Source organism: Onthophagus taurus, chromosome 3 (genome assembly GCF_036711975.1).
Source record: "Onthophagus taurus isolate NC chromosome 3, IU_Otau_3.0, whole genome shotgun sequence".
NCBI classification, from domain to species: Eukaryota; Metazoa; Arthropoda; class Insecta; order Coleoptera; family Scarabaeidae; genus Onthophagus; species Onthophagus taurus.
The window spans coordinates 15,719,524-15,791,612 of NC_091968.1; the positions used below are offsets into that span (position 1 = coordinate 15,719,524).

The 72,089-nt window shown below is 34.2% G+C and overlaps 8 protein-coding genes across 9 annotated transcripts; 4 read left to right on the plus strand and 4 right to left on the minus strand.

Annotated features, from left to right (window-relative positions):
- Positions 1–3,905: 3,905 nt before the first annotated feature.
- LOC139429470 (uncharacterized) lies at positions 3,906–5,732 on the minus strand. Its single transcript, XM_071195236.1, has one exon. It carries the CDS (start codon positions 5,730–5,732, stop codon positions 3,906–3,908), a length of 1,827 nt encoding a protein of 608 aa, XP_071051337.1.
- A 59-nt stretch (positions 5,733–5,791) lies between these two features.
- LOC139429405 (uncharacterized) lies at positions 5,792–8,474 on the minus strand. Its single transcript, XM_071195146.1, has 2 exons — positions 7,144–8,474; positions 5,792–7,079 (listed from the first exon to the last, which is right to left on the minus strand). The coding sequence occupies exons 1-2, from the start codon at positions 7,697–7,699 to the stop codon at positions 5,794–5,796; spliced, it is 1,842 nt and encodes a 613-aa protein (XP_071051247.1). The 5' UTR covers positions 7,700–8,474; the 3' UTR covers positions 5,792–5,793.
- A 15,954-nt stretch (positions 8,475–24,428) lies between these two features.
- LOC139429471 (uncharacterized) lies at positions 24,429–26,279 on the minus strand. The gene has a single exon (XM_071195237.1). It carries the CDS (start codon positions 26,277–26,279, stop codon positions 24,429–24,431), a length of 1,851 nt encoding a protein of 616 aa, XP_071051338.1.
- Positions 26,280–26,286: 7 nt separating this feature from the next.
- On the minus strand, positions 26,287–27,068 carry LOC139429266 (uncharacterized). 2 transcript variants are annotated; one of them, XM_071194860.1, is made up of 6 exons: positions 26,982–27,068; positions 26,785–26,926; positions 26,660–26,725; positions 26,510–26,607; positions 26,384–26,444; positions 26,287–26,333 (listed from the first exon to the last, which is right to left on the minus strand). In XM_071194860.1, the coding sequence occupies exons 1-5, from the start codon at positions 27,066–27,068 to the stop codon at positions 26,433–26,435; spliced, it is 405 nt and encodes a 134-aa protein (XP_071050961.1). In that variant the 3' UTR covers positions 26,287–26,333; positions 26,384–26,432. The 2 variants fall into 2 exon arrangements, with proteins under 2 accessions (XP_071050961.1, XP_071050960.1); XM_071194859.1 differs by having other exon boundaries at positions 26,319–26,607.
- Positions 27,069–30,859: 3,791 nt separating this feature from the next.
- Positions 30,860–35,166, plus strand: LOC139429265 (uncharacterized). Its single transcript, XM_071194858.1, has one exon. The coding sequence runs from the start codon at positions 30,860–30,862 to the stop codon at positions 31,913–31,915; it is 1,056 nt and encodes a 351-aa protein (XP_071050959.1). The 3' UTR covers positions 31,916–35,166.
- Positions 33,246–34,487, plus strand: LOC139429472 (uncharacterized). The gene has a single exon (XM_071195238.1). It carries the CDS (start codon positions 33,246–33,248, stop codon positions 34,485–34,487), a length of 1,242 nt encoding a protein of 413 aa, XP_071051339.1.
- Positions 35,167–35,275: 109 nt separating the features above from the next.
- Positions 35,276–36,904, plus strand: LOC139429473 (macrophage metalloelastase-like). The gene has a single exon (XM_071195239.1). It carries the CDS (start codon positions 35,276–35,278, stop codon positions 36,902–36,904), a length of 1,629 nt encoding a protein of 542 aa, XP_071051340.1.
- Positions 36,905–37,770: 866 nt separating this feature from the next.
- On the plus strand, positions 37,771–41,619 carry LOC139429474 (uncharacterized). The gene has a single exon (XM_071195240.1). It carries the CDS (start codon positions 37,771–37,773, stop codon positions 41,617–41,619), a length of 3,849 nt encoding a protein of 1,282 aa, XP_071051341.1.
- Positions 41,620–72,089: the final 30,470 nt, after the last annotated feature.

A 72,089-nucleotide genomic window follows, 5' to 3' on the forward strand; every position in this document is an offset into this window, starting at 1 on the left:
CTATATTTAAGTTGGTACGTTATACTTATAATACTTTTTTCCATGTCATTAATTTTATCTTCTCAGCTGCAGAGTGTGTCAGAATCGGCTGTGGTGAGGGGTGAAGTGCATGTGCAAAACATGCACATTAACCGTTGCACATGTGTTAGTTCACCGACTCCGGCACCGACTCCGGCAACGACTCCGGCAACTACTCCGGCACCAGCAGCACCACCACCTCCTTACCAAAGATATCAAGAAGAGGAGGAGGAGGAGTGGTAACTACTCCTTCTCTTCTTTTATTTATTAAGTTAATATTAAGTTAATTATTAAGTTAATTATTAAGTTAATTATTAAGTTAATTATTAAGTTAATTATTATTTTATACTTCCAATATACTCAATATATCTATATAAAGTTACTTTTGCTATATTTTCATTCAGTCTTATCCTGTTAATGTTATAATTCATTTAGTACGAGAATCATGATCGACGAGAAATTAAAATGTCTACCGCAACTTCTAACACTGCCTATAGTAAATTTTAGTAATGGTTCGGTCGAAGAACACTTTACAAGACAGCAATTTATTTGGTGGAAAATGTAAGCGAGGTTTAATTGTAGGACCCTCTGGTGTCGGAAAAACAAATGCTATGTTATCGCTTTTACTTGCACGTAATGGCCTCCGCTTCCTAAACTTATACTTATGCTCCAATTCGTTATACCAAAAGAAGTACGATTTTTTAAGACGTTTAATTGAACCTATAAAAGATTGCGGTTACTATGAATTTTCTAATATAGACGAGTTCATTCGACCGGAAGATGCGAAAGAATATTCGGTAGTCGTATTTGACGATGTTTCCTGTACAGGTCAAAATGTCATTAAGGAATTTTTTTCGTATGGTCGACATAAAAACATTGATTGTTTTCTAATTTGTCAAAGTTATAGTGCAATTCCAAAACAATTAGTTCGCGATAATTGTAACTTTTTGGTGTTATTTAAACAAGACTTAACAAATTTAAAACACGTATTTGAAGATCACATAATGAGCGATATGGAGTTTCATCGGCTAAAGGAAATTAGCGATGCTTGTTGGGAGAATAGACACGGCATCCTAGTTATTGATTTAGATTGTAGTGTATCTAAGGGACGTTACCGTAAGGGTTTTGATAAATTCATTGAAGTTTAAAACTAACGACTTCAGCTGTACAGTTCGTAGTAACTTCACATACATCATACAATGAACAAGACGATAGCTGCAGAACTTATCGCGGCACGAGAAGTCGTGAGAGACAAAATTCGTTCTTTAAAAGAAGACTTAGAGGAGTCAAGGATTCGGTCGGAAACCGCATATGCACCCATCGCAAGACCCTTACAGGATATTGTCGCAAAACTTGACACTGCGCCTTTACTATCCATTCCAAAACGAAGTTTATCTCCAAAAGAAGAAAAATTGATATCTAAGATACAACGCTACTCGCCGGATATTTCTGACGTACCAGCTAAAACCGAGACCGAATATTTTATTCGAAAACCGAAAGTTCCATTAAAAGAACAACGACGAAAATTTGCTACATCGACTCCTGAAAAAAGGTTGGTATCTTCTCCCACGTCTTCTCCTCTTGGTCCATTAGCTCATGCAGAAGAAGAAGTATATGAAGTTCCGCCGGGCGAAGAAGAAGAACTCCTCGATTCTAGCGAGGATACCGGAGCTCTTATTTCGGACGCACATAATCGAATAGAACGACTTAAAGATGAAATAGAAGAAAGATTGGAGTCTCCAGAGGTACAAGCCGCTTTGAGTCAGTTTCATCCTTTGCCCAGAACGTATATTGTTGGTTTAACAACTGATTTAAAAGATGATTATGATCGTTTATACGGTGTTCGCGAAACTCCCGAAGGTTTCTACATTGGAGTCAGTCCTGTTCACTTTGAGGATCAGGATATTCACGTTGGAAACTTCAAATATACGGGAACCGTTGGTTTATACGATTTACTATTTAAAAACGAACCGGGCAAATTTACAATTCAGGACATGCGCAACTACAAAGATATCTTACTACGTTGAAATGCTCCGTACATTAATTACATTCCAGAGGCAGGTATGACTACTGAGGACGACAGTGGGAAATTTCAGAATATTATCAAGCCTATCGTTGAAGGTAACAAACCCAAGGTGCATTGGGCTAAATACTGGCCGAATCCGAAGAAAAAAGTCGGTGGTGCATTACAAAAACAAGTCGTTCCTGGGGCTCTTATCGAATACGAGTATTGGGACGATCCCAACGAACTTGTCGACAGACTGCGTTTGTTGATGACCTCGCAAACTGCAGGTCATTCTGCACATGTCAATGAAATATCATCAATAATATCGGAGCTAACAGAGGCCGAGATTATACGTTAAAATATTATCATAAATATACGACTCTCACATTTTTTGTTTTAAAACACCGACGTTTGTGAACTAGTGCAGATGAGTTTAAGCAAGTTCGGAAAACATTCGTCTAGTATGACGATCGATAAGTTTGGTAAACACGTACACGGACACAACATTGCTGCTCATTTTAATAAACGTGAAAACTTACAACGATATTTCAAACAACCAACAATACTTACGTTTAGCGGAGATGGAACTACGGATACAACGGATAATTATTACATTATTCAAAATTTAGGTTACGTAAGTAAATATATAAACTTTTTATATATTGGTGAAATAGTGAAATACCGATTTGAAGGAGACGTTGAAATGATTATTAACGGGAGTATCTTCGATCCAAATAAAAAGTTAAATGTTCTCTTCTTTGGAGATAAAATAGTTTGCAAACCCACAACGAAGACCACTTTACTCAAGAAACCATTTATGGTAGAACTGCTCATTGAAATATCCAGAAAATGAGCGATATTAAAAGGTCCGTCGTAAACGAGTTGCACGCGTCCGCGAGGAAAAAGTATAAACGCAGACGTGTTATTATAAAAGGTTTAACGGACTTATTTCAAGCTGATTTAGTGGAGATGATACCTTATTCAAAAGCAAATGGTAATTTTAAATATATTCTAACAGTTATTAATGCTTTCTCAAAGTATGGATGGGCTGTACCACTAAAAAACAAAACTGGCAAAGAAGTTACGCGAGCTATGGAAACAATTCTATCGGAAAAGCGGAAAAACATACCGAAGAATCTGCAAACGGATAACGGAAAAGAATTTTACAATGAGGATTTTAAAAAGCTCATGTCACGATATCACATCAATCACTACAGTTCATTTTCCAATTTAAAGAGTTCTATTGTTGAACGGTTTAATAGAACAATAAAAGAAAAAATGTGGAAAGAATTTAGTATGCAAGGTAACTATCGTTGGTTGGAATTGCTTCCCAAATTAATTCTGGATTATAACAACCAAGTTCACAGGACGATAGGAATGAAACCTAGCGAGGTAAATAACAGAAACGCATCGACACTGTTAAAAACTGTATATAATTACATAAAAATTGCCGATCCTTATACCAAAAAATTTAATGTCGGTGATCACGTCAGAGTGAGCAAGCATCGACACGCCTTCACCAAAAACTATACTCCCAATTGGTCTAACGAAGTGTTTACAATACATTCTGTTCGTAATACTTTCCCAACAACATATCTGCTCAAAGATGCATCCAATGAAAAAATTATGGGTGGTTTTTATCGAGAGGAATTACAAAAAGTTAAATATCCTGACGTCTACTTGGTGGAAAAAGTGCTACGGCGAAAAGGAAATCAAGTGTTTGTGAAATGGTTAGGATTAGGTCCGTCTCATAATTCTTGGATCTCAAAAACTAACGTTCTTTAAAACGTATAAAGACCTATATTTAAAAGTTTACAAGACTTTATTAACAATCGAACATTACAAATACATTATTATTCTTTACAATTTTTTTAAATTAAATTCATTTATTCGCATTCAATCTTTTTATCAACCAATGACCCCACGCCAAAGTATTACATCCGTTCGGTAATATGTATCGTTTATCATCGCACGATGAAAGAGCAATTTTATTCTTTAATTCGGTATACATAGTATGAAATTCTGACTTAAAAATGTACATTTTTTTATGAACCGATCCGCCACATTCAACCACACGTTTATAATCGGTCACGCTTAAATGTTTATCTATAACATATTTCTTTACTCCTTTAGCCTTTTTTACATTATCATTCAACAATGTGATGCAGTACGCCTTAGCTCCTGTTCCAACAAATGACGTTATGCACCTGTTTGGATATTCATCTTTCATTCTTCCCAACACAGATCGACCGCGAGGTATATTGTGTATATTCTCTAACGGATAATTGGACGTGTCAAAAAATTCAATATTTTCTTTTATATCCTCATATACATTGGGAGTAGTAATTTCTAGGATTAGGGAATCAGTATCGGTGTATAAAAGTGTTATGTTATTTCCATATTTAACTTTTAAGTAATCGTAGAAGAAGCTGTACATTACGGTTTTCGAAAGCTCTAATATACTGAAACCCACATACAGCGGTTTGCAATAACGAACTTCCGCGACGTTCAATTGAACGGCTATCAAATTATCGCAAAATATTTTCGAAGATTTAAAATTTGGTTTAGCTATTAGGGCTTCCACGCCCGGTTTCTTATGACGACATTCCCAGTGGGTAACTAGTCTTATATCCACTCGCTTTTCCACATTTTCCATTGTCTTACCGTATACGATGTTATTCATTGCTTTGTAATGATTTTTTTCAAATTCATTCTTAGCTTTCGCACGTTTATCGGAATTGAAATCGATGTAGCTCCGCATCCAGTTGGATTGTTTAAATTCTAATACTCTGTAAATCTTCGTTAGTTTCAATCCGAACTTGATACACTGCTTTAGATTCACGTAATGAATGATGTATTTTGTTTTATTTTCCAAATTTGCTATTAACTTTGCATTTTTTGAACCTGGGGGTACAATCCGTTCTGGACAAAATGGCAAATCGTTGTGTTCATCATGTATTGCTTCCGGATACTCTAAATCTACCTCGAACACGTAACCCTTTTCGGAATCGTCTTCCGTATTGTAAATATCTAACTTTTGAATCTCTTCATCTGATAGCCATCGAAATCCCCCCGTCGGTAATTTTCGTCTCATTGCGTGTCCATACAAATTCGTAGCGTCGAGATACAAAATATAAGATGGGTCTTTGGTTTCATCAAATTCCATCATTAATTTATTGTTAGCCTTCGCACTGCGTTTAGTGCACATACTTAATCCACCGCGAATACCATTTTTAAAGAAGTGTAACATGTCTATGTCCGTTAATAATTCTAATTTTACCCCTGTCATTCGTAATAATGCATCCCAACCGAAGCCCGGCGCTGTGAAGTAATGACATGGATCTAAAGAGTAATACTTCATCGAGATGGTTCGGAAATTCTCAAATACGTCCGCCAAAAGTAAAACGTCAGACGTTACATAAATGTCGCTATATTCGCCTAAAGTGCGACAGTTAAATAAGTTCCACACCGTTTGTGCACGACAATAATTTTCTTCGGTTATACTATCGTCGCATAAAGTATTGTAAAAACTACTTCGATCTGGCAGAGCGGTAAGATTCAGCTTTTCGAATGAATCCACAAAGGAATACGGAAAAACTCCTTTCTGACGTATAAGTCGAAACTGTTCTTCGTTCCTAAAATATTTTCTGATTTGAACGCATTGGTTGTCTTCCAAAAATGAACCCAACTTCTCTAGCGATAAAGCCATAAACCTAAATGAATCCACAAATCTCAATTTCATATGAACCCGCCTTAGCTTTCCCTTGCTGTCAATGTTTTCTCCTACGATAATTTTTTTTCGAAAATGATATATACTTTTCTTTATTCTGTGCTATAACGTCCACGTCTTCTTCTTTTAATGCCATATCTTTCACAAACATATGACAATCGTAGTTCGAAAGATTGTGAAAGAATATCGGTATGAACTTTGGTAATTGATAATTGATGTTACATACAGCATGTGCGGGTCCTCTATACAACCCAGTTAGGTGATCATGATCGCACACTTTATTACCTTCTTTTATTTTGTGCGAACAAAGGTGACAGATATCCTGCATCTCATGTATTAATCTATCAACAGGTGGTAATGGGAGCATTTCTTTTGGTTGGCTTAAATAATTTTTGTATATATTCAGAACGTCATGTTCCAACTTGCTCATGAAAATTTGAGCAGCATTACATCCGCGATATATTTCAAACTTCGACAATGATTCGTCATATGAACATTTTATATAATATGCAAATGCATAAGGTTCGTGTTTGAAACATTTGACGGAGTATGAATTATCATCGTTAAGTTCTGTTGCTTCCGCATCGGCGATCGGTTTCTGTAATGCTTCAAAATCTGCATACACCACGAACGGTATTTTTAATTGTCGTTCAAAATTTTCGAACTGTAGTATATTTTCCTTTTCTTCATTTCCATATTTATTTATTTTCAAATTTGTTGTTGGTAAAATTGCCCTTACCTTGCTGCAATCGTCACTTTGATGACGGATAAGTTTATTTTCTGACGTAAAGAATACCAAGCATCCGTCGCAAATATACTTTTCATGACCATTCTGCGATGCTTGCGATGATAGTAATCGAGACAGATTTTTTATCCAACAATAGTGACTATTCCCGGAATCATTTGTAACCAATAATAAATTTATATGTCTTTCTTCTTTTTGTCGACATATATACATTGTAATTATGTCATAATTCATAACACCGTCTTTAAAATACTCATTTATTCCATATACATTAATAGATAGTTTGTTCTGCTTTTCAAATACAGGTATATCTCGTAATTTAACTGGAAAAACAATATTTGAATAGTCTAAGCCGCAGTCTAGGTAATTCGGATACGAAGATGTCCTCTGTGGTAAACCGTTCGGTTCATGTAGTGCGGATGTTACAGCCCATGCAAAACATGCATCATCCGCGTTTTGTATATTTATCACAGCACGCTTTGCTTTTATTTGCGATGGTAGATCGATGTAATTAGATGCTCTGATAGGATTATATTTGTTTAAATTTAACTCCATATAGAGAATTTGCATTAAAGTCCATCCTAAATAAAATATTGAAACATTTATTTTTTAATATATAGGTATATTATGTCACATTACGCTTACCTGAATCTCGTTCCTGGAATTCTGACATTTTTGATGAAATTTCATCAATAAATTCCTTATATATTTTATACAGATCCGACGCTAATGATACTACCTTATTTTTCGTATTGAATGATTTTATTTCACAGTCTTCCTTTGATTGTAAAAAATACAAACCAAAACATTCCATATTTAATTTTACATTTCGGTGAATATCGATTGCGCTTTGTATTAGATTTAGTATTTTTTCTCGAATTCTATGAGAAAATTCATCCAAATCCACAAAAAAACCTTCTTCACTTATTCGATAACTGACAATTTTGTCACCGAATGCTCCAGCTATTCTCTCCACTCCGTCATCGATTATAACAAAAGCGTTACGCTTGTGTGCGTTGCTTCGTAAATGTGCAGAGTAACATTGTCTATTTACATAATCATCGCAAGCCTCACATTTTACTGCTTTTGGAATTTGCGGTGCGTCAAGCTTGATTCTCTTGCCAATACAAGATAATCGTTGATGTCTTTTTAAATTGTCAACTCGAGTAAAACTTTTTCCACAATCCTCACACACGACCATTTTACAATTTAATGTTGTACACTTCTACTTGTTATGAAAGAACTACGTCAATACCACATTTCGCAGGCGTTTATAAACCCTCACCGCTCCTGAAACTTATTGGGGAGGAGGAGGATGCATCGAGTGCGTTTGTATACATGTATATTTATAACTCCGTATACCTCTGCATAATAAATTAAAAAAATATCTCGCAGGTAGTGTTACGTGCCAAATTTTCATTTACCTTTGTTTTGTTTTGTGTTGTTACTTTGTGTGCTGAGGTGAAATATGAGTTGCATTTCGCGTTTAGGGTTTTGAATTTATTATTTTGATTTATTGTTTTTTTTATTTTAATTACACTTTATTTCAGTGACGATCGTAATGGAGTTTCCTTTAATCCTTTTTTTTTTTCCTGAACTAAGTTTTCCTATTATTTAATTCTTTTCTTTAATTTCTTATTTTAAACTTGTTATTTTTCGTAATCTTTCCTTCTTTTATATTCTTCCGTCTTTTCTTTTCTTTGAGCGTTCCGAGTTTGCGTTAAGGATCTGATAAGGTGGGGGTTGTTAGATATCGGAAACGGATAATTGACATCTTGATCATTATTGGACCATCGACGATACGTTGAAGAACTGTGTGCATTAGTTGAATTTTGGTGACGCCATTACGGCATTTTGGAAATTAGTAGCTTTTCTCCGATTTTCGGGATTTTACACAGTTTCTTTGCTGTTGGAAAACGAAGTTTTCGTTATTCCGATTACGGATTTATCCGGATATATATCGTATTTGCTTATAAATTTTTTTTTTTTTTTTTTTTGGACCTAAGCCTCGTTAGATCTTGAGGTGAGTTGTTTTTATTGCATCTCGGAACATTTCTTTTTTTTCTTCTCTAATTCGTTTTTTTTTCCTTCTATTCCTTTTAGGCTTTTTAGTTACGGTTATCGTAACATTCAATCGTTTCCAATTTTTCTTCGCCCATCAATTTTTTTTTTGCTGGGAGCATTTTGGAACCAAGGAACCCATCGCCATTTTGACGTTTTCGAAACCTTTCCTAACTCCACGCGACGCCACGGGAATAAAGGAAAAGATCTGTTATCAAGGTTGGGATAAGGTCAGATATTTTATTTTAATAAAATTCGTCGGCGGAAATTTCATTTTTAAAAATTCAAGGGAAACAAAGAATTGGAATAAGAATTTTGCGTTTCTTTTTTTTGGATATCGTTTTTTTTTTTTATTAATTTTTTTTTGTGTATTAAGCGCTTCACGCGTTTTTTTTTATAATTTATAGTTACAATTTTTTTTTTGTGCTTCCAACTCATTATTTTTTTTATTTGTAATATTAAATTTTATTGGCCCGTTTTTTTTTTTATTTTCTCCGTTGATTTTGAACTTTTTTAAAACGCTTTCGGAGAAAACTTGAGCTCAGGGTACTCGGGAACGTACGCGAGTTCAATTAAGATTTTTTTTGATTTGAGTTTTTCTTGTTTAATTTGTTTTTTTTTTGGCTAATAATTTTTTTATAATTTTTTTTTTGTTGTTATTGGAACACTCATTTTTTTTTTATTCAAATATTTACCTTTTCCTTTTTATATATATATTTTTTTTTTTGCTTTATTTAATAAATTTATTTCTTTATTGCAACTCATATTCGCTTCTTGATATTTTTTTTGTCTTGTTTTGTTGTCTTGTTGTCAATGTATTATTTGTTACAACTTTCCTTTCCATCACACTTCTCAGTTAGTGGACATCGTGGAAGAAACTGAGTGGCGCCTTTATAAATCGAACCACCCATCTTCACTGAACAGGCCGTGGATCCGCGATTGTTGTTTTAAAGTTGTAAACATTTGTTTTGGTCAGTTTTGTTGTTGTGTTGTAAAAGGCGTTACAAATTTTGGCGCCCAACGTGGGGCCCGATTTTTTTTTTAGGTGGAGCCCCTTTTCTTTCAGGTGGAGCCGTTTTCCTTTTAGGTGGCACATTTTCTTTTGGGTGTAGCTATTTTTCTTTTAGGTGAGGCCATTCTTGAAAAGTGCGTTATAGTGGAGAGCCGTAGATACGCGAAAATCTTAGTTTTGATTTATTTTATTTTCGAATCGTTCGAAATCTTGTCTAGGTATACCGGGTGTCCTATAGTTTTTTTTTGGGAAAAATTTGCGAGTTTAATAGTAGTAGGTCGGATAGATTAGTCGGTATGATGGACGGGAAAATAGACGTCGGAAGATTAAGCGCGGACGCGTTAAGATATGAATTAAAGGTCAGAGGAGTTATTAGTCAGTTGAAACACGACGAAATGCGTTGTACTTTAAGAGAGTTAATCCGTATGGAGAAAAACGAATCATTTGTTTTGCCAGATTACCCTTTTTTGTTTGAGGAGGATTCGAAAGTTATTAGTGACGAATTGATAAAAATTACCGACACAGTAGATAATTTTGCGGGAAGCACGAGTTCGTCTGAATTTAAGAAAATTAATACACATTTAAATTATTTATTCGGTCGAGTACAGCGGTCTGTACCTAAAGATAAGGATGATCAAGATAAAAAGTCTACATTTATAAGTCAAATTGTTACGTTAGCGTCGCGATTAAAGGTAAAAACGCGGACAACTTCGACTCCGAAACGCTTTACTGCAAGTTGGAGTGTGGCAAACCTTGCTGGTGTATCTGTATCTAGTAGCACGTCGTCGGACGATACCGAAGAAAGTGACGATAACGCGAGAACTTCTAAATTTGTCTCAATAGCGAAATGGGGACTTACATTTTCAGGGGACGGCAAAGGTTCCTTAAACGCCTTTTTAGAACGCGTGACCGAGTTAAGAATTGCGAGGGGTGTTTCGCGGCAGATATTGTTTACATCGGCCGTAGATTTGTTTACAGGCAGAGCATTGATTTGGTATCGCGCGAATAGGGATAATTTTACTACATGGGAAGAATTAGTAAACGGGTTGAAGTCGGAATTTCAGCCATTCGACTACGATGATAGATTATTCGAAGAAATTAAAAATCGTACACAGGGTCCTAATGAATCTGTTGGAATATACGTGGCAGTTATGAAAAATTTATTTGCTAGATTAAGTACGCGAATTTCTGAATTAAGTCAGGTAAAAATAATTTTGAGAAATTTAACTCCTACATATCAGCGTCAATTATCGTTGGTTGAAGTAAATTCGGTTGATCAATTACTACAATTGGGAAAAAAATTAGAGGCAACAAAACTTTCCGTGGAATCATATACACCTCCGGTTCGTACAGCAAGAATTTTAGAGCCAGATCTCGCGTATGTACAGTCAGATTTACTTGACGTTGCGGGCGTGTCTGCGACAAGTTCAGTAGTAACTCCCGTGGTTAAAGAGAAGTTTGTCCCTCAGACAGGACAAAATGCGTTATTGTGTTGGAATTGTCGAAAGGTAGGCCATCGGGCAGTTGAATGTCGAGAACCTCGTAAAATTCATTGCTTTCGCTGTGGAAAACCAGGCGTTACGTCGCGAAATTGCGAAAATTGTTCGGGAAACGGGCGAAGGGGGCGACGGTAGGTCGGTGTCTGCTCCAAGCCGTTAAAAAGCCGATCGGTGTTTTGCTTGATTTCGTTTTGAGTTGCGTTCGGGACGATGAGAGACCCTATTTAACTGTTGATATATTTGGAAAAAAGATGGTTGGATTGTTAGATTCGGGCGCGAATCAAACTGTAGCAGGGCTCAAGGGAACTAAAATGTTAAAGAATTTAGGACTTCCGATACATTCGACACAGAAAATAATTACGGTCGCAAACGATGAAAAATGCGCGGTGGAAGGAATTGTAAGCGTACCCATAAAACTAAAAGATCGTAGTATTGTTGTTGAAATATTATTAGTACCGAGTATTAGACACGAACTTATTTTGGGAACAGATTTTTGGCATAAGATGGGGATTGTTCCTGATCTTAGACGCGGTGAGTGGACGTTTTCTAAAGAGCCACCTAAACTCGAAGTTTCTGCCATACAGTCGCGATCAGAACTTTCTTGCGAAGATGAGCATAAGTTAAAAGCCTTAATTGCCGAAGCGTTTGATAATACTTCCGGGGATGAATTGGGTTGTGCAATATCGGTAGAGCATCAAATTCGTACAGATTCAATGCCAATAAAACAACGGTATTATCCCATTTCACCGGCTATACAAAAGATAGTAGATAAAGAGTTAGACGAAATGTTACGGTTGGGAATTGTGGAAAAATCTCGAAGCGCGTGGGCATCACCCATACTATTAGTTCCGAAAAAGGATGGCGGTTACCGTTTTTGCGTAGATTATAGGCAGCTTAATCGCGTTACTCAGGCGGACGCATATCCTTTGCCACAAGTCTCGTGGACGTTAGATCGGTTGCGGGACGCAAAATATCTTTCGTCGATAGATATCAAGTCGGCATACTGGCAGATTCCTATGAGTGAGACTAGTAAACAATACACAGCGTTCACGGTTCCGAATAGAGGTTTATTTCATTTTAATAGAATGCCTTTCGGTTTAGCCAATGCCCCGGCGACATGGCAAAGATATATTGATGAAGTAATCGGTAGCGACTTGGATCCACACGTCTTTGTTTATTTGGATGATATAGTGATTGTGACAGCGACTATTGAAAAACATTTTGATGTTTTACAAACGGTCTTTAAGAGATTAAAAGCAGCTAGACTTACATTGAATAAAGATAAGTGTAAATTTTTCCGCGAAAAATTGAATTATTTAGGCTATGTAGTTGATGGGAATGGTCTACATGTAGATCCCGAAAAAGTAAAAGCGGTTCTTGAAATTCCAATTCCGAAAAAAATATCTGATGTAAGACGTATGGTCGGCATGGCGTCTTGGTATAGACGTTTTGTTCCAAATTTCGCAACGGTTATTGCTCCGTTGACTGCATTATTGAAAAAGACTTGTAAAACTATTTCGTGGTCGATAGATTGCCAAAATGCGTGGGATATTATTAAAGATAAACTCGTAACAGCTCCAATTTTGACACGTCCTGATTTTGACAAAGAATTTATTATTCAGACAGATGCCTCGGATTTCGGGTTGGGCGCGGTATTGACGCAGATGATAGATCAAAATGAAAAGGTTATATGTTATTTGAGTCGCTCGTTGACAGCTCAAGAACGCAAATACAGTACAACAGAGAAAGAGTGTTTGGCGGTACTCTGGGCCGTTGAAAAATTAAGACCTTATGTCGAGGGAACTCATTTTAGGGTAATAACTGACCATTATTCGCTTGTATGGCTTAATAAACTAAAATCACCGAGTGGACGTTTGGCTAGGTGGTCGATCCGACTACAGCAGTACAATTTTAGTATCGAGCATAGAAACGGAAAAGATCATGTCGTTCCGGACATGTTATCGAGATCAGTACCTGTAGTAGTTGACGAATTATTGACCGAAAATGCAAATAGAGATCCGTGGTTAGATCAGTTAAAACAAAATATCGTGAATAACGAATATAAATATCCCAATTATAGAGTTGAAAACGGTAAAGTATTCAAACGTGTAAAGGTGAATTATTCGGAATTGTCGGGTGATGAGGGTTGGAGAGAAGTAGTACATAAAAAGGATAGATCGGGTTTAATTCATAAGTTTCACGATTTGCCTGAAACGGGAGGTCACTTAGGGGTTTTTAAAACGATTTCTAAATTAAATCAATTTTTTTATTGGCCTAAATTAAAAAGCGATGTAATGAAATATATAAAGAACTGTAAAATTTGTCAGCAGATAAAGGTTGAACAAAAATCTCCTGCGGGTAGAATGAATAGCCATCTCGATGCGAATAAACCGTGGAAATATATAAGTATTGATCTTATTGGACCTTTACCTCGGAGTACAAAGGGATTTTCGTACATACTTGTAGTACTAGACGTTTTTAGTAAATTTCCGGTGTGTTTTCCCTTAAGGAAAGCCACTGCTTCGCATGTTGTAAGATGTTTAGAAGATGGTGTTTTCCTAACTTATGGAGTACCTCTAACAGTTTTATCGGATAACGGAGTCCAATTTCGTTCTAAAGAATACCAAAAATTATTGAAAAGTTATAATGTTAAAAGTAAATTTACTCCCTTTTATCATGCCCAAGCAAACCCCACAGAAAGAACCAATCGCACCATTAAAACGATGTTAACAGCGTACGTTAATGACAATCATAGAGGTTGGGATAAGTTTTTAAGTAGGGTGGTATGCGCGTTAAGAACTGCTAAGAATGAAACAACTAAATATACTCCGTACTTTGTTAATTACGGAAGAGAGATGATTCTAGACGGGGAATTACATAATAAGATCGGGGATAGGTTTAAAACTTCTATTGGGGAAAGAACGAAAGACTTTGGACGTTTATTTCGAGAATTGTATATGCGAATAGGATCCGCGGCGGAGAGAAGTCAAGCGCGTTATAACTTGAGTCATAGAGAGGTAAATTTTGAACCCGGTGAGAGAGTTTGGAAACGTAATTTTACTTTATCAGATGCGATTAAGGGAATAACGGCTAAAATGTCAAAGAAATATGTAGGGCCTTACCGTGTGCGAAAGAAAGTATCGCAGGAAAGTTATGAGTTGGAGGATGATGACGGTAATGTTTTAAATGGACACTGGCATGTTTCGCATTTGAAACCATTTAATAACGAATAATTGTTTACGGATAATCTGTATGTGTGCGATTTCTATTCTGTTGTTCTTGTGATTCTTTTCTTTCTCTTGGGGAACTTTTGTACAGATGAAAGAAATTTTGGGAAAATTTCTTTAGGCGGGAAAGAGGGGGATTGTTACGTGCCAAATTTTCATTTACCTTTGTTTTGTTTTGTGTTGTTACTTTGTGTGCTGAGGTGAAATATGAGTTGCATTTCGCGTTTAGGGTTTTGAATTTATTATTTTGATTTATTGTTTTTTTTATTTTAATTACACTTTATTTCAGTGACGATCGTAATGGAGTTTCCTTTAATCCTTTTTTTTTTTCCTGAACTAAGTTTTCCTATTATTTAATTCTTTTCTTTAATTTCTTATTTTAAACTTGTTATTTTTCGTAATCTTTCCTTCTTTTATATTCTTCCGTCTTTTCTTTTCTTTGAGCGTTCCGAGTTTGCGTTAAGGATCTGATAAGGTGGGGGTTGTTAGATATCGGAAACGGATAATTGACATCTTGATCATTATTGGACCATCGACGATACGTTGAAGAACTGTGTGCATTAGTTGAATTTTGGTGACGCCATTACGGCATTTTGGAAATTAGTAGCTTTTCTCCGATTTTCGGGATTTTACACAGTTTCTTTGCTGTTGGAAAACGAAGTTTTCGTTATTCCGATTACGGATTTATCCGGATATATATCGTATTTGCTTATAAATTTTTTTTTTTTTTTTTTTTGGACCTAAGCCTCGTTAGATCTTGAGGTGAGTTGTTTTTATTGCATCTCGGAACATTTCTTTTTTTTCTTCTCTAATTCGTTTTTTTTTCCTTCTATTCCTTTTAGGCTTTTTAGTTACGGTTATCGTAACATTCAATCGTTTCCAATTTTTCTTCGCCCATCAATTTTTTTTTTGCTGGGAGCATTTTGGAACCAAGGAACCCATCGCCATTTTGACGTTTTCGAAACCTTTCCTAACTCCACGCGACGCCACGGGAATAAAGGAAAAGATCTGTTATCAAGGTTGGGATAAGGTCAGATATTTTATTTTAATAAAATTCGTCGGCGGAAATTTCATTTTTAAAAATTCAAGGGAAACAAAGAATTGGAATAAGAATTTTGCGTTTCTTTTTTTTGGATATCGTTTTTTTTTTTTATTAATTTTTTTTTGTGTATTAAGCGCTTCACGCGTTTTTTTTTATAATTTATAGTTACAATTTTTTTTTTGTGCTTCCAACTCATTATTTTTTTTATTTGTAATATTAAATTTTATTGGCCCGTTTTTTTTTTTATTTTCTCCGTTGATTTTGAACTTTTTTAAAACGCTTTCGGAGAAAACTTGAGCTCAGGGTACTCGGGAACGTACGCGAGTTCAATTAAGATTTTTTTTGATTTGAGTTTTTCTTGTTTAATTTGTTTTTTTTTTGGCTAATAATTTTTTTATAATTTTTTTTTTGTTGTTATTGGAACACTCATTTTTTTTTTATTCAAATATTTACCTTTTCCTTTTTATATATATATTTTTTTTTTTGCTTTATTTAATAAATTTATTTCTTTATTGCAACTCATATTCGCTTCTTGATATTTTTTTTGTCTTGTTTTGTTGTCTTGTTGTCAATGTATTATTTGTTACAACTTTCCTTTCCATCACACTTCTCAGTTAGTGGACATCGTGGAAGAAACTGAGTGGCGCCTTTATAAATCGAACCACCCATCTTCACTGAACAGGCCGTGGATCCGCGATTGTTGTTTTAAAGTTGTAAACATTTGTTTTGGTCAGTTTTGTTGTTGTGTTGTAAAAGGCGTTACAGTAGATCATGACTCACTTACTAGTATTAAGTTAATTGACCTCCTCCTCGAACGTATCCCCCCAAAAAATTTGCCGATTCAAGAACCTCCTCGCATATTTTAAAGCTCCGTATACCTTTACACAATAAATTTTAAAAAATATCCCGCAGGTAGATCATGACTCACTTATTTGTATACCTACATGTCCCAAAACCGTATACCTTTGTGTACAATAAGTTAAGAGATATATCGAAAACATTACCAGTTCATTGAGAAGCGTCGAAGGATAAACATAGTAATTGTTTTCATCTAGGTAAACAGGTTACATATAAAGATAAATTTTTAATAACATAACCTAAATAAAGATACATTTTTAATAAAGATAAATTTTTAATAATTTCGTCAAAATAACATGACCTTCTCAAGTTAATTGACCTCCTCCGACCCTCAAAAGAATCGCCGATTCAAGAACCTCCTCTCCTTATCGAACCTCCTCTGACCCCTAAAAAATTTGCCGATTCAAGAACCTCCTCCTAGAACGCAGGTTCGAGGAGGAGGTTCTTGAATCGGCGAATCTATACTACTGACCTGCCACACAGCACGTGAAACAACGGTGTTACTGCAGACCAAGTTTCCAAGCCGTGTTATTTCTTGATTTGGCGATCAACATTGACCACCAAGATCGCGCGATCTAACACCGATGGACAGATTTTTTTGGGGCTATGTAAAGGAAAAGGTGTATGCGAATAAGCCCGAAACAGTTGAACATCTTAAAGAGGAAATACGGCGCGTTATTGGTGAAATACAGCCACATTTATGCGAAAACGTTATTCAAAATTTTAACAAAGAATAACCCTGTCTCAGAGGTTTCGTGGTGTGCATTTGCCGATGTTGTATTTCACGTTTAATCGAAACTATTTTTCTTTATGTTGAAATAAAAATGTAGCTTAATTCAAAAAATAAAAACACCTCTATATGGTGTGTTGATATACCTATATTATACCGATTGGTAACTTTAATTTTAGGAGATACACCCAACACGGACGTACGTATAAGTATACTTGTGTGTGTGCATATGCGCTCGGAGTATGTTAGTGGGAGGGGAATCGCAAGAGTAGTGGATCGGAGAGCAGTCAGTCGTTTGACATCGTTCAATGATAAGAAATATTATAAAAATAATAACTAATATCATAAATGAAATTCAAACAAGACAAAGCAAATTCTTAATTCTAAAAATAAAAACAATTCGTAAGTAATTGAAATAAACTTTGTAAAACAACAAATAAAACAAAAAACTATAAAAATAAAATATTTTTTATATTAGGTGTTCAAATAAACCACCATTCTGTGCTAAACAATAGCCCAATCTCTAATTGTTGAAGCGATGGGATTACATCATTTTGCAAAATGTTTAAATACTTATGACCATTTAAATTTCCTTCTATGAAAAAAGGACTGATAATATGGTCACCTACTAAGCCAGCCCAAACATTTAATTTTTGGGGATATCGTGTACGAGCCGCATAAACTTTGTGTTCATTGTCACGACTCCAATATCGAGCAACGCTGGGATTATGCCGACCATGCAAAGGAAATGTAGATTCATCGGTAAATAAAATGTTTTTTATAAAATCAACATTTCCGTTGGCCATTTTCATCATAGTAAAGCAAAATTCCGCCCTTGTAATATTATCGTTCTCGCAGAGTTCTTGACTTTTTTGTACCTTGTACGACCTGTACCCGTGTTTCTTTAATGTTTTTAGGACGGAAACATGGCTGATAGCAAACGTCTCCGCAACTTGTCTGCTTGACTGATTTTTATTGCGTTCAACATCAGCACATATCATCCATGTCGCTCAAAGTTTTTAATAATATTTGAAATTGTTCCGCGACTAGGAATTGATCTGTTTTCATAGGCCACAGGAAACAAATTAATTATTTGGGCTACAGAATTGCCACCATAAAACCATTTTATAATCTGTACCTTTTCCGCTACAGTAAACAACATCTTAGTTTTTTTTGCTAGGGTTAACTGCAAAGCGATGCGACCAACTTCGCCTCTCAACAATCTATGAACGATTCAATTTGTGCATTACCCCTACGCTTGTTTATCCCCCACTTAACGACACCGAATATACACACACGTATACTTATACGTACGTCCGTGTTGGGTGTATCTCCTAAAATTAAAGTTACCAATCGGTATATCAAGTTCGTAAATCGAAAAATTATGATTCGAGACAGTATAGGTCGGCGTGCCGTAATACAGGGTGATTCTCAACCTATACGCATAAACTTAGGGATTCATTCCGCATGACAAGTAATGACTACTGTATTCGTTCGAATCTAAGGCGCACTATTTTTGTTGTATGATCGTTCATGGAAATGGGGTGCGTCTTACAATCGAGCATGCCTTAGATTCGTACGAATTTCGAATATACAGTGTGTCCCAGGTTAGATGTTACAAGAGGTATAATGACTTAAAAATTTTTGAATTATATTTTAAGGCTGAGTAATTAAGCCCTGCTTGGTGTGGAGAGAATTTTAAGTATATTTTCATATTTTGAAAATCAACTCCGTCTTGATAGTGAAGCGAAAACTATTTGAGTTCAGGTAAAGTAAGCTTTTTGTACTATCGATAAATCCTTAAATGCACCATGGCGTAAGAGACAGAAAAGAAAGTCCCCACGCGGTCGCTTTGCCGAGTACGGCCGAAGAATCGGAGAATGGAGGGGCGTACTCATTTGCTCTCGAACGTGTGCTCGAGCCTTGTCGTCTTTTCAACCCTGAAAAGCCGGGCGCCCGACCGACGCCAGCTGAGCGGCCTGAGCGCGGCTTGGATTCGAACAAATACGCAATGGGGTCATACACACTTATTAAATTTAGAGAAAATTTTTACGTCAAACGATATATGCAAGTATATGCATGAACACAAAGTAAAAGAAATATTTTGATCAATATTATATTTTGCGTAATTTGAAGTGAAAAATAGCAAATATTCAAATGAAATAATTTAGCGGATTTTCTGTGACGTAGGAACCGCACTGCCTAAAACAAGTTAAATTGTCCGTTAGATAGCGCTTGCGGTGTGACAGTGTCAAAACAAAAATAGAGTGTCTCTATTACATCCATGAACAAAACATAATAAACATAACCTACAAACACTCTATCTCTTTTCAATACAACCTAAATGACGTTCATCTCTTTCTTGCATGTGAGCGGGGTGCAGGGGACGCAAAGGTGGATACGTACGTCATCAACGCGGGAATTTTAAAAGCGCAAATGGGTATATAAATTTTCAACAATTTTTTTAACAATGATTTTGTTCGAAAATATTCAAAAAAAAATAACGGTAACTATATTTTTAAACAAACTTTCAGAAAATATAATAAAAAAAAATTGTGTATGACCCCATTTTTTTTTTTACAATTTAAATTTTAAAATTTAAATAACTTTAACTGGACCAATGTTATGACTTAATTGATTTTAAAAACTGATAAAAGAGTCAAGAATATTTATTAAAAATAAAAAAAAAAAATTTTAATACATACGTGAAAAAATTAGTTTCTTAATTTTCAAATTCGTTTCTGTACTCTATATCTTCATAAAGTTAAAGAATTTAGTTAAAATTTGATGTAAAAATCGTCTCTTAATTTGCATTACTAATATAAAATTGATATTTTTTTCTAATGTCATTTAAAATGGAATTTTGACTGTTTTATACTATAAAACGTTTCAATAATTTCAAGCCATTTACGACCTTTAATACACACAATTTTGTAACATTTTTTTTTTTGACGTAAGGCTTTTGCGAATTCTTTTAATATTTTTTTGTAATAATTCTCAAAATTTTACAATAATTTCACACCTTGACCGTAAATGGCTTAACAATAAACATTTTACTTTTTGTACATTTTCGTAATGTTAAAAAATTTAGCTACAATTTGATGTGAATATTATTCGAATCTAAGTCAAATTATATTTATTATAATATTATTATAATCATTCATAAAAATGGGTCTTAGAATCTGGTGCGGCTTAGATTCGAGCACATAAGGTAACATAAAATTTCTGTGAAAACTACATGAAAGCTGAATTTTATAGATTCTTATTTATTAATATGATATGGAATGTTACAATGAAGAACATTTGATTTTCACGATATAATTTATTTATTTACAAATAAAATTTTAATGAAACATTTTTTTTGCGCAGAGGAGCGGAAATTCGTAGGTCAGAAGATGATCGTTGTTAATAATTATACCAATTGCCGGGTATAAGAAAATTTCTGAATTATATAACGAAAAGAATGTTTTGAAAAAAAAGTACTTACACGCACACAAGTAAGATTTCGAAAGAAAAACACCCCGTGTATCACTTAAATTAGTTTATTTAACTGTTTAATACATGAACTTTAACTGAACTAACAATTTGATAAGAATCGATTAACACCTTTATGAATTGTTGAAGAAATACTCTCTCTGAATTATGTAAAGAACTGAATTTAATTGGAATAAAACGAGGAACGTGACTTTTAAACCAGTTTCTTTTTTTTACAATGAAAAATAAAATAGCATTTAAATTTAAAATATGAAAATTGAATTAACAACATTATATTCTATATATATTAAACAATGAGATAAACAAAATTAATATTTCTATTTAATTAAACAATCGTATTTCGGCCAGGATTCTGGGACTATTAATTACCCCTGCTATCCACTAAAACTCTTCCTCTCTTCTCCGGAACCATCCTTCAGGGTATTTCTCCGGAAGTCAACTCTCTTGGTTATATCTCACACTAGAGTCGTTGTTATATCCAGGTTTCATAGCAGGAAAAAAAGAACAAATAGGCGGGATCAGTTCTATTGTTTTCGTCTTGAGGACCACAGCCAGGTATGCGCTTATTGTTTCCCACTTAGTTTGGTCGCTCAACTTTGTGGCGACTACGGTTCCTTCTTTCAAATAATTTGTCCCTCTCCGGTTGTGGAAAAAGTAAAAAAATTTTATCAAATAATAAAAACAGTTTAATAATAAAAATGACACCTACTTAATGATGAATATAATACATATTATTAAATTTAATAGTGGGTGTATAACCCGTTACTATTTTAACATGCTTCTAAACGGGATGTCAATGAGCCGACCAATCTCTTTAGTTAATGAAATACAGTTTTGTTGTGAGTTCGAAAGGGTTGATAAAAACTCAAAACTCCTTAACTAACTTTTGTTTATGTTAATAACTAGACAATATGTTTACCTGTTTGGTAACTTAAGAATAATAAACGTCGAACAAGTATGAATTAAAGAGGTTAAATAAAAAGTGATCTCTCCTCGCGATCTTTCCCTATTTATAGACAATAGTGGTACGATGTTTCGAAGACGTATATGACCAATAGAAAATGAAATTGTATGTCACAACTGACCAATGAAAAAGAGGATACCAAATTGCTGAAATGGAACACACGATCTAGGATCGAAACATCGTACGTGATTGTAAATGCGATATCTGCATTTATTTCTTAAGAACAAAGAAAATAGTTCGGATCGCGAGGCATATTTCTAAGAAAAATGAAAGAAAAACAAGAGTTCATTATACTAGAATTAATAATTAATTAATGCATTAAAGTAATAATACAATAACGCTACTACACAACAGTTTGTTTCCACATATTTTGTCCTTAGTGCGAAGGATGATATTGTTTGTCATCACATAACAATTTCAAATTAGGAGGTAATGTCGATGGTATTTTTCCAAAAGGGGGAACGCGCCAAATTTGCGATTTTGACTTTTATGTACCAGATTATACAGGTGTATCTGAATGACTGCAACAAACTTCAAGGGGTGATTCTTTAGTGAATTTTAAGGGTACTTTGATATATGAACCATGGGCGACTTCGGGTACCCTAAGGAGCTACACCCCTCCAAAAATGGCGGAAAATTTTGGTTTAATTTTTTTTTCTCATAAACCATAAACGCTAGGAAAATGAAATTTCGGGAATATCTTTAACTCATAATAGGGCACGTTTTGACCCTATTTGTTCTTTCAACCTACCCTTCTAAACCACTAAACGTAACCACACCCGTTCAATTTATGCCTAGATTTTTTTTATGAAGGTGATAAATACATTGGAAAAATTTCAGTTAGATAGATAAAACTATTCTAAAACTTTTTTATCTCTCTGATGTTCTTCGAAAATTTAATACTTTCTGAGAAAAAAAATAATTAAGCAAACACTAACTGTTAAGCTGTAGGGTTGTTAATCGAAAGTTGGAATGAATTTTAAATGAAAAAATCTTAGTAGGCTTTGTAATCTTTCTCAGAAATATTTTTGACGTTTAAATATCAGTGGTTTTCTTGCTTTATTATTGTTTTATTTAAAATTTTGAATCGTCGAGTGAACGAGTGTAATTGTGATAGAACTTTATTCAAAAATTAATTTGAAAAACAATAATAATAGTAAGAAAAACTGACATTTAAACGTCAAAAATATTTCTGACAAAGATTGCAAAGCCTACTAAGATTTTTTCATTTAAAATTCATTCCAACTTTTGATCGACAACCCCGTTGTTTAACGAGCAGTGTTTGCTTTACTATTTTTTTTCTCAAAAATTAGTCGTTTTTGGAAAAATTTCAGAGAGACAAAAAAGTTTTAGAATACTTTCATCTATCTATGTAAAATTTTTCTAATGTATTTATCATCTGCATAAAAAAAATTTTCGCAAAAATGCAAAAGGGGTGGTTACGTTTAGTAGTTTAGAAGGGTAGGTTGAAAGTACAAATAGGGTCAAAACGTGCCCTATTATGAGTTAAACATATTCCCCAAATTTCATTTTCCTAGCGTTTATGATTTTTGAGAAAAAAAAATTAAACTTAGCTCCTTAGGGGAGCCGAAGTCGCCCATGGTTCATATATCAAAGTACCCTTAAAATTCACTAAAGAATCACCTCTTGAAGTTTGTTGCAGTCATTCAGATACACCCTGTATATACGAATTCTACGGTCATTTTGGCAAAAGGCCGAACATATTAGGATCACAATAAGGAATTAGTAGCAAAAAAACTAAATTTACTCTGGACGAATATTCAGTACTCCTATATGGCAAAAGGGCGAACGTGTATTGTTTTTGTATTAGAATTACTTCGTTACACTGAAGCTAACAGAAGTGATATAAAAACTTCAAAAGTTGATAAGCGTGGAAAACATTTCCCAAAAAATAAAACCCCCATAGATAATGTCAATATAGTAATATCATTTATTAATAAACTCCCAGCAATCCCATCGCATTATTGTAGCAAACACACTACACGTAAGTAGTATAGTAATGCCGGTTCTGGAGCGGAAATGGCTCCCACGTCACGTGTGACGTCAGAGATAAGTGTGTGACGTAATGTATGACGTCATGGAGTGCGCCATCTGTTGGAGAGTGTCGGCGGTGTGGGTAATGTAGGTTTCTGTTGTGGTGGGGGTGAAGCCTATCTTTTGGAGAGTGTCGGCGGTGTGGGTAATGTAGGTTTCTGTTGTGGTGGGGGTGAAGGCCATCTGTTGGAGAGTGTCGGCGGTGTGAGTAATGTAGGTTTCTGTTGTGGTGGGGGTGAAGCACCTTCCGGCCCGCGAGTGCATGCAGGCACCTAGCGGTGGGGTGGTGTTGATGGGTTAAATTAAAACGAATTAAGTAAATAACAGTTAAACAATTTTATTTAATACAATCTAAAATCATTGTTGAGAAAATCATACAACTTTGGCGTACGACAAGTGGAAAAAATATACAACTATAACTAATGGTAATAAATATAATTACTGAGGCGGCTATAAGAAGTATCCTATTAATATAACACAATGAAATAGTATTGGTATTGTATAAGATCGATGTCCAATTTCCATTAATCACATTATTATTTTCTAACGTGTACCGCAACTTAAAAGTAATAATCTCACTGAATGTGGTATTGGGGGGAACAATTTGAAAAACGCTATCATCCCCATAGTCATCATAATCAACGGTGGTAGTGTTCGGCTTCATCATTTTCAACCATTTTAAATCATTATCACTAGCAGGTTTACTGGTATAATCACTAATGAAAGAAATTGATACGTTTTTAACTTCAGTAGGAAATTTAATTAATAAAACTCCATGTAGTATAGTGTAAAATATTGTCGAGTTCATAGTTGTGGTGTATGTATGCGAACGCGGCGACGACTGGTTAGATTTGAATTAAAACTTAAACTAAAATTATGAAAATAACGTTGCGAGATTTTATACATATTTTATCGCTATAAAAACCGCAAAGCAATATAGATAACATGTATGTATCATAAAGTTATATAGATTACATAAATAAATACTTATCTATTATTAATAATATTGTGGTGACCCCAAGCTAATGTATTAATATAATCAGAATCAATCCATCGCTTAGAGTCATAAGGTGATAGGACCAATTTATTCTGTAAAACGGTAAAAATGTCATGATTGAAACTTCTGAAGATGAGCTGTTTTTTAAATAAAACCGATTTCGTACTCAAACAATCTAAATAATTTTCAAAAGTGATTTTACGTTTAACAATAGCCTTTCTAACCCCTTTCGATTTTTTTGTAATACGTTCACCTGAAACACGATTCGCATACACCTTTGACCTTAAACCAACGAATTCCAGCAATATATTACCACAATTCTCATCTTTCATGAGTCCTAAAACAGCTTTATTTTGGAGCGGGATGTTAAACTGGTTATCTGGACTATAATTCGATGTGTCAAATTTATCTAAATTCAATTTAACCTCATTATAAATGTCATCTGTATAAATTTGAACGGTGAAGCTATCTGTATCCATATAGCATAACCGAATATCTTCACCATATTTCGGCTTTAAATAAGCGTAGTAGAAATCATACATTAATAATTTTGATAGCTCTAAAACGGTAAAACCTATGTATAGAGGTTTATCGTAAATTACGTGAAGCCGCTCCATCTCAATAGCTGAAAACGTTTTAGTGAAAATTTTTATACTTTTAAAATTTAACTTTGAAATTAAACTACGCGCTCCAAGTCGTGGTCGACCACGACCACCTGTATGAACATCATCCCAGCTAGTGACTAATTTTACATCAACTCGCTTATCAACGTTCTCCATTGTTTTCCCGAATACAGAATTATTCATCAATTTAAAAAAATCTTTCTCAAATGAATTGTTTGCCATCTGACGTAATTCTGTATTTTTGTTAATGTAAGACTTTAACCAAGCCGACTGCTTAAACGATAAAACTCTATTCACACTACTAACTTTAAGGCCATGAGCGACAGCTTGCTTTAAGTTTCTATAATGTATAATATAATTTTTCTTGCTTAATAAATTCGGGATTAAACGTCTATCACTTTCACATTTACCATTAGGTGGGATTATGTTTTCAGGTAGAAAAGGTAGATCGTTATGTAGATCGTGTAAATTTTTAGGGTATTCAACATCCACATCTAAAATATAGCCAAAATCAGAGCAATCGGATACATCATTAAAATTGAAATTTCGAATTTGGTTTTCATTTAACCACGTGAACTCACCAACAGGCATAGGTTGCGACATCGCCCACCCATACAAATTGTTGGCATCCCAATACATTAAAAAATTTGAGGGTAAATTAGTATCAAAATGTTCCATAAATTTATTATTAGCTCTGGCATGACGTAATGAACATTGAGAAATACCACCACGAATACCTTTTTTAATAAAGTGAACTTGATCTATATCCGTTAGTAATTCCAATTTAATTTTTGTAAATTTCAACATTGAATCCCACGAAAGACTAGGAGCGGTATAATAATTCGCAGGATCCAAACCGTATGTTCTAAAACAAACTTGCCGAAATTTTTCGAAAACATCAGCAAGTAAAAGAACATCCGACTTTAGATATAGATCCGAATAGTCTTTTAGAGTTTGACACATAAATGTTTCCCACACAGTTTGCGCGTGTAAATATTGTTCATCGGTTATAGCTTCTAAAGTGAGTTTATTGAAAAACGCATCTTTACAGGGTAGAACTGTATCATTAAGTTTATCAAAAGAGTTCATGTAATTATATGGAAATATTCCTTTTTTAGTTAATAATTTAAATTGATTGTTGTGTGGGAAAAATTTACGCACATTTTTAAAATCACAATTATCGAGAGTGCTGACTAAAGAATCTAATGAAGATGCCATAAATCTAAACGAATCCAGAAATTCCGCAGAATTAACAGCGTTTGATTACTTCCTCTATAAAAAAATAAAATTAATTAAAAAGTAAAAAACTAAGTCATCATCACCTTTAGTGGTTACGTCAACCATATCTAATGGGATAAGCGGCAGCAAAAATTACTCTTCCGGCTATAAATAAAATGAAATAAAAGTATAAAAGCCAACTGAATATAAAATAAAAATATATCAATTACCGCTGAATCGTTATCTGTGGTAATGTCTATTTCTATTACCACAGAATTAACAGCGCCTACACCACCACCGGCACCCGTCGTTAGATCGATCAATTCCTCTGTAAAAATAAAATTAATTAAAAAGTAAAAAACCAACTAAGTCATCATTACCTTCACCGGTTAAATCGACCATATCTAATGGGATAAGCGGTGGCGGTGGTAAAATTACTCCTCCGACTATAAATAAAAGTATAAAAAATTAATACAAAATTAAAGTAAAAAGAAAAAATACTTACAGAGTATAAAAAAATGAGATGGCACGACCTCGCTCTCAGAAATTATTAAAAAATCTGTGGGGGTCACATAGCTATAAACTATGCGCCCCCCCTGCACGAGCGAGTCCTCCAAACCGCCATTAGTTGTTACAATCATAATGGGCTAAAAAATTAATATTACATATTGAAAAATTAATTCTAGTATAGGTATAACTTACATTTGGATGATGTAATTCACAAATCCCCCGGATTAGATCCCAGGGGATTGCCGCATATTCATTTGCGTTGTTATTGTTATTGTTCATATTGCACTAAAAACCTTCTTTAAACTAACTGTAAAAACATAAGACACGCTATTTATACCGAGAGATGATATCTAAAAAAATTAACGAAAACAGGAAGATTTGGTTTGAATATGAATCATTTTAATTATCTCCGGAAAACTCGGTTTCTATGGTTGTTAATATCAATTTGTTTATAAAATAAAATTGTCCTTGTAGATTTTTTAAAAAATTATAATTTATAAAACTTAAAAATTAAACAATATTATCTTTAGATATCCAACTATTATGTGTTGAATCAAAACCTAGCCATTTTACATATAGCATATTCTTTTTACGTTTTAACACTTTCTCAACAAGATATGCATCCGATTGTCTAGATTTTTGAAGTTCAAATTCATAAAACGCGCCTTTAATCGGCTGCCCGTTGATATCTTCCAATATATAGGTTACAGGATTTGTAATTTGCACTTTAACAATTTTAAATAATTCAGTAGTCCAGTTGGGTAAGTAGCCTTTATCGAAAACATGTTTATATTTACTAATTCGAACGACGTCGCCAATTTTAAATTTTCCTTTACCGGCAATCTTAATGTGGTTGTACACCGTTTTAAGTAGTTCGTTTTCAACGGATTTCGAATTAATTTGAGCTGGTGCTAACCTTGTGGTACTATGTTTTGTGTTGTTGTATTTTAATGTTACATCTTTTAAAGTTTGCAGCCATATATGATTTCCGTAAAGACTAAACAATTTATACAATTTTTGTTTTATAGTTCTAATAACACGTTCAGCCATCGAAGCTTTCATAACGCTGAACGTAGAATAATGGTTAATGTTAAATTCTTCCATCAATTTTTTAAATTGATTATTGTAGAATTCTTTACCGTTGTCCGTTTGTAGGTTGCGAGGCGTGCGATGTCCGTTTTCAGATAAGATTGTGCGTAACGCGTGAGTAACATCCGTGGCTGATTTGGTTTTTAGCGGTCGAGTCCATAGGTATTTTGAAAAACAATCGATAACAACTAGAATGTATTTATTTCCGGAATTAACTTTAGCGAACTCAATCATTTCAATAAGATCAGCTTGCCATAGATCATCGATCCCCTTTAGTATAGTTCTTCGTCGAGGAAATATACGTCTAGTCGGACGATGTAGTTCTTCAACTATGGTCTCCTTTGCTTTGGATACTTTAGCCATTGATGGTATTATTCTTCTTCAATTCAAGGGATTCTACTATCCAGTTTATCAATACGTGATTTTAGATCCGCATCTAGGGAATCAATTCGCTTCTGAACATCCGTAATGCTATTTCGAATATTCTCGTTGGATGTTTTAACTGAGTTTACAATATCAAACAAAGTACCGTTGAAATATATGAATTCCTTATCTACCTCCACCTTATTTTCATCAATTTTAGTTTTAAGGTTTGGAATTTCAGCGCTAAGATTGTTTATCGTCGCAGATGACTTATCAATGTATGTTTTATGATCAGTAATTTGCTTTTTAATGTTTATGATTTCGTTTGCACAGTTATTTATAGAGGTTTCGGTGAGATTTTTCAAATTAACGAAGTTTGAGCGATGATCTAAAGTAATTTCCGCTTTAGCTTTATCAATTTCCTTCAAGATTTCATCCTTATATTTCATATAAGTTTCATCTACATATTGTTTAAGTTTCTTATTAGTATCAATTATTTTATCAGCAACTTCCTTTAAGATTTTATTCTTACAAGTTTCATCCGCATATTGTTTAAGTTTCCTATTAGTATAGTCTATTTTATGCTCTGTTTTATTCTCTATATCCGTTATTTGTTTTCTAACATACATTATGAGATTATCTTCTAAATCTTTACAGTGTTTAGTAAATTCATTTTTAGTATCAATAAATAATTTTGTTGTTTCTAAAAACTTAACACCCCATTCTTTATCCATTTCATCCACGTTTTGTTTTATAGCACAATCATCAGCGGCTTCAGGTTGCTTAACGTTTGATAATTTTCGACCCTGAACATCATAATCACCATCGGCGGTCAAAGAGAATCCGATGTTTCGTTGAAATGCAAATCTACCACCTTCATCGCCACCATCTGATTTACTCCATGAAGTGCGACCAAATTTATCAATACTAACAACGGCTGAGTGCATTAGGAAATAATGTTGCTTTCTTTCAATTCCTCTATAATTGAAGTAATTTCATTGATATGTGAATTATTACCAGCCACTTGTGATGCATGCAACAATCTCAAACGATCTACCAATTCATTAACATCATCCCAGTATTTATACTGAATGGATTTACTGTTAACTTCTAGAAATTTATCCGAAATTCCTCGCCCCTCTCCATCCCCCACGTTAAATAGGGGTTTAATTATTTTAACATACTTGGATGATCTATTTCCCGTAATATAACCATCATACTCATAATTATGTCTATGCGCGCTGGTATATTGTAAAATCGCTTTATATTGTTTTAAATCATCATCTGTGTAGTGTTTAGGTTCCTTTAATTGTATGAGCTCATATAGACCGGGGGTAGCTTGAAATTGTTTTTCACCACCTATGATAATATGGGATGGCTTAAATTGAACTGCCTTCGATCCAATCTTCCATCCGTTATCGCCAGAGGAGCGCCGTATACCCATCCTATCATCAATAATCCCCCTTTTAAGATAATATTGCTGAATTTGGAGCGGTAAATTTTCAATTGAGGTCTCATCAGACTTTACTTTCGATTCAGGTGTTAGTAGTAATTTCCTTTTTTTCACACTAACTCCGGACAAGGTGGGGGTTTTAAATTCTTCGATTCCCTCATCATCAGGTTTTAACCCTATCGGTGGTGGTGGTGGGTAGTGGTGATGGAAATGTGTAGCTTTATTTCCATCGTTTAATTTATTAGTGATGTCCTTCAGCGGTTCAAGCAACGGTTGATGAAGTTTAGCGATGAGTTTATCATCTCTATCACGACTGAGTTTAAGAGCCAGATACTTTTTCTTAATATTATTCGTTATACTAATTATAGCTTTATCTCTTTCACGCATTGATTTCATAACATCCTTATTATTAGATCGATTATGTGATGGTGACATGTTTACATTGTGAAAACCTATGTATGAATAATTAAATTTAGTCTAGGTGGAGAAATTTATCCATTCCCATACGGTATCTACCATTTTTAATTTCAAAATCCTTCATAATAATCATCGGTGTGTACGGCCCACCATCATTCCAACACCGAATGCAAACCTCTTTGAAAACATCAAATTTCATATCGGTGTTAACGTGTTCATCATATACATGTTTCAAATTAAGCTCATCCTGTTTGAATAACATTAAAACATTAGCGTTATCCCTAATTAAATGTTTAGGTATTCTCGTATAAGTTTGTGTAAGATAAAATGAATCAATGTTTTTATGTCTACCCATACAAAAAAACGCTCGAATCCTGTCTTGTTTATCACACGCTACGTCATCAAATATAAAGATTGAGTTCTCTTTAGCTTCAGCTGGATCGACAACTGATTCATTATCTGCAAAGCGATAAAGCCCCACATCTGGTAGCCGTTTTAAAACCTTTTCTAACAATTCATATTTCGGTTGATGTAGTGATTTAGAATAGATGTAAATGTTTTCAAATTTTAAACCATTTATATCGAAAATAAGATTTAGCATTAAATTTGTTTTCCCACATCCGCTTGGACCGCATACTATCGCCCGCAAACTATTCGGCATGAGCTCACCATGACGTTGACGTCGATCGGATGTAGATTGAGTCATCACCAGCCGATCTAGATCGATGGATGACATAGACAGCGATGGATGCTTTACAATGCGCATTATGCTACTAAATATGAAACACACCCCACATCAACTATATATTTGTTGGAAACTTTAAAATACCACCATTTCAATGTGATGTTCATACGTGATAACAGCATCATATCATCACCTACAACGTTAGGAGGAGGAGGTGGTTTTAATACGCTTATCAACAAACTACCAATCGAGTTACACGTTCCAGGCTATCAATTTTGTGGACCGGGCACAAAATTAAAGAAGCGTCTAGCACGTGGGGATACTGGTATTAACCCGCTAGATCGTGCTTGTAGAGAACACGATATAGCGTATTCTAATAGTAATACTTTAGATCGACGTCACGAAGCCGATAAGCGTTTGGAGGAAAACGCTTGGGAAAGAGTTAAGGCTAAAGACTCAACGTTTGGTGAAAAGGCATCAGCTTGGATGGTTACAAACGTTATGAAAGCAAAACGAAAATTAGGCCTCGGCCATAAAAGGCGGAGTCGTCGTCAAACTAAACCAAAACCGCCGTCAACGGGCGTCTTAAAAAGAAAAATTTCGAAGAAAAAAAAACGATGTGAAAAAGAAAATATAATTCGAGGAGTAGAAAAAGGAGGAGCTTTAAAATATAAATCTAATAAACCGCTAGCATTTAAACGCACGCTTGTAAACCGCATAGTTAAAGATCTACCAAAATCTACTGATAATTTACGGGAAGCAGCTCAATTAGCGCTAAAGAGCGCTCGTATAGCCGTGAAAACTGTTGGTGGTAGGAAAAAAATAAAAATCCCTCGAGCAATACCGTTACCGATTAAAAGGGGAGGTATTCTTCCAATTTTACCTGCCATATTTGCTGGGCTTTCAGCCCTCGGAGCATTATCCGGTGGTACGGCAGGAGTGTATCGGGCTATAAAGAGTGGGCAGGAGGCTAAAGAGAAATTAGAAGAGGCTGAACGGCATAATAAACAGATGGAAGCTATCGCAATAGGTAAATCGGGTAATGGTCTCTACATCAAGAAATATAAAAAAGGATTGGGTTTATATTTAAGTAAAAAAAAGAAACAAAAAAACTTGTAGATAGGCTACCCAACAGACCTCTAACAAATCTTGATATAATTCAATTCGTTAAAGCTCTAAAAATTTCAAATTTTCGCGGTGTATTTATGCGGAATGAATTACCTAAGAGCGGTCCTAAATATAAGGAATCAGCAGTTATAAATTTAGATGATCGAAACGGTCGCGGAACCCATTGGGTAGCCTATAAAAAGAATGGTAATCAAGCGTTGTACTTCGACAGCTATGGCGATCTTAAACCTCCCTTTGAACTACTGAATTATTTGAAAAATTGTCGAATTGTGTACAATCATGAAAATTTTCAAAAAGAGAACCCCTTTAACTGTGGACATTTATGTATAAATTTCCTGTTAAACACCGAAAACTCATCATTTGATTAAAAATGTCTCAAACGTTCACACTGGTTGGTAGAAAAAGCGAAATTTCTGAAGATTATTATCCACTAATAGATTTGAATCCTAAATTAAACTACTCTTTGGGGCTTATTGGATTCCACACCTACAATAGTATACCTAATATTGAAGAAGGAGTTAACAATATATTTTATTTTACTGAAGAAAACGCGATAAATTCCGCTCGACAAGCGATTATAGACGTGGGACCAGCAATAAATGTTATCACAATTCCTACAGGTTCTTACGAAATTACTGATATCGAGAAATATTTACAAAAAGAGATTCTACGAATTGTTGGTTTAGATGATACCGTTGACGATCCTAATAAGTATTTCACCCTCAAAGCTAATAATAATACCTTAAAGTGCGAATTAAAGAGCGATTATTTTGGGGTTGATTTTTCTAAGCCTAATACGTTAGCTTCGGTATTGGGGTTTTCCGAGGGTAGAACTCTACCTGCAGGTATAAAACACTACTCCGATCTCCCAGTCAACATAATTCGCGTAACAACCATTAGAGTGGAGTGTAATATAATTTCTGGGTCATACTACAACAGCAAGCTATCACATACTTTATACGAATTTGCTCCAACGGTGGATCCTGGTTTCAGTATAAATATTGAACCTAGGAACCCCATCTATTTACCAATCAATTCAGACAACGCGATATCGAACATCACAATTAGATTGCTCGATCAGCGTGGTAATTTGGTTAATTTTCGAGGTGAAGAAATAGTTGTTAGGTTAGAATTGAAACGTACAATATAATGGGATTAATATTTTTGACGGAAGGCAGCAGCAGCGATCCTCAACGACATCAACATCCTTCGACTACAAAAAAACGTTATAACTCGATTGGAAAGAAGGGTTCTAGAGCAGTATACAAAAAGACATCATTGCGAGCGGACAACCGACGTTTCCTCGAGAAACTGGGTTATCATGTCAACAAAAAAATTAAATATATACCGCGAACCTATCACGGATAATTCCATAGCTAGAGAGGAAGTGCATAGCTATCATCCATCTACAAATTCTTTTGAAAACAATGATGTATTTATCATCGAGTTGAACCAAGAAGACGTCCTATTTTCATTTTTTGAAAGCTATCTACGCATCGAAGGTAATTTTACAAAAACTTTAGGTGATCCTGCTAATGATGTTATTCAATTAACACATAACCTACCAACTTTTCTATTTGAATACATCGCATTTGAGCATAATGGAACGGAAATTGAGCGGGTTCGAGAGCCAGGTTTAACATCACTCATTCGAACTCTACTCCAATTAAACGATGTGGAGTGTAAAACTTTAGAAATCGCTGGTTTAAAATGGCCGCCTGAAGGAGATCTACCAACGGTGGATGCAAACAACAATTTCATGTTTCAAATACCACTTAGTCATATATTCGGTCTATTCCGAGATTATAATCACATTATGCGAGGACGTTTTAAATTCAGATTTGTTAGAAGTCGGACGGACTCTAATTGCTACAAAGCCACATCAAACGTCAAAGCAAAACCTAGTAGTGCAAAGTTTGCTATAAAAACGGTTACATTGTTAGCAAAACATGTCTATCCTAGCCCAACGATAAAAATGAAGCTTTTAGATGGTTTAAATAAAAATTCAAATATTCTAGTACCATTTCGTAAATGGTCCTTTTACGAGCTACCATCAATGCGAAAAGGTAATAAGGAGATATGGTCGGTCACATCAACGTCCAACAGGGGTCGACCTCAATACGTTATAGTTGGGTTTCAAACTAAGAGAAAAGATCACGTCGCTTCCGACTGCACTTTCTTCGATCACTTAAACATCGTTGATCTTAAAGTATATCTTAACTCATACTGTTATCCGTTCGAATCTATGAATTTAAACTTCGCAAAGGAAAATTATGTGGAATTATATAAAATGTACACCGAGTTTCAACCCTACATTTGGGAATCTTCGCGAAAACAGCCGCTTATGGATTTCAAAAGCTTTAAAGAGAGATCGTTGTTTGTTGTTGATACTACAAAAAATAATGATGAAGAAGCAGCGCCATCTACTTCATGTGAAGTACGTATTGAAATTCAAAGCGATATGGATTTTCCGCCTGATACGAAGGCTTACTGTCTCTTGATACAAGAATCCATGTATGCATATAAACCTTTAAGTGGGGAGGTATCTATCATTATAAATTAAAGTGCGCTTACTTACCGCATGCTAGTTTACATCAAGATGTTCAAAAGAGCGATCGCAGACCTTCAAGGTTTTCATATTAATTCAGACTTTATGGTAAAAGAGTTTACACTTCTTGATCTCACTAGTGATTATGTGGTGCATCTAAACTTGAAGTCTGACATACCATACCAGAGGTTATCTACACAAGATCAGCGATCGGTGAGATATTTAGAGCGTAATCACCATAAATTATCGTACAACGATGGATGGATGGAACAATCAGATGGTTTAAATATAATTGATGATTTATTATCCAATTATAATCAAATTTACGTTAAGGGTAATCAAAAAGCCCATTTTTTGGAAGCGCGCGCTGGTAGATGTATTATAACCGATATTGGAGTCGAATTTGATGAAGACAGTACCAATAAATTAAATTTAACCATCACTCCGTGCTGGTTCCACATTAGTGCCCCAGCAATCTGTTCTCAAAACAATGTGTTTATTTTAAAAAAATTTTTGTGTAGTACCCGCTCTAGAGATGTATGCTGTTAATCGTTCGCTCTAGATATTGTGTTAATTTTAAAAAATGTTTGTGTAGTACCCGCTCTAGAGATGTATTCTGTTAATCGTTCGTTCTAAAGATGTATATATTGGTAAATTCTATGTAAATAAATAAATATTACTTTTTTATTGGAAACTATTTTTTTATTTTATCCATAATAATTATATAAATCGATAACCTCTTGATATTTAATCATTTACTCACTAACTCTCACACAGTGTAGACGTGGAAAAAAATTTTAAATATGAAGGTATTATTGTTGATTCTTTGGATGTATATGTTAAGACATATCACGGGGTTGCTAACCGAGCATGAAGTGGAAATTTATAATATTCTAGATAAGTATGGTTATATCAGACAAGATGCTAATGCTGGTACTGGTAAAATAAGCGTGCATAAAACTGAGAATGAAATGTTGAGGGATGGTATAAATAATTTCCAAAAATATTTTAATCTCCCAATCACAGGACAAGCAAATTTTGACACCTTGGAGTTACTTTGGACGCCTAGATGTGGTAATGTGGATTTATTCGAAAATTTAAGTTCCAAACCAATCACGACTCGAAGATGGAATCTATCAACACTTAGATGGAATGTATACACATCTTCATATCCCGGTTTTACAACCGTGGTGGAAAGAGCCTTTAACGTTTGGTCTAAATACATTAACGTAAAGTTTGAAAGGACGTTTGCGGGCGCTAATATTTTAATAGGTTTCCTATCGAAAAATCATACGTGTATACGAAATTCAACGATATATTGTCGGAGTTCTTTAGATGGTAAAGGGCGCGTGTTAGCTCACGCATACTATCCACATATTAAAAAATCCAAAGTTGAAATTCATGTAGATTTAGATGAAGATTGGGATATAACCAATACCACAATAGAAGGTAAACATAACCTATTTCTAGTTATGGTGCATGAAATAGGGCACGCCTTAGGATTACATCATAATGTACGACTCAACTCGGTGATGCATCCGATTTATGGTAACATAAATATTGAAAATTTCACGTTAAGTCGTGAAGATATTTATAATATACAACAATTATATGGAAATTCAACAGAAAGTGTAACCACCACTGTTAATCCAACACCTACGTTAAATACAACACCCCCCGCCTATATTACACATTCCCTAACATCTACATCTTCAACACCAACATTGTCGAATCTAGCACACGCGGAGGTATGTGATGTGGACAATAAGTTTTCAGGATTTTTAATTTACAATAAACAAATTTATGTATTCTATAAACAATGGGTTTGGTTAATCGATCTAAAAACAAAAAAACCAATTTGGTCTAAACCTGTAAACATTGTGGATTGGATACGTCCTTTAAGAGGGGTTTTAAAAGAGGATGATGATTATGTAGTTTCGATAGGTCCTAACGGTCAATTTATATTTATCATACGTGATACAATCTATATAATTGAAATTGCTAGTATAACCATACGCTATAAATGGAAATTTTCAGAAACTGATTTAGGTTTAAATGATCAATCTAAGGTTAGAGGTGTTGTAACGAGTAATTATGGATTAACATATATATTTTTTGATGATATTTATGCGATTGGGGTGGATGAGTCATTTTACAATAGAAACAAAATTATTACATCAGTTGTCGATCTATTTCCTGGGATGCCAACGAAATTTAATGGAGTATACAAAACACCTGATGGTTTATTGAATTTCATCGTTGGAGATAAAATTATTCGTTATGATGAATATTTAAAGGAAGTTACAGATAGTTTAGATAAAAGTTTATTTATTTTAGGTATATCTTGCCCCTATAAATCTCTATTAGATCAACTTAAATATGTATTATCTGCGATCATTTCATACAAACTACCAATTCCCGCTGAATATTAAAAAATGTTTGACATGAAATATAAAGGAGTCAACATCGATCAATCGATTTAGTTTACATTCAATCTCTTTGCGAAATGGATGCTACCAGCATTTGTAAAATTTCTGATGAAATCTCTTACTGGACCTCACTGAATAAACAGTGGAAACAGTCTCAGGCTGCTATAGAGAAAGAAAATAAATTTATTGGTGAGACGGACTTTTCCACTGAAAATTTTTGTATTAAAGTTGGAATTAGTGCTGCGAGAGGTTTTATAACCTGTGTAAAATTAACCTCAAAATTAATTGAATCCCAAAATCATTTAATCACATTGCTGAGGGATGATTGGATGATATTAATAAATACGCTTAAGCTCATCCACTTCAATTTAAACTTTTCATATGAAACAATCCCATTAGCTGAAGGAATTCTTAGAGTTGCTGCTAACGATGGTGTAGATGGTGATAATTATATTCACATAACATATGAACATGAAGATGGTGATGATGTTGATGATGTGGGATCTAAAAATAGATATTTTATACCAATAATGCTAACCTTGGAAGATGTGCGTGAAATTTTATCCAAGACGGTTTTAATTTCATACAAATTGAATATATTGGATAATTTAAATCTTAAAAATTATATACATTTTATAATGACCTCATCTTCCTCATCATCTAAGTTTTCAAAGGATAAGTTGGATTTAGTTAGACGATTTTGTTCGGAAAACATATGTGAGATTAACTTTTATGTGATGCAATATTTGGAAATGTCGTGCAAACCACATGATGACAATAACACCTCCCCCCACACACACACATAAAAGCCGGCTTATGCGACCTAATGCGTCACTTTAATACTAGTTCCTACAATAACAAAGTGTACAATGTTTTCATGCGAATTCTGTAATCAAGTATTCACTTTAAAGAAAAATCTTTTACGCCATTTGCAAAATGTAAATCATGGTTTGATGGATGTGGGACCTACACCTTCAACATCCGCTGTGGATGTTCCTGGACCTATACCTTCAACATCCGCTGCCGATGTCGTTGATGTTGCGGCTACAACCTCTTCAAGCTCTAAGTTTAAGGAATGTGGAATCTGCGCTAAAATGTTCCCATCAATTTCAACACTTCGAGCGCATCTTTGCGCTGAACATGTATCTCCGGTTGATGGTGAAAACGATGTGGAAATGATAGCTACATGTTTTAAAAACCGCATCGCCGTTTATAGAGTGAAAGGTGCAACGCGCGATGATGACATACCATCATACTTAAAGAAATGTGGTAATGTTGTATTTAGATTAATTATGGATAGTATAGGTAAATTTAATTCTATTAAAGTTCAAATTGAACTATTAGCATTTTTCATTAAATCCGATCCAGATGAAAACGGTGATGATAACTTAGAGGGTGTGCTTGTTTCGGAAAAAAATTTTAATTCAAAATTTAAAGTTATTACACCTACTACGGAGTTGGATGCGGTGTACAATGACATGACTCGTGATATTTTAAATCAGAGTGAGGAGTTTCAGGAGCGTGGATCTGGTTGGGCTTTCTTAGCTATATCCAACCTTCTGCTTAATATCAATAAATATGAGCCGCTGTCTGGGTCATCATACATCCGACTTCCAGAGCAAATCGCTAAAAAACATGCATGTATCAATATTAAAAACTATGATGATGATGCATGTTTAGCGTGGTGTTTGACAGCGGCCCTCTATCCCACCGATTTTACTCAGGATCGGATTTCTAGCTATCCACATTATAGCACAGTACTTAATTTAAATGGTATAATGTTCCCAGTTCATTTAAAGGACTTAGTTAAAATAGAATTAATGAATAATTTAAGTATTAATGTTTATGAATTAGTTGTAGATAATTATGGTGGATGCACGGTGGAAGGACCAATTTATTTTACTAAACGACGTCGGGATATACATATTAATCTCCTATATTTATTTAAAAACGGTATAGGTCATTTCGTTTTAATAAAAAACCTATCACGACTTATTTCTAGTCGGCTTTCAAACCACGAACATGCGAATTACATATGTGATGGTTGTTTATTACGATTTCCATCCGTTAATAAGCTGCAGGTACATCAACTTAATGATTGTAACCATAAAATGACCATCATACCATCGAAAGATGTAAAACCAACACCAAATTTTTTTGGACAATTAACCCCGCAAAATATTTTAGAATTCAATAACTATAAATTCACTCAAATGTGCCCGTTTGTGATTTATGCGGATTTTGAGGCTCTTTTACTACCGATCCAGCATTGTGAACCCAATTCAACCCAATCTTTCACCGAAAAAATTGAGATGCATTTACCCTATAGTTTCGCATATTACATAGTATCCACAGTGGATGATAGTTATAATAAATTTGAAACTTACACGGGTCCTGATGCATCACAAGTTTTTATCACAAAATTACTTAACGATACTAAATTTATCTATAGCGAATACTTTAAAACCGTAAAACCTATGCTACCTTTAACGACTGAAGAGCAACATAATTTCGATATTGCACAATTTTGTTTCATTTGTCAAAATCCTTTCACAATAGACCAAACTAAGGTGCGGGATCACTGTCACATAAGTGGCAGATATCGCGGGCCGGCTCATACAAACTGTAATCTAAATTATAAACTTCAACATTTCGTTCCAGTATTTTTCCATAATTTTAGCGGTTATGATTGCCATTTATTTATCAAAGAAATAGCTAAACTTGGTGATGGGCTTGATGTATTACCTAACAATAAAGAGAGATACATCAGTTTTAGTAAAAGGGTGCTTGTTGATAGAGTTGAAAAGGAAAATAATCAGTTTGAAGATGTTTTTATGAAACTAAAATTTCTGGATTCGTTTAGATTTATGGCATCTTCATTAGATTCTTTAGTCAGCACTCTCGATAATTGTGATTTTAAAAATGTGCGTAAATTTTTCCCACACAACAATCAATTTAAATTATTAACTAAAAAAGGAATATTTCCATATAATTACATGAACTCTTTTGATAAACTTAATGATACAGTTCTACCCTGTAAAGATGCGTTTTTCAATAAACTCACTTTAGAAGCTATAACCGATGAACAATATTTACACGCGCAAACTGTGTGGGAAACATTTATGTGTCAAACTCTAAAAGACTATTCGGATCTATATCTAAAGTCGGATGTTCTTTTACTTGCTGATGTTTTCGAAAAATTTCGGCAAGTTTGTTTTAGAACATACGGTTTGGATCCTGCGAATTATTATACCGCTCCTAGTCTTTCGTGGGATTCAATGTTGAAATTTACAAAAATTAAATTGGAATTACTAACGGATATAGATCAAGTTCACTTTATTAAAAAAGGTATTCGTGGTGGTATTTCTCAATGTTCATTACGTCATGCCAGAGCTAATAATAAATTTATGGAACATTTTGATACTAATTTACCCTCAAATTTTTTAATGTATTGGGATGCCAACAATTTGTATGGGTGGGCGATGTCGCAACCTATGCCTGTTGGTGAGTTCACGTGGTTAAATGAAAACCAAATTCGAAATTTCAATTTTAATGATGTATCCGATTGCTCTGATTTTGGCTATATTTTAGATGTGGATGTTGAATACCCTAAAAATTTACACGATCTACATAACGATCTACCTTTTCTACCTGAAAACATAATCCCACCTAATGGTAAATGTGAAAGTGATAGACGTTTAATCCCGAATTTATTAAGCAAGAAAAATTATATTATACATTATAGAAACTTAAAGCAAGCTGTCGCTCATGGCCTTAAAGTTAGTAGTGTGAATAGAGTTTTATCGTTTAAGCAGTCGGCTTGGTTAAAGTCTTACATTAACAAAAATACAGAATTACGTCAGATGGCAAACAATTCATTTGAGAAAGATTTTTTTAAATTGATGAATAATTCTGTATTCGGGAAAACAATGGAGAACGTTGATAAGCGAGTTGATGTAAAATTAGTCACTAGCTGGGATGATGTTCATACAGGTGGTCGTGGTCGACCACGACTTGGAGCGCGTAGTTTAATTTCAAAGTTAAATTTTAAAAGTATAAAAATTTTCACTAAAACGTTTTCAGCTATTGAGATGGAGCGGCTTCACGTAATTTACGATAAACCTCTATACATAGGTTTTACCGTTTTAGAGCTATCAAAATTATTAATGTATGATTTCTACTACGCTTATTTAAAGCCGAAATATGGTGAAGATATTCGGTTATGCTATATGGATACAGATAGCTTCACCGTTCAAATTTATACAGATGACATTTATAATGAGGTTAAATTGAATTTAGATAAATTTGACACATCGAATTATAGTCCAGATAACCAGTTTAACATCCCGCTCCAAAATAAAGCTGTTTTAGGACTCATGAAAGATGAGAATTGTGGTAATATAATGCTGGAATTCGTTGGTTTAAGGTCAAAGGTGTATGCGAATCGTGTTTCAGGTGAACGTATTACAAAAAAATCGAAAGGGGTTAGAAAGGCTATTGTTAAACGTAAAATCACTTTTGAAAATTATTTAGATTGTTTGAGTACGAAATCGGTTTTATTTAAAAAACAGCTCATCTTCAGAAGTTTCAATCATGACATTTTTACCGTTTTACAGAATAAATTGGTCCTATCACCTTATGACTCTAAGCGATGGATTGATTCTGATTATATTAATACATTAGCTTGGGGTCACCACAATATTATTAATAATAGATAAGTATTTATTTATGTAATCTATATAACTTTATGATACATACATGTTATCTATATTGCTTTGCGGTTTTTATAGCGATAAAATATGTATAAAATCTCGCAACGTTATTTTCATAATTTTAGTTTAAGTTTTAATTCAAATCTAACCAGTCGTCGCCGCGTTCGCATACATACACCACAACTATGAACTCGACAATATTTTACACTATACTACATGGAGTTTTATTAATTAAATTTCCTACTGAAGTTAAAAACGTATCAATTTCTTTCATTAGTGATTATACCAGTAAACCTGCTAGTGATAATGATTTAAAATGGTTGAAAATGATGAAGCCGAACACTACCACCGTTGATTATGATGACTATGGGGATGATAGCGTTTTTCAAATTGTTCCCCCCAATACCACATTCAGTGAGATTATTACTTTTAAGTTGCGGTACACGTTAGAAAATAATAATGTGATTAATGGAAATTGGACATCGATCTTATACAATACCAATACTATTTCATTGTGTTATATTAATAGGATACTTCTTATAGCCGCCTCAGTAATTATATTTATTACCATTAGTTATAGTTGTATATTTTTTCCACTTGTCGTACGCCAAAGTTGTATGATTTTCTCAACAATGATTTTAGATTGTATTAAATAAAATTGTTTAACTGTTATTTACTTAATTCGTTTTAATTTAACCCATCAACACCACCCCACCGCTAGGTGCCTGCATGCACTCGCGGGCCGGAAGGTGCTTCACCCCCACCACAACAGAAACCTACATTACTCACACCGCCGACACTCTCCAACAGATGGCCTTCACCCCCACCACAACAGAAACCTACATTACCCACACCGCCGACACTCTCCAAAAGATAGGCTTCACCCCCACCACAACAGAAACCTACATTACCCACACCGCCGACACTCTCCAACAGATGGCGCACTCCATGACGTCATACATTACGTCACACACTTATCTCTGACGTCACACGTGACGTGGGAGCCATTTCCGCTCCAGAACCGGCATTACTATACTACTCACGTAAATATCTACCAAGCGACTTTAATAATATCTCAAATGTGTACCGTATTTATGAGAAATATTTACAGGAAGAGGGAAAACTGGATTGTAAAGTCAGCCTTCAAGTTTTTAAAAAAATATTCAAAACGGAATTTAAAATAGGTTTTCATGTACCGAAAAAAGACAAATGTCTTAAATGTGAGAACTACAAAAATACAGATAAAGATCAAATAACCAAGGATGAACAAAATGAATATGAAAGACATTTAAATGAGAAGAAATCAACAAATTAAATATTTATTAAGGATCAGAAGAAAGGATAGGATAATCCTGAGGTCTTGTGTACAAGTTTTCATCTTCAAAAAGTTTTGGGTACTCCGAATGGCCATAGTTTTCTTCTTGGCTTTTCTAGTAAATATGCTGTTTACAATCTAACATTTTACGAAAGCGTTTCAAGAAATGTTTATTGTTATCTTTGGGGAGGATCTGATGGAAAACGAGGGGCTAATGAAATATGTAGCATTATGTATAAATATCTGCGTCATGTAGATGAGGTTGGGGGTATACAAGAGATTCTCCTATATTGCGATAGTTGTGCAGGGCAGAATAAAAACCACCAAATGATTTGTTTTCTTCAGTGGTTTCTTAAATTATCGCTAAATTTAGAAAAAATATCTCTCAATTTTCTGCTGCCGGGACACTCATACATGCCTGTTGATTCAGTACACGGCACCATCGAACAAGCACATAAGAAAAAAATAATTTTTGCTCCATCAGAATGGCCTACTATTATTAGGAACGCTAGACATAAACCTAGACCATATGAAGTTTTTACGTTGAGTCACAAGGACTTTTTGGATTTTAAGTCATTTACTGACAATAATTTTCCAAAAGTATTTAAAACGGAGGGCGGTACAAACCTTAAAATGAGTATGGTAAGAAGAGTTTTTTTCACCAAAGACACTTCGGATTATTTCACTTGCAGCACATCTTTTACTGATTGCTCGCCATTATTAAAAATTTTCCTACCTGAAAATAAAGCTAGAAGAAGTTTCTCCGCAAACGCAAATAAACCCCAGAGAGCTTATAAAATAAAACTGCCAATAGCTGCAAAAAAATATATAGGTTTACGAAAATTATGCACAAATGGAATTATACCGGCAAGTTATCACTCAGAGTTTCTTTCTATGGCTTATAAACTAAACGTAGAGGATAGGTTGATGGAGACAGACGAAGAAGATGAAAATATGGTCGAGTAGAATAAGGGAATATATTTTTATACTTATTTGAAATATATTTTTTTTTAATTTTTCCGTTATTTAAAAAAATTAATTTATTTTATTCCACCATTTAAAGCGATTTGGGCGAATGGACTTTATTTTTTAACAAAAGGACTAATGTAGGGCGAATAGTCATTTCTTTAAAAAGCCTATCTGGAAAAAGGGCGAATATCCAAAAAAATTGGTTTTTTAGTTAACTGTTTGTAGTTTTATGTAATTTTTAGTGATTTCATTACATTTAATGAATACTTGAAGTCCTAAATGCATTACTTACTAGTTTGCTCTTACAAGAACGTACCAAACAGTTTTTCGTCATTTTCTCAAAACATCAAAATGGCGCGTTCGCCCTTTTGGAAAAACACCATCGATGTGTTAACATTATTCTCAAATTAGGTTCGACATCCAATCTGTTTCGATACTTATTTTTTAAGTACACCAAGGCTGAGAACGCAGCTTCACAAGTATAAGTGGTGGCAAATCAGACAAATGGCATTAAAAATTGTATCGCTTTTTCGCTAACGCTGATACTCCTTTTAACAGCGCAACCAAAAATTGACAAATAAATTATATTATCCCTCAGTTTTAGTTCACGTTTCAATTACTATAGAATATTTATGTTATTTAAACTAAAATGTGATGGTTCAACCAAAGTAGATAGATCCTTCTGAAATGTTGTATAGGAACATAATTTCTAATTTTGAACAACTTTTCTTAATAAACTTTTTCCGTATTATGAACAAAAAGGTTACTTTACCTAAACTAAAAATAGTTTTCGATTCATTGTCAAGGCCGCCTTTGTTTTTAAAATATGAAAATATTCTTAAAATTCTCTTTACACCAAGCAGGGTTCCTTAGCATTAAAATAAATTTCAAAAATTTTTAAGTCTTTCTACCTCTTCTAACATCTATCCTGGGACACATTGTATATGATGCAAACACAAAATAAAACAAAACCACAAAAGTAATTAAATCAAACAAACACAAATTATTTACAACAATTATTTTTGTTGTTTATCATAACAAAAATATGAATTTTATATCTTATCGCGTTAACTTACTGTTCGAATTATATTGGTACCTACTTGGGTGAATCCCCAGCATAGTTTGCCATATAGGTTCTGTTACCTAAACAGTGTAAGTGTAATTTTACTACCTATTATGGCCACAAAAAGGGTTCATTACGACGCTGCATTAAAGCGACAAGTTATTGTATTTGCGGAAAGTAACGGTAATAGAGCAGCTAGCCGCCAATTCAACATAAACGAATCAAATATTCGGCGTTGGAGAAAACACCGCTCAGCAACATTCTTATGTTATATAAATCATCGACCCCGGTTCTAAACGAGGAAAATTTCTGCATGTATGTATGCGTACAGGAGTGCGTAATTCTTACGCGCACTTAGGCCCCAGTGGTCCCCTTTTGCATACTCCCTTTTAGGCTCGAGATGGTATGAGAAGATCTCGTTAGGTGACGATACCGCTTACTCGTAGCCAATAAGGAATTACCGCCGCACAGTGGGGTATTTAGCTTCAAAAGCTGGCCAAAATTCAAATTTCCAAAGTTTTATCAAAACAGGTAAAAAGCGGCAAATTTTGTAGTCCAAAAAAAGGGGAATACGGGGAAAACGTTTCAGGTACAGTACCTATAATACATAACTCTATGAACTCTTTTTAATAGATTAATTATATTCGATTTTAGGTTCATCTGGGATGAAAGTAGTAATCCGTAGACATCTTTACGAGATCATGCGAAATTGCCCAGAAAAAGCTTTGTCAAAAAAATTAGTTTTGATGGAAAACTATTTAGTTACCGATGCAAATTTTGATGAAGAGGAGAAGGCAAATGTTTCTCAACAAATAAGAATTTTAAAATCCAAATTTAGGACTAAATGGCAAGGTGCTCATAAAAAACATGAAGTATTTTTCAAGCAAAATGCCGCTTGGTTAGATGGTACAATCAGCATTCCCTATGAAAGGCGAACTTCTGGTGTTGGTCGACCAACTAAAAGCTTTGAGGAATCCAGCGAACGAACCAAGAGAAGAAAAATATGCAGCAAATGAAATTACGTGAATTTGGAAACGTATCTGCTTCTCGAGTAGTAAAAGACGTAGCAGTTTCCCCAAGGCGAGGACAAAAATATGAAACGGCAAAAAATGAATAATTTTCCGCTTCCAGTACTGCCGCGGCCGCTAGACGAATGTCACCGCAAGACGCTTTGGCGATGTTTGTAGAAGCCGATTTGTCCAGAAGACAATATGAAATTGTTAGGACTAGCGACAAGAAATTATACCCATACTACAGTGTTTTGCAACGAGCAAAAAAAGAGTGCTATCCATCTAAGGATGCCATAACAGTCAGCGAAACTAGTGCTGAAATAAAATTACAAAGCTTATAAGATCACACTTCTTCGCGATTATGCGGATACTTAAAAGAAGTTTTATTAATGTTGAACGATGACGAAATAAAAAACTTCTCTTCAGCTCGTTTTTGTAGACCGATAAGGATACGATTTCTACACGAAACTGTGGACGTCACAAATGAAGAAGTAGACTATGTTAACAACCAAATTAGGAATCTAAGCCCGATAGAAAAAAACCCGACTAAAGTTTTTTAGTTTTCTAAATATCCTTGAAATTAATTTTCGAATTAAGAATACATAGAATTTACCTGCAACTACGATGGTGATAAACAATTGTAATTTTAACAAATGTTGTTTAAGTACACTTGTGTCATTGTGACATTTAAATTGTGTAATAAGAAATAACATTTGAAGGTTATAAAAATTACGTCGCACAATTTCTTTAACGAGGAACTTATGAACATGGTACTGGCATCACGGTAAAATTCTGTGCTTGCGACTCGTGTCAATGCAGAAAGGTTTCCAGAGAGATATCATCCGGCACGTGAATCCTTTTAACGTGTGCTGATAGGGAAAATGACAATATTCGACCGAGGCTTGGGGAAAATGGAGAAGCAGTTCGAAGAGCAGCCACAATCTCACAATCCACAATTTGGCGAATATTGAGGCGCAACCAACTCCATCCATATCACGTGCAACGTGTATAATAGACCGGAGTGAAAAACAGAAAAGTTTCCGAATCGAATCGTAGTAGTGCGGAAAACTTGCTACTCGTTAATACGAACTCAAAGAAAAAAAATTTTTGAAATCGAACAATATCTTTCGTTCGCGTATCGTATTCAAAGTTTATGAATTTGAACAGAAATTGAACAGATATAGGGGAACCCGGGGCACAACGGGGTACCGGGGCGCAATGAAGTTTGACGTTTTTCCGATAAAGGAGGTGTTACTAGTGAGCGACAATAAGTAAAACTAGCCCAACATGTCACAATTCAAGTACCGCACCCATGTTAGTCTAGTTTTCTCGAGCGTTTGTTCGTGAAGTTCTCGTTGTGTGCAAGGTTTGTAAAGCGTATTGTACTTAACCGTTTTTTTTTCAAACCTAACCTAATCCAAATGTTTACATTATATACATATATTTTTCAGGATTTAAAAAAGCTTCTTTACAAAAAACTCAGATATTTTCGCCACCTGTAAAATCTGCAACAAAAATCTGAAAACGTCAGGTAATACATCTAACCTTCGCTGCCATATTGAAAAGGTACATAAACAACTATTATTAGAAAATGAAAGGGCTAATAATAATAATACAGAAACTGTTCCACATACGCAACCAAAACAGCGGAAAATTTCTGAAATCATTACAATTTCACCTAAACATGTGACATCATCTTCGTGTCATAGTGATGTATCTAAGAGTATAGAGGAGACGACAGTATCTATTATCCACGAATCTCAACCTCTGGCATGTACTTCTTCCGTATTAGCAAGTCAATGTAAATGTAACGATCCATTTTTTGGACAAATTACATCTATTGAGTGGGACATTGGGCGTACTTGAGGCTGCACGAGAGACATACGGCTACTTACTTAGAAGAAAAATGATCTCGGCTCCTTATTGAGTGGAACGTTGTCACAAACAAGGTTTCTGCTTGTGTTACGGATAACGACAGTACAATGATGAAACTAAATATTAGCTTGTTTGGCGACAAAAAGACTATTTCTTGTTTCGCACACACAATTAATTTGGTTGTCACTCAGGCAATAGATAAGTCGACGGAAGTCTCAGTATTAATTAATAAAGTGCGCGACATTGTTAAATTTATTAAGAGAAGCGTTAACGCCAATGATGAGTTGCGCAAGAAACAGATAGATTCAGGGGCTTCTGAAGGCAATACGAAGAAGAAAATGATCCTCGATGTAAAAACGAGATGGAATTCTTCTTATTTTATGTTGGACAGGTTCGCCCAGTTAACCCCTATTTTAAGCGAAATATTGCTCACACGCCCAGAAGCTCCCTCTATGATCACTGGCTCTGAGCTGAATACTATTAATGAGATGATTGAGATACTAACGTCATTTGAAATCGTTACTAGGGAGGTTTCCGCAAACTCCTATGTTACTGTTAGTAAGGTTATACCGCTGGTGAGTTGCTTAATGGAAGCTTTGACTAAATGTGCACCGCAAGATTCCATCGTAGTTGAATTAAAAAATGTATCGCAAACGAATATGAGCAGACAATTCGATAAAATTGAATTTAATTCGATTCTGGCGGTGGTAACTGTATTAGATCGAAGATTCAAATTGCTGCATTTTAAAGATGCCTTGGCTAAAAGCAAAACACTTTCTTGTTTAAATTGTTTAATAAGAGATGAAAGAAACGTCACCAATTTGTCAGAATCTTCCAACGATTCTGAAAAAGAAAAGGCTTTTGATATTTGGACATATCATAAACATTTGGCTCACCAGAACATCAAGTCTAAACAATCCTCTTTCTCCACCATCACAACAATGGAGACAGAAGTGCAAATGTATCTCGGATCAGCTGTTGCTTCTATTACCCAAAATCCGATCAAAATGTGGAATGACATGAAAAGTTTGTTTCCGGGACTATATAAACAAGCTACTAAATATTTACCTATCGTGATTACGTCAGTCCCAAGTGAACGACTCTGTTCTAAAGCCGGAGCAACTATCACGCAGCAGCGAAACCGTTTGAAAGGGAAAAGGCTGTCCAAGTTATTGTTTCTAAATTCTGTACTCAATAAATAATGCTGTTGTTTCTACATTCACTAAAGTACATACTCATAAATAAATACATACATTACATTAAATACATATCGGGTAGGCGGACCAACCAACCTTGCACCGCGACCCTAAGGATCTATTGTACCCCGATAGATATCGTTATCAAATTTCACCGTGCAGTCCAATGCTCTTAACGAACATTAATACCTTGCTCGGCGAAAGGTCATTCAGATCTTTTGAGGAGATAAACTGCGACCCAAAAATCGAGAATCTGATACGGTTAACGGCAGGGCAGTGGCATAAAACATGCTCAACCGTCTCTGCTTCCTCCGCACATAGTCGGCATTCAACATCGTCGGCTAAACCCAACAAGTTGAGGTGTGCTTTTAATCGGCAGTGCCCAGTAAAAACACCCATTAGAACTTTTATGCTACTACGGGCAAGTCCTAAAATATTCCCGGGTTTGACAGTGGCGATGTTAATAAACACCTTAGCATGTCTCATTCCAGGAGAACTGGTCCACAGTAGGCGAAGTCTGTCTTCAGCCCACAGTCCAATCCTATATTTGGCCATCGCAAATGATACACCAACTGCTGGTTCCGGTCCCTTAAATACGTAAAATACATACATAAATAAATAAAAGTAAGTAAGTAGTATATAAGTTATGTATTTTACTCATAATACATTTTAATAACTGGATTTTTGATTTTATTTTGATGGCCTTGTATTTCTGTTATAGTTAGTAGTACAGTGTGCATTTGTGTAGCCTTTTATGATAACTTTAGATAGTTAAATTGAAAAAGCTAAAAAAAACATCGATACATCGAACCATCGATATTTCTTTTTACGATGTTTGCATCCCTAAATCTGAGATGATACTTCACTGCTTTTGCGAAAAAAGCTTTGACAAGTGTTGTTTAAAAGTGTTAAAATCATTTAATCTAAAAATCAAATCTGTTTTTTTACGTTGCTATGTAACCAAGGTAATTTTGTTTTGTTTGTTGTTAGTGGAAAATTTTCGATTCGCAACCGAGTGGTTGAACGTGCGTGGTGTTCTTTTTCATTCTAAATTCAAATTCATGTAAACTGTTGTTAATAAACTCTTTTATTGCGATTAGTGAAACATTCTTTCGTTCTATTTAAGTAAGTGAAAAACTAATTAACAAGTGTATTTGTCCAAATCCAGTAATAGTCAACTGCACTTGCCCTAAAGAAAAAAAGGTACGTCAATTAGAAAAAAGGATTTCTTTACGCTCAGAGACACCTCAGGCAAGGTAAGATTTCGACGGTGGATACAAAAGAATCGCAAAAGCTTACACTATGGTTGCAGAGACAGATAGACTTAGCTCGTCAGCTAAATCAGACCACCCTGCCTGGACCTTCTTGTAGTAATATTGATCCTGAACCAGAGATAACTTTTGAAGTTGATAATAATAAGTAGATTCCGACTTTCAGTCCCCACGCTCTTTGTCGTCTCAATCAGGTTGTTCAAAAACTTCACAGATACGACTGTCACTTCCATCAACTGCTTTGACAAGTGATCGATTTGGTGTGTCTGACAGAGCAACAGCTGCTATTCCTTCTAGCGTACTCAAAGGCCTAGGTCTTATTACTGATAGTAATGCATCTCTTATCGTTGATAGAAGCAGAGAGAAAGAGAAATGTAGATTAAAACTTACCGCATCGGAGGAGGTAATGAGGTAAATGAACGGTCCGATGGGCCTGTACTTCGATGGTAGAATGGATGAAACTTTAGTCTTGGTTGAAAAAGGAGGCAAACGATACCAATGTGTACAAACGGAAGAACACATTTCAGTAATTAAGGAACCAGGCTCGAAGTACCTTTCTCACTTAGTACCTACCTCAAAAAGTGGAAAAGAAATATTCATATCTTAAATTATTAAATATTGACAATACTGCATATTTTATTACAGATCAAGTGCTATATAGAGGAATTACATATCGTCGCCGGGCGTGCAATACCTCCAATGTGACATACCTTCCTAAATCTAGGTTTTGACACTAAAAGACGCATTGGAGATTGCCGCATCTTCTGGCGATATCTCTAATGTTCCGCAGTCCACTAACATGGTATTCAAAACAACTTTTTAATCGCCAATGTGACGCATGCCCAAATACTATGACAGAAATATACCCAATGTGCAATTAAGCAACATTGGTGTTATTTACCAGGCGTTCAATACCTCCGATGTGCGTTCTTTAGTACATTGGATTTATATTTTCGCAAGACTGAATGCACATCGGTTGTATTTCCTAACCTCTAAATTCAATTCTACGGCGGTTAAACATTTTATTTACAACGTTTGTTTGCCAATTTCCTTAAAATTCGAAAGCTAAATTAGTGCTTGAAGTGAATTTAGAATCGAAGAAGCCGTTATAAAGGTATGTATCATTTATTATAATAAATAGTTTATTTTTGTATTATAAGACGATTTGTGAAAATATAGACCCATTAGCAGAAGTAAACAAAAAGGGGTAAATACTTTTACTCTCAAGAATTCTCGCTGGTAGAACCATTTATTTCTTTTTAATCACTTCGACATTGTTTTGATACCAGTCAGATTTTAGAACAAACCAGAATAGTCACAGTATTTCATTTCACATTCCTTGAAATGATAAAGAAGGAGTGGTTTTTCATGCAGAGTATCCTGTGTATACATATTTTTAGCCAAATTTTATGCTTGAATGTAGTATTTTATTTCCAGGAAAAATGTCTTCAAGGACACGAAAATAATGAACCTGGTGCAGATGAATAACAGTGCCAAAAGGAACTGTTTATCTCGACCAGATCCACCAAAAATAGTTACTGGAAATTATGTAGTTAGCTCCGATGGGACGCTTGATAGAGTGAATGATGATATGTCGCAGAAAAGTGAAGATGCAGTTCCACAACCACAACCATTGGAATACACCAATCTGATAGAAGAAAAAAAGAAGACAATTCAACTAGAAACGTGTAATGACATTATTTACGTAGAGGAGCCAGGTAATAATGATAGATACCTGCACACGAATGACACGGTCCTGGAAAAATCGAATGAGGTAGAAACTGCAGATAGGCATTCAAATTTTGGTCTGGGTGAAAATCCAAGCATCGGACTTGAAGAACTCGAAGAATTAGGAAGAAGTCCACATTTTGTGCTCATTCACGTTCCAGAGGAGATGGAAAACGCAGGAAGAGACACTGATTTTGGATCTGTCGAAGATCCTTGTATCATAGAAAACAACGAAGAAACAGAGGAAGAAGTCCGTGAAAAGTTCGAGAACGTCAAAGAGGCAGTAGAGGGCAAAGAAGAACAAAAACAATCGGAAGACCCTTATTCTGATTCTAGAGGAGGTACAGAGATGGGTAAAAAATATAAACAAATAAAAAATGCAGAAAACGATTCTGATTTTGAGCCAGTAAGTAGTGATGAGGAAGGCGAAATCATTTTAAAGAAAAGGACACATTTGAAGCGAGGAGACATGCTAGAAACAGTATTAAAAAGAGTTCGAGGTAAACGTTATGCAGGTTACAGAAGAAATGAAGAAAAACATATAACACGTACTCCAAGGGAAGCTAGACATCTAAAGGCAAGATGCAATCACAACACAATAGAAATAGAAAAAATAACAAAAAAATCTTTTTTGTGCGCTTCACTTACCGATGAGGACAGACAAGATATTTTTCGAAGACTATGGAAGCTAGATACTTGGAATGAAAAAAAACTATTTATCCGAAATCTCATTGTCACCAGACCAATTCGCAGACGAAGAAAAGACATAAAAAATAAGGATGGTGATTTCAAGAAAAATGAAGGTCATGACTATTTTCTTACGAAGCGAAATGGGGAAAGACTCAAAGTTTGTCACAAGATATTTTACATACTTTAAGTTTGGGTGAAGACTGCTTGAAGAGATGGCTAAAAGAAAGCAGGTCGGTCTCTGAGTCATCTACAGATGATACTATAAGTCACTCTGAAATTCCGATGAATAATAACAAAAAAGAAACTCGTGGTATACAGCAACAGAAATTAAGCCGCACTGTTGTTGAGTGGCTTAGTTTGATACCAAAAGTACCGTCACACTATTGTAGAGCATCTTCATCTAGACATTATGTTGACAATGCTTTTGTTTCAAAACAAAATATGCATAAAATATACAAGACTTGGTGTACAGAAAATGAAAAAGAAGTAACGCACCTTAAATCATTTAAATGTATTTTGAGGGATGAAAAAATTTCTATCCACAAACCTCGCAAAGATCAATGTGATACTTGTGTTGGTTATAAATGTGGAAATGTTTCTGAAGTCGAATATAATCTTCACCGTGGAAAAGAAAAAGCTGGTAGAGAAGAAAAAGCAGCTCTGAAGGCTAGTGCAAGTGATGAAAACTTTGTTGTCACCATGGACCTTCAGAGTGTTTTGACATGCCCAAAACTCCTAGCTTCAGTAAGCTACTATAAGCTGAAGCTACAACTACACAATTTTACCATTTATTCGTTAAACGACAAAAGGGTTGCGCTATATGTATGGCACGAAGCCAATGGCGGAGTTTCATCGAATGAATTCACGTCCTCTGTAATTGATTACTTGCTGTCCAAGCTGGAGGACCAGAACAAAATTAGATCATTTGTTCTGATTTCGGACGGATGCAACTATCAAAACCGCAATAAGGTCTTGGCAAGTGCTCTTAATGACTTTGCCGTTGAAAAAAAAGTAACAATTCACCAGCTTTTCTTAGAAAAGGGACATACCATGATGGAAGCTGATTCTGTCCATTCAGCATTAGAACATTACTTCCATCCTCCTATCAACTCGCCGACTGACTACGTGGCAAGAATGCGACTGGCTCGACCAAATCTTCCATACGAGATAAAAGTTCTAGATCACACTTTCTTTAAAAAATATGAAATGCCTTCTAATTTTCCGTCCATTAGGCCAGGAAAGCGTGTGGGAGATCCCGTTGTAGTCGATGTTCGTCAAATAAAATATTTACCTGATGGTAAAGTTTTATACACCTTGGACTACTCTAAAAATTGGCAAGAATTACCTCATCGAAGATGTCCTCAAGAAACTGCTTCTTCCACTATACCGCTTTATAAAAGACAACTGCCAATATCTGACGACAAATACAACCATTTGCAAGACTTAAAGGGAGTTATAGAAAAAGATCATCATCCATTTTACGATGCATTGCCGCACGAACATAAAAAGAAGAAAACTAAAAACTAAAGTTTTTCTTTCAGTTGAATAATTAAGATGATTTTCTTTTGAAGCGTTTTGATAAATTTCTATGCATAAATAATATAATAATAAATAAATTTATGAGTAGACAGGGCTTTTATTTGTTTTGCACAAATATATTATTTCTAAATCCTAAAATAGGTACAATGAAACCGTAAAGTGGTAAATACCAACAATGTGATATTTTAAAATGTAGCAATACCCCCAATGTGACTTGCATAAGCGAATTTTTGGAGAAAAAAGGTGTTCCGATTGTTTTTGTGTGATCTGTTACATTCAAAATGTATATAAATCAGCGTCAATACAATTTTTTATGATATTTTTCCGAATCTCCTTCAATTATATAGTTTTTTCGTTCTCCTGTAAAGTTTGTAATTATTCACATTAGAGGTATTGCACGCCCGGCGGCGATATGCAAAAAATGTTGTAATTTGTTATGGTCAAAATGAGTTTGGCGACTATTTATTGTGTAAAATTACTAACATATTACTAAACTTTAAATTAAATACATGTACTTTTGTCGGATATTCAATTATTATATCGTGTGATCCCCTTACAGGATTATATTTCGCAAATAACAATGAAACTTGTAAATTAGTGCACATAAATGTAAAGTCACTGATCTGTGTAGAGCCTCTTTTGGTGCAAAAAGTTAATAATTGCTATCGGTACTCTTTTAGATCTGCACCATTTGAACTGTAATGATTACTGTACATTTTGTTTTTTTAACACGTTAAGTTGTAATTAATTATATTAGTTTTTTAATTGTTATGTTACATATTATCATAGCCAGCGCTTAAAAATGCCGATTTTTAAAGTATGGGATTCAACTCGTATTAAACGATTTTTAATAATGGTACCCAATTGGCAAGATCTGTATGAACAACTGATACTAAAAGGTACAAATTATCTAAATTGTATAGTTTCTTATTTTCTGCATAAAAATTTATTGTATATTTTAGCTTCGATGAAATTACAAATTGATGGAGTAATGTTGGTATTGGAAGAAGACGGTACAGTAATTGACGAGTCTGACGTACTTCGCGATTTAAAGTCCGAACAAATACTTATGCTTCTATCTAGAGACGAAAAATGGACAGTAAATTTCAATCTATCAACAACAGAATCGAAAACATCAGATGTTAGTTCATGTGTTACATCTGCACCTTCCGTGATATCATTTGAGAACGATAATACAGAAAATGAAAGGAATGTCATCAATATTAATGAAACATTAACGCAGAAGAACGAACAACTGGACTGGTCTACATTCCAAATACCATACACTAAATTTCCTGAGCATTATTTAAGATTATTTAAAGAAGGAACACAAAACAAACAAATTATTACCGATGTGGTTCATATGATAATTAATGAAGTTAGAACAATAGGACAACAACCACCAATGCGTGTATTAAAAAGTATTGCACGTGAAATCACTGAAAAATACCCAAAAATGATGATGGCAGAGTTTTAGGTGATGGGTCTGCATCGTTGTTTTTTAAATTGCACGAACGAGTGCATTATTTAAGAAGACCCCATATACGTTCCCAAGACATAACGGAAACACCAATTCCAAAAAAATTTCTTAAAAAAAAATCTCGACACAAGCAGGATGTTCGCATTGGATACCTACTGTTTGTGATGTTGAAGAATGTCTTGATGATAGTATTCAAAGACTGAATATTTTACATCACTCTAAAATAGAAAATGAGGAATTTTTCTGTTTATTAGAAAAGGCGTACGCGACTCACAGAGAGTTTTTAAATAATATTGTTAATCGTATGTTAACCGCCTTCCGTTAATCATATTATTTCAAAATATCCTGTAATTTTTAAAATTGACCGATGTGGATCTTAGTACCATGTAACAAGTTTTCGATAAAAAGCAAGACAATATATTAAATTTTGGACTTAGAACTAAATTTATTCGGAGTGATGAGATAACCGCAGCAAATAAGGATAGACTAACTTTAGAAATTATTGCTAGACATTTCAAGGAAAAAATAGGCGACATCCTTTATAAGTTTGAGGTACGCGAATATCTGTCAAATTTACTTTAACTTAAAATGTTTTTATTTTACGAATATAACATAAAAGAAATTGAGACGAATATTGCAATCTTAACTCCTTGTGTAGTTCAAATAGGTATGAAAACAGTCTTTGTTAAAATGATACGCGTTATTTATGTTTTGTTTTCTTTTTTAGGCGGATATTTTACAGTTTTTTTTTGAAAGAAAGCAAGTCCTGGAGGCTAATAATCTATTGAATGCAGTAGAATTATGTTTTGCTCTGTATTTTATATTAAATACTCAGTGTCCTAAAACAATAGCTGGACTGTTAGAAACTGTACAATGTTATTTTCTAAAAATTCAAACAGAAAATAGTCGTGTTGTAAGTACCAAAAAGAATAAAATGATATCCCTTTTAAAGAAGTTAAATAATCTGTAGCTGTATATACTCAATGCAGTATATTTCAATTAATCAACGGTTTAGTAAGAATAATCCTTAAATTTAATTTTGTGTTAACTCTGCCTTTCTGAGTCAATAGGAATCTTCGAGGTCAAGGGTGGTTATCTATCTTTTAAGATTGTTTTTTCGTGTAACTTTATTAACAGTGACAATTTCATTGTAATTGCACTTGTCAAAATTTCAAATTCAACTAATTAAAGCTAAGTCCAATATGAAAATAAAGTTATCAATAGTACGAAGCGAAGAGAAGTAGTTATAAGGATCAAGTGATTAAAAATAATATATGGAAAGATTCAACACTTTCAAAAAGTGGTAAGTATCTATTGATGTAAATATTCTCTAAATTTTCTTTCAGTTCCAAATAATTTTCATTAGTACTTTATAAGCTCCTTCTTTAGCTCTGGATGAAAATATCTCATTAACTTTATTTCGTTGCTTATAAGTTGGTCTAATAACGATATTAACAGAACCTTTTTATCTATATTTACGTCCTTTCTCGCTGATTCCTTGAAACGCACTGATAAAACAGTCAAGTTAACAAACCATATTGACGCACAGTCTGTCGTCAAACGCGTTCAACTGATGGTGAGTAGTGCGCCATGTACTATCGGCCAAACCTTATTTACTACATGGCGTAAGGGACAGAAAACAAATCCCCCGCACGGTCGCTTTGCCGAGTACGGCCGAAGAATCGAAGACTGGAAGGGCGTACTCATTTTCTCTCGAACCTTTGCTCTAGCCTTGTCGTCTCTTCAACCCTGAAGTGCCGGGCGCCCGATGCCAGCTTAAAGTCGAGCGCGCCTTGGATTCGAACAAAAATACACAATTTCGTTTTTACAATTCAAATAACTGTACCAATGTTATGACGTAGTTGATTTTAAAAATTCATAAAATAGTCAAATATATTCATTAAAATAAAATAATTGAACTTTAATAAGTGAAAAAAATTGTTTCTTAATTTTAAATACGTTTCTGTACTGTATATCTTCGTAAAGTTAAAGAATTTAGTTAAAATTCGATGTAAAAATCGTCTCTTAATTTCCATTAGTAATATTTTTTTTCTAATCTCATTTAAAATGGCATTTTAACCGTTTAATATTATAGAAAGTCCCAATAATTTCAAGCCATTTACGACCATTAATGCGTTTACGCACCGTTTCTTCACATTTTTTTGCGTATTTTTGACATAAGGCTTTTGCGAATTTTTTTTTCTTGAGTTGATATATTTTTTTTGTAATAAGTCTTAAAATTTTACAATAATTTCTCACCTTCATCGTAAATGGGTAAACAATAAACTTTTTATTTTTTGTACACTTTAGTAATGTTAAAAAATGTATTACCTTATTAACATAAGGTAATACAAAATTTCTGTTGAAACTACCTGTAAACTGAATTTTATAGATTGTTATTTATGAGCATGATAATATTCCATATTATAATGAAAAACCATTTGATTTTGAGTATATAATACTATATAATACACCCCGGCCTACTGATGGCGCCTATAGTTCGTGGGTCGGAAAAATCGTATTTCGGCCGGGAGTGTGGGACTACAATTAATTAGCCCCTGCTACCCACTAAAAACCCCCCTCTCTTCTCCCGGACCACCCGGATTTCTGCGGAAGTCGTTATATCCAGGATTCAATTGCAAGAAAAAAAATATTGGTGGTTACTATTAATTTTATTAAGGTTGTGTTAACTTACCGGCTTTGGAAGGGGCTCTTCATCCCGCGGGATGAAGAGTTTTATCTTTTTCGTCTTGAGGACCACAGCCAGGTATGCGCTTATTGTTTCTCACTTGATATTGTCGGTCAGCATTGAAAAAATTAAAAAGATTTCATCAAATATTAAGAACAGTTTAATAATAAAAATTATACCTACTTAATAATGAATAAAATTCCCTTTCCCAAGGAGTACCTCAAGGATCCCCAATCTCACCTACCTTATACAACATCTTCTGCTATGATATATACCCTCCAACCCAGCCAAACGCCAACAATATTGATCCGGATAGCTACATACTTCAATATGCAGACGATACCACCCTAATAACACATGGAAAAAACCTTCAAATAGCAATAGAATCACTACAGACGCTATACAATAACATATCAACATGGTTCCACAAATGGAGAGTCACCCCCAATCCGGACAAATTCCAACTATTGATTCCACACTCCAGAATCACCAATCAATCCCCTCACATCACGACAGGCACATCAACTACAAAACCTACAAAGTTGGTAAAATATTTGGGCATAACCTTGGACAACAAATTAAAATTCAAAGCTCACTACAAAAAAATACAAACTGAGGTAACAAGACGAGCAAAACATTTTAGGTCATTGACTTACAAAGACAGGGGTATCTCGGTAAAATCAGCGACACAGATTTACAAAAGTATTTGCAGACCACTCCTCGACTACGGACATCTCACGACTATATGTTCTCCGAAGTCAACAAAAGAAATAATCAGTAAAGCAGAAAGAAAGTGCTTAAGAATTCTGACAAAAATTAGACACCCGAGCAATCCACTGCACAACATAAATAATGAAGATTTATACGCTAAAACAAAAGTAAAACCAATTTCAGAAAGGCATAAACTTCTGAAAGAAAAATTTTCAAAAAATGCCAAGTTAGACACCCTGGATATGATGTGCAAGACCCGAACAAACGAAGGAAGACCAAAATCATTGTACGAACACCTCAACATAAATGCACAAATATAAAAAAAATTAAAAAAAAAAAAAAAAAAAAAAAAAAAAATAAAAATATAAATGTATTGTAATTCTATGAATATTGTAAGCGGAAAGACCCGAAAAGGGTCGATAGCTTAATAAAGATATTTTCTCTCTCTCTGAATAAAATTTGTTATGTCAAAATTCAATAATGGGTGTATAACCTGTTATTATTTTGACATTCTTCTAATCGGGATGTCATTGAGCCGACCAATCGCTGACATAAATCCCCGCCACGAATATAATTATATATATAAAACGTTACAATAATAATAAATAAATATTTTTAAAAAAAAGTATTAAAAATATATTAAAAATAGTTTATTGTAATTATTATTGTAACGTTTACTTTTGATTGAAAATTATTATTTGTCAAAATTTTACGAAATTCCTTAATTAAATCATTCATAATAAAATACAACAAAATATTTATTTTAATCCAATTCTGGGAAACATCCCCGTCTCTTTAAATGTCTCGCGGTAAGATTTTACAAAGGGTTTGCGATGGTCATAAAAAATGAGATAACGCAATTACCTAGAATTTTAATTTTTTGATGGTATTTATTCTTTTAAGTTTCGTTTGGACATCACTTTGCTTTTGGCGATCGTGAGCGGTTGTTGATAGTGTTTTGCTATTTTTTGCTGAGCGTTTTCTTCTTTATATTTGATTTTGATAGTCTTACGACTGCGTTATTTTTATATTAAGATAGTATTAATTTATTGTTATTTTTCGTAGCGGTTTCTTGTTTTTTTTTGCTTTTGATAGTGTTAAATTAGAGTATTAAGGTAGTGATAATTTAGTGTTAAGTATTCACGATGAAGGTGTTAGGTCAACCGGAAGGTAGTTTTGCGCAAAGACTGTGCAAAAATACGCAAAAAAATGTGAAGAAACGGTGCGTAAACGCATTAATGGTCGTAAATGGCTTGAAATTATTGAGACTTTCTATAATATTAAACGGTTAAAATGCCATTTTAAATGAGATTAGAAAAAAAAAAAAAAATTACTAATGGAAATTAAGAGACGATTTTTACATCGAATTTTAACTAAATTCTTTAACTTTACGAAGATATACAGTACAGAAACGTATTTAAAATTAAGAAACAATTTTTTTCACTTATTAAAGTTCAATTATTTTATTTTAATGAATATACAGGGTGTCTCAGCGAGACCGGTCATTAGACGTTTCTGGGGTTCTGGCGAAAATAAAAATTTGAGAATTCAGACTTAAGTATAGAGTTATTCGAATTTTTCTAGAAAAATCTGCTCCAGCAGACATTTGTTCAAAAAATCAGAAAACACTCAATTTTTGGGATATCAATTTAGGATTCAGAACATGCTTAAGCAACATGATGGAGTATGTTTTGGTGCCGAGAACTGCGGTCTAGAACGTTTGATCACTCTACTATCGCACGTTAACTTTTCAAAATTGGAAGTACCATAACTTCATTTTTTTAAATGGCACCCCCCATATTTTATTTTTTAGTCGTCTTCAGTGTCTCATTCTACATCTTTTATATCCCATATGGCCCATACCTAATATTAATAGTTTGGGAGATAATTAGGGTTTTTAGAAAAATGCACACATATCATATGGATATTTAGCCTAGTGTGCCATGAAAAACAAGCCTTCTCAATGAGTTCTTGTCAAAGACTCACTTGTTTACGTCACTTGATGCATGTGAGCTAATAATTATCTGTTATGTCCCTTAATATTAGTACTGAAACGAGTTAAAATCGATAACAATAACGAAAGTAATATTTACACAAATCAAGAAATTCTTAATTTATTTTTTTTGCATGAAAAGCGCGACAAAGTTCGTAGTATGATTCCCAGATCTTCTTTGGCAGCTCGAATTGAGGTGTTGGGACTGGGCTCGAAATAAGCCAAGGTATTCACCTCTTCCGTTGCATTATCTACTACATTTTTTGGTCAGTTTAACACGTGATTAATTCGTTCAAAATGCAAAAAATTTGCTTCTATTCCTCTAAATTTACCTTTTGTCATCGGAGATAGATGTGGATAATTTTCATTAAACATTTTCATTAAACACAAGTTCTACTAAGAACTTTGTCGCACTTTTCGTGCACAAAAAATAAATTATGGATATCTTCATTTGTATAAACATTATTTACGTTATTAATATCCATTTTAACTGGTTTTAGACTCACAAGCATCAAACAACCTAAATTAGACTTTGACGTTTATCAATAAGTCATTAAACATTTGTTTTCCATGGCACACTAGGTTAATATCCATATGATATGTGAGCATTTTTCAAAAAACCCTAATTATTTCTCAAACTATTAATGTTAGGCATAGGACATATAGAATATAAAAGATGTAAAATGAGACGCCGAAGACGACTAAGTAATAAAATACGGGGGGTGCCATTTAAAAAAATGAAGTTATGGTGCTTCCAAATTTCGAAAAGTTAACGTGCCATAGTAAAGTGACCAAACGTTCTAGACAGCCGTTCTCGGCACCAAAACATACTCCATCATGTTGTTTAAGTATGTTCTGAATCCTAAATTGATATCTCAAAAATTGAGTGTTCTATGATTTTTTGAACAAATCTGAAAATATTTTAGATGAAGAGAACGTAATTGATAATACTTAAGTCTGCATTTTCAAATTTTTTGTTTGGCTAGAACCCCAGAAACGTCTAATGACCGGTCTCGCTGAGACACTCTGTATTTGACTATTTTATGAATTTTTAAAATCGACTACGTCATAACATTGGTACAGTTATTTGAATTGTAAAAACGAAATTGTGTATTTTTGTTCGAATCCAAGGCGCGCTCGACTTTAAGCTGGCATCGGGCGCCCGGCACTTCAGGGTTGAAGAGACGACAAGGCTAGAGCAAAGGTTCGAGAGAAAATGAGTACGCCCCTCCAGTCTTCGATTCTTCGGCCGTACTCGGCAAAGCGACCGTGCGGGGGATTTGTTTTCTGTCCCTTACGCCATGTAGTAAATAAGGTTTGGCCGATAGTACATTCTAGGAAACCGTACCTTTACTAGGGATAGGCGTAACACACTCGTAGACCCAAAGCAGTTGAACGCACAACCGCTATGATGCAGGCGGCATAAGAATTATGGCTGGTATTTTCAACTATCTATAAAGTCCTCAATAGGTATACGACAAATCTATCAGATTTATCACCTTATTATAGCCCTTCAAATGAGCAAATATATTGGCGACACTCTGCACACCGCCACTGTAACATATTCTCATTTTGCGGAGTTTAACAGGTCTAAAAATCTGACAGATCTGTCAAATAGCTATTGAAGATTTACAGATATGAAGGTGAAAATACCAGCCTTTAATCACGTATAAAACCTGAATTTCCTAGAACAACTAATGAAGCATATTTTAATATATTCAATTAAACAACATGTATAACATGGAAATCGTATATTCAATAATACACAGAAGTTTGTATACATGACATAGTTCCTATTTATACAAGACCTATGTCATAGGTAAAAATAAATAATTTATATCAAAAACGAACTATAAAATATAAAAAAATAAAAGTACATTCCTAGTATTCAAATATAAAAAATAAAGATACATTCTTTGTTATTGAAATAACACATTCGTTTCTTCATTATTTGAAATAAATTTGGATAAATGTGCTTTCGCTGATGGCACCACACTAATGGATCTTATATCACACCGTAAATATCTTTTCTTGCTAGTAAGGGTTCCTCTAGATATTTATTCATTTCTTTTTTAACAATGTCGCTTGTGTCCTGTGGAGTTAGATGATTTTGAACTTCTAAATCAAAATCTTTCCATAGTATATTTAAACAACTTTTATTAGATTCAGGTAAGGTTGATGTGTGATTATAAGGAGCCGTGTTTTCAATATAAATAATGCGTAATAAAGCCAAACTTTTTAAATCTTGGGTCAAGTACTGTTGCTCGTGATATAAGCTCATTATCTTCCATATCATTGAACCTGTTATGTAATTCTAATTTTAATTTTTCTGCCATTTGCTTTACTTCAGGCATTAAATCTGCCGTATTAAAGGAATTTATATGTTTTTAATAGCGGTTTATAATATAATATTATGCATGAAGCACTAAGTTTTTTTTTTGTACTAACAGCGGTAGTCACAACATTAAACATTTCTAAAATGTTTACCGTCTGTTCAGCAATATGCCATTCTTCATTACTTAATAAGTCTATATTATTAATATCAACATCTCGTCCAGATTTTATGACAGCTAAAGCTGATACTAGTGCAGTTTTCACAGTAATTATACGTGTGCTTTTCTTGAAATATCTAACAATTTTTTTTAATTTATCCACTATTACGCGTACTTCTTTTAAGCCAGATTGAACGACAAGATTTAAAGAATGCGCGAAACTACCCCAATGTTTCCAACCCCCAATTCGTATTGCCAATTTCATATTTGATGCATTATCTGAAATGATTGCAGTAATCTTCTCACTTATCTCCCATTCATTCAATATAATTTTTAATTTATTAGCGATATTCTCTCCGATGTGCTTATCCGCAAATTACACGCATCCCAACAAATCTGATGCTAAATATGTGCGTTTCTCCTCTTCAACGACGTAATGTGCAGTAACGCTATAAAAACTATTTCGATTCCTGGATGACCAACCGTCTACTGTTAGACAAATTGCAGTCGCCCTCTTTAACCTTCCTTGCACTATATCAACTGTTTTTTGATACAAGTTGAGAATTAGCGACTGCAAAACCGTTTTTCTAGTTCGTAATTTATAATTTGAATTTTACATATAATTAATTTTTTAAATTCATCGTCCTCTACAATCGAAAATGGATGGTACTCCTTTGTAATCATCGCTATAAGCTGACGATCAATATCCTTTTATTTTTTCATTGTCAGGGGTCTGAATAAATAATTGTGTATAACAAAATATGGTAACTTTAATTAGTTGCTTTAGATATATTGCGATAATACTAAAAAATGGACGCTAATTTCACTACAATATTCCGCATAAACTCAGCGCTGCACTCCGTGTTGGCTTGCAATAACACTGTATAGCGCAATATATGCGCTGTACGCTCGCACAGGTGCCACGCACAACGAGACACCAGGTGACGCCGGCGCAGCTGAGCGGCTAGCGATAGATGTAATGCATCAGCAACTGTGTTATGGCGCAATTGAGTTGATACATTGCGCTAACTCATTTAGGTGCGTCAGTATCAGTGTGTCAGCGCAGCAAATTTTGCTGCGTTACACATGGTTAGGTTGCATCAATCACTCCAGTTTGTTAGAAAAGCTGTGAACAAAATTAGAAGCAATGTTTTGAACAGATCAGTAGGAGGCGAGTTAAATTGACAACCTAGAGTTTTTGGATGGTAATGATTTGATATTGAAAGAAAATTTACTTAAAAACAAAGCAGATATTGCTTATTTGGCCGACTTATTTGGGAAATACAACGAAGTGAATTTACAATTACAATAAAACGATTTGAATCTCATCAAAACAAAGTCGATAATATCGGCCTTTATCAACTTATCTTGGGAAAGGGTAAATGTAATGTTAACTGTTCTTCTAAACAAACAAATGAAACGATTTGTAGTAATGACATTTTGTAATATTTTACAGCCTTTTGAATACCATAGTAGACAACGAGTCGGAGTGCCCGTTATGTGTTTATAATTATTTTAAAAACTTATTTCCCACAGACATTATTATTTTATTTTTTCCATATTATGTTAGTCAAAAATTGTTGATCACTTTTAGTTTTTCCGAAAAATGAGAGGTTACATATGACTCGCCTGTATATTGTCATTCTCAACTGAGGTCTATAGACGAAACCGTATCAAATTTGAATTTTTTATTATAAAGGCTATAACCCTTATTTATACAGTGCGCGGCAAAATTATGTGATAAAAATGGTGAAACGGGTCAATTTTGGTTAATCATAACACACATTCGTCGACGTCATCGATATTAATTTTTTAAAACGCACCATATGCATTTGTTTACAGAATCTGAAAGGATATTTTTTCTTCGACCAACGATGTAAATATCGATATGGGTTATACAGGGTGTCACACAAAAAACGCCCCAAGCTGTAACTCTGTCATTTACAGTCCGATTTTCATGAGTGAGGTAACAAATGAAATGGTTTGATGAATACTATGATGCATGCTACAAATAAATTTTTTCCAAGACCATCTTCAATTTTAAACGATTATTAACTTTTGTTTTTCAAATTGCTCCATATATTTTTCTTCACGTCATTGGATGGAGATTGTTTTTCTGAATCCATTGATATACAAGACATCCATTTTGAAAGTAATTTTAGCAAAGAAAAGACACCTGTATACAGGGTGGTTCAGTTTTTAATCGGGAAACTTTACTAGGATGTAGTACTTGCTAAAATAACACAATTTTTTTATATAAACATAGGGTCGCAACTCTTTTGTTTTCGAGCTATGAGCAATCAAAGTTGAGCCAAAAATTTACATTTTGTTTTGTATTTCGCTTGTAAATAAACCATAGAATTTGAAACTTTGTACGTGTGTACTACTGGTTAACACCTTATTTTCTAGCATACCTTAAACTTCCTCAGCGCCCTCTAAGGGGATAAAATTCACCACCCCCTTGATTTTTTTTATAATAACTTTTTAACGCTATAGAATATTAACATTAAAAAATATGGGTTGTAAAGCTCATTCTTTAATGGTACTTTTTTCTCTCTTTAGTATTTTCCTTAAAGTTAATAGTTTCCATGTAAAAAATAAAATATCGTGCTATGTACAAAATTATTCTAAAAGTTGCCTCATAATTGTTGATGATAATTAATAATTTTTGACTATTATTAAGTAACAGTATCAATTTTTTAATATTGTTTAAAACAACGTAATTTGTTCAGACAGGCATTAATCTTATTTATGATTTTTCTTATGCAAATCACAATTAATTGGTGTTATTTAATTAGTACTAGATCCTAGTAAGTGCACTACTTCCATAGCCAGCTATAAAGAGAATTTTTTTTAATAATAGCAGCACTTTACAGTACAATGTAGCATATTTTATTTTTTTACGCTAAAACTATTAACATTAAGGAAAAAACTAAATAGACAAAAAAGTACCAATAATGAATAAGCTTTACAACTCATATTTTTTTATGTTAATATTCCATGGTGTTAAAAAGTTGTTATAAAAAAATCAAAGGGGTTGTGAATTTCATCCCCTTAGAGGGCGCTAGGGAAGTTTAAGGTATTGTTGAAAATAAGATATTAACCAGCAGTACATACATACAAAATTTCAAATTCTATGGTTTACTTATACCCGAAATAAAAGATAAAGTGTAAATTTTTGGCTCAATTTTGACAGCTCATAGCTCGAAAACAAAAGAGTTGCGACCCTATGTTTATATAAAAAACTTGTGTTATTTTTGCAAGTACTACGTTCTAGTAAAGTTTCCCGATTAAAAACTGAACCACCCTGTATACAGGTTATCACACAAGAAAGTCGCAAGCTGTAACTTTGTCATTTACCTTCTGATTTTCATGAACGAGGTATGAAATGAAATGGTTTGATGAATACTATGATTCATGCTACAAATAAACTTTTTCCAGCGCTATCTTTCATTTCAAGCGATTATCAACTTTTGATTTTCAAACTGCTCGGTATGTTTTTCTACACGTTATTGTATAGAGATTTTTTTTCTGAACCCAATGATGTACAATACATTAACATTAATTGTAATTTTAGCAGAGAAAAACAATTAAAACATTTTCTGAACATTGTCTTAGTCACTTCTGTAATTGTGTGCCATGGAAGAAAGAACGCGCAAAACTGATAACAGTCATTAAATGTTATTTCAATGCCCGAAGCAGTTGTAAATGATACTTATAAGTTGTGTTTTTATTGTTTTTCCCATGGCACACTACAGTATAACGCAAGTAATTTTAAGAGAATGTTAGGAAACTATTTTAATGTTTTTCTATACTACAATTACAATTAATGTTTATGTATTGTACATCAATGGATTCAGAAAAGGAATCTCTATCCAATAGCGTGAAAAAAAACATACCGAGCAATTTGAAAATCAAAAGTTGGTAATCGCTTGAAATTCAAGATGGCGTTGGAAAAACTTTATTTGTAGCATGAATCATAGTATTCATCAAACCTTTTCATTTGATATTTCGCTCATGAAAATCGGAATTTAAATGACGGAGTTACAGCTTGTGGCATTCTTGTGTGACAACCTGTATATACAGGTGTCTTTTTTCTGCTAAAACTACATTTAAAATGGATGTATTATACATCAATGGATTCAGAAAGACAATCTCTATCCAATGACGTGAAGAAAAATATACGCAGCAATTTGAAAAACAAAAGTTAGTAATTACTTGAAATTGAAGATGGCGTTGTAAAAAATTTATTTGTAGCATGAATCATAGTATTTATAAAACCATTTTATTTGATACCTAGGTCATGAAAATCGGAATGTAAATAACAGAGTTACAGGTTGGGGCGTTTTTTGTGTGACACCCTGTATAAGGAAAATGTGGAGAAAATTAGCTTTTTTTTAAATTTTATTTTTTTTTTGTGTTTGTATTCTGATTGAGATTGTTATTTGTTGTTATTTTTTGCCGTGTTCTCCGTTCATTAGTATTTGATGATTTGTTGTTACGTATTTATTTTATAATAATTATGGCTCATTTAAATGAAACCCAACGCATAGAAATTTTAATTCTTATTGGATGTGGAGATAAAACCAGAACACAACAAGAGGTATGTAATTTGTTTTGTCAACAGTTACCAAAATTGAGAAGAAATTTAGAGAAACTGGACATGTTAGGCACATTGCATATGCTGGATGTCCTAAAATCGACGAAAACGTGAAACTTAATATTTTGTTAGCTGTTGAAGATGATCCCCATAGTAATTCGAGGCAAATTGCACAGAGTTACCATCCATACAAAGTGCAGTTACTGCAAGAACTCAAGGAAGACGACACAGATCGCCGCATGGAATTCTTTGAAATTATGCAGAATCGATGTGACTATAATTTTTATTACACAACGTTTTATTACACAACATCTTTTTATTACACAACGTTTTATTTTCGAATGAAGCTAGATTTTGCCTGAATGGCACAGTAAACCGACAAAATTGCAGATACCGGAGTAACGAAAATCCTCATTGGATAAGCGAGGTACATCTCATTGCAAAAAGGGAATGTATGGGTAAGGATAATTCACAATAAAATCAGTGGCCGTTTCTTCTTTGAACAAATTCTGACAGGTCAACGATATCTGGAGTTTTTGAGGAATGAACTGATGCCTGTCCTTTTAGAAGAATTCCCAAATAATAATAACCGCAACTTACTGGACGACAATATTTGGTACTGGCGACAATGGTTTCAGCAGGATGGTGCACTTTGCACATCCTGTTCGCGAATTTCTAAATAATAGTTTCCCTGAGCGGTGAATTGGCAGACTGGGACCGATAGAATGGGCCCCCAGATCTTACACCCCTTGATATTTTCTATGGGGTTATCTAAAATCAAAAGTGTACGCTGAGAAATCACTCAATGTAGACGCATTAAAAAATCGTATTAACGTTGAAATTCGTAATATTAGTCAGCAATTTATTTGTAATACTTTGAAAGAATGTATGGAGAGCATTTCGAACAATTGATTAAATGATTAGAATCAGAATTTGTTTCTTTTTTATAATATAATTCATGTTCTACGGACATTAAATAATTTTAAATATTAAAACTTAATACCTTGCACATTAAAACTTGAATTATTAGTGTTTTTTAATAGAGAATAAAAAATTAAAGAATACGTTGTCATGGTTACGCATGGGTAACACTATTTTTTATTCGAAAAAAAAATAAAATTTGCAAAATAACTAATACAAAACTAAAGAACATAAAACAGAAAAAAATACAAACAAACAATTACAACACAGAAAACAATGCAAAAATACTATAATATATTAAAACTAAACAAAGCGTTTCCATGATTATCCATGGGTAGTGTAGAGTGGGGCAATAGTCCGCGTGGGGCATAAGTCTGAAAAGTCGGTTTTGCAGAGGCGGATAAACAATCTGGCAACCCTGTCATACCGTAACCTTCGATAGCCAGTATTGATACAGTAGGATATATTAAACACATGCAAATCGCATGGATCTGTTGACAGCAGAAGTGGCGTTAAATTTGAAATTTGATTGAGTATATGGGGCATAAGTCACATTTTCGCATGGGGCTTATGATGTTTTAAGATTTTTACCCACATGATATTTGCAGTTGATTTAATTAAAAATTTCTCATGTGCAGAAACTATAAAAGAAAGTCTACGAGAAAATTGTGCACAGAGGAAATGCTGCAAGTGGCCAGAGCTCAGATAGCTGATGGTTCCTCAATTCGGACACCCGCTACTATTTTAGGCATTCATGAGTCTACTTTGCGAAAAAGGTTGAAGTCTGGATATGGTGCAGTATCCTTTGGCAACTATACGTCAGTATTTACAGATGAAATGGAACGGATGCTGGTTCAGCATTGTAAAGAATTGAACAATAGGTTTACAGCCTAACATTCAAAAGTTTGAGGAGCATTGCTTACGAGTATGCCATCTTAAATAAACTTAAACATCCATTTAATCTGTTTAAAAAGTTAGCTGGTAGGGACTGGGCATACAAATTTATAAAAAAATATAATCTCTCTTTAAGAACACCAAATCCAACTAGTTTGGCCAGGGTAATGGTCTTTAATAAAACTCAAATCGATGTTTTTTTATCAAATCAAACCAATCTTTACAAAAATATGAATTTCCTCCAACTTGGATGAAAGTGGAATGTCTACGGTGCCAAATAAGGTGCCCAAGGTTGTCAGTAGTAAAGGAAAAAAATTGGTGGCAAAGGTATCATCTGCTGAGCGCGGTGAAACAATGACCATTGTATGTGCCATGAATGCTGCAGGAAATTTTGTCCCCCAGCTTTATATTTCCTCGTAAGCGAATGAAGAATAAACATATGGATGGAGCTCCGCCCCAATCTATCGGTATGATCTCAGACTCACGATATATTAACAGCACTTTGTTTTTGGACTGGTTGAAACATTTTCAAGCCCATGTGAGAGCTAATGCTGAGCATCCTGTGCTATTGATATTAGACAACCATTCATCCCATAGATAACTATTTTATTTTGTAGAGAAAATTTCATACACCGTTGGACCGATGTTATTTCAAACCACTAAAAACGTTTTACGCGGATGAATGTGATCATTGGTTAACCAACAATCCAGGAAGAAATATAACCCACTTCCAGATTGCGAAGATATTGGTGCGCGCCTATGAACGTTCTTCTACAATGGATAAGGGTATCAAAGCTTTCGAGTCCTGTGGAATTTATCCGTTGAATAAGAATGTGTTTGCCGAAGAAGATTTTCTTCCTTCAACTGTTACCGACCGAAATGTCCAGATCCAGCAAATAGATTATAGCGAATCAGACTCAGATCCTGAATCATCTCTACCATAATCCGTGTTGCTCAAAAATAAAGTCAAAAAACATTTAACCCCTCAGCAGCCAACAAATGGTCCGGTTGCAAGTACCTCAGCAGTAGAAATTTCAATTGATGACCTTTATCACACACCTTCTACGTCTACAGTCGGCCCAAAAAACAAGCTAGTTTCTCCGGCAGAAATTATTCTGCCCCTAAAAGATCTGAAGATCAGAAAAGAAGAAAGCGGGGCCAATAATCTGAAATACTGTCCGGCACCCCGTTTAAAGAAAAACTTGAGGCGGGACGAGCAGAAAGCTTCGAAAAGAAAATTTGCAAGCCAAGAAAGGTACAATGAGAAAAATCAGCAGCAACAAGAAAAAGAACGATTGCAAAAAGCCAAAACTATCTTCTTCTATAATACATTCGTGACCTGCGTGCTCCGAAAAATATAGCGACCCACCCACTGAAGACTGTATTCAGTGCAACCAGTGTCAAAACTGGTGGCACTAAAACTGCACTGCATACGAAAATATTGGAACATTTATTTGTGAACTTTGCGAGTAATAATAAGAACACAAGATTATTGCCCCACATGTTCATGACTTTTGCCCCAATGGTGGGGCAAAATTCCTATTCTGCGTTTTTTTGTATTTTTAAAATTTTCTTTTGTTTTGTTTGTTCTATCAGAACGAATAAAACATATATTATATTATTTATATTTTTATACATAAATGATTGTATTAACATACCTGAAGTAAAGTGTTTTTTCGTTCACATTTGTTATTTTTATAATTATTTATAGCTTAGGTACGTCCTTTTGCCCCACGCTACTCTAATGTTATTTTTACGTTCACAAAAAAAAATAAAATTTGTACCTTTAAAACAAATTTTCTCAAAATTTTCCTTATGTAACCCATATCGATATTTACATCGTTGGTCGCAGAAAAAAATATCGTTTCAGATTCTGTAAACAAATGCATAAAAAAATGACTATTATAATACCGAATTGTTGGAGACTATTCGTCGGTACGTACCGATTTGTAGACGCCAAAGTTTTTAAATAGGTGTATGAACAGATTTCATGAGAGGAAACCAACTGCGTTGAATCTTTTTAAGAAGTTAAGATATCGG

What these genes read in the sequence shown, in the direction of transcription:
- LOC139429474 (XM_071195240.1), top strand. Translation starts at nt 37,771, where the DNA reads ATGTTTTCATGCGAATTCTGTAATCAAGTATTCACTTTAAAGAAAAAT.
- LOC139429473 (XM_071195239.1), top strand. Translation starts at nt 35,276, where the DNA reads ATGAAGGTATTATTGTTGATTCTTTGGATGTATATGTTAAGACATATC.
- LOC139429405 (XM_071195146.1), bottom strand. Translation starts at nt 7,699, where the DNA reads ATGGTCGTGTGTGAGGATTGTGGAAAAAGTTTTACTCGAGTTGACAAT. An exon ending in ATTCCAGGAACGAGATTCAG is followed by an intron (nt 7,080 to 7,143) that starts GTAAGCGTAATG and finishes TATTTTATTTAG; the next exon opens with GATGGACTTTAATGCAAATT.
- LOC139429470 (XM_071195236.1), bottom strand. Translation starts at nt 5,732, where the DNA reads ATGGCTTTATCGCTAGAGAAGTTGGGTTCATTTTTGGAAGACAACCAA.
- LOC139429265 (XM_071194858.1), top strand. Translation starts at nt 30,860, where the DNA reads ATGCTTTACAATGCGCATTATGCTACTAAATATGAAACACACCCCACA.
- LOC139429471 (XM_071195237.1), bottom strand. Translation starts at nt 26,279, where the DNA reads ATGGCATCTTCATTAGATTCTTTAGTCAGCACTCTCGATAATTGTGAT.
- LOC139429266 (XM_071194859.1), bottom strand. Translation starts at nt 27,068, where the DNA reads ATGAACAATAACAATAACAACGCAAATGAATATGCGGCAATCCCCTGG. An exon ending in GTGAATTACATCATCCAAAT is followed by an intron (nt 26,927 to 26,981) that starts GTAAGTTATACC and finishes TTAATTTTTTAG; the next exon opens with CCCATTATGATTGTAACAAC. An exon ending in GGTCGATTTAACCGGTGAAG is followed by an intron (nt 26,608 to 26,659) that starts GTAATGATGACT and finishes TTATTTTTACAG; the next exon opens with AGGAATTGATCGATCTAACG.
- LOC139429472 (XM_071195238.1), top strand. Translation starts at nt 33,246, where the DNA reads ATGTCAACAAAAAAATTAAATATATACCGCGAACCTATCACGGATAAT.